This window comes from Adiantum capillus-veneris, chromosome 26, assembly GCF_014529385.1.
Source record: "Adiantum capillus-veneris isolate H3 chromosome 26, ASM1452938v2, whole genome shotgun sequence".
Lineage (NCBI taxonomy): Eukaryota > Viridiplantae > Streptophyta > Polypodiopsida > Polypodiales > Pteridaceae > Adiantum > Adiantum capillus-veneris.
This window is the reverse complement of record NC_140956.1, coordinates 53,692,580-53,764,668: the sequence shown is the minus strand read 5'-3', so window position 1 is coordinate 53,764,668 and position 72,089 is coordinate 53,692,580. Positions and strand designations below refer to the sequence as shown.

At 42.7% G+C, this 72,089-nt stretch overlaps 1 protein-coding gene and 1 non-coding gene across 7 annotated transcripts; one reads left to right on the top strand and one right to left on the bottom strand.

Moving 5' to 3' along the window:
- Window positions 1–26,656: 26,656 nt before the first annotated feature.
- LOC147423470 (U6atac minor spliceosomal RNA) lies at window positions 26,657–26,777 on the top strand. Its single transcript, XR_015186711.1, has one exon. It is a non-coding gene; the product is annotated as a U6atac minor spliceosomal RNA (small nuclear RNA).
- Window positions 26,778–33,181: 6,404 nt separating this feature from the next.
- LOC147423469 (putative methyltransferase PMT3) lies at window positions 33,182–66,933 on the bottom strand. 6 transcript variants are annotated; one of them, XM_086502195.1, is made up of 8 exons: window positions 66,701–66,933; window positions 66,533–66,626; window positions 65,380–65,748; window positions 65,118–65,282; window positions 34,672–35,527; window positions 34,457–34,569; window positions 34,113–34,333; window positions 33,182–33,970 (listed from the first exon to the last, which is right to left on the bottom strand). In XM_086502195.1, exons 3-8 carry the CDS (start codon window positions 65,728–65,730, stop codon window positions 33,652–33,654), a joined length of 2,025 nt encoding a protein of 674 aa, XP_086358321.1. In that variant the 5' UTR covers window positions 65,731–65,748; window positions 66,533–66,626; window positions 66,701–66,933; the 3' UTR covers window positions 33,182–33,651. The 6 variants fall into 6 exon arrangements, with proteins under 6 accessions (XP_086358321.1, XP_086358322.1, XP_086358324.1 ...); XM_086502196.1 differs by having other exon boundaries at window positions 66,533–66,623; XM_086502198.1 differs by lacking the exon at window positions 66,533–66,626 and having other exon boundaries at window positions 34,672–35,266; window positions 35,345–35,527; window positions 66,701–66,931.
- Between the last annotated feature and the right edge of the window lie 5,156 nt (window positions 66,934–72,089).

Below are 72,089 nucleotides of genomic sequence, written 5' to 3'. Positions count from 1 at the left end.
GTTGGGTACGTGCTTGGGCATAGTTGATTTCAAATTGGGTATTGAGGTGTGTGTTTGCTAGGGGATAGGGGTGTTGTGGAATCATTGGCTATAGAGAGGCGTGTTGATTGTGTGTTGGGTGTTTTTCCATTTCCCCCTATAGAGACGATTTTATAAAAAAAGAAATTGTTTATCATAAACCTGTTGGAACCGTTCCGCATCGGTGCAGACTGGTTTCAACAGGTTTCATAAGGGCATAAGAGATAATGTGAGAGGCCAGCGAGTAGAAAAGGATTTGGCAGCATAACCTTATAGTATGCACACTCTACACAGAAGGTGCCTTCCACCTTATGATACAACATGAGCCAAAAACATTGATATGTGTATTTTTTCTAGATATACACTCCCTATCACGATGCCAAAGAGGAGGCCCAATGTGGCAAGGTCTTTAATGGCCCCACATGCTTATGTCATTGTCTCCACTTTAAACAAAACTGTGAGAACAGCCCCAACAAGGGCACATGCAGTCTTTCCAATGGGGAAAAGTGTGAATGCCAGAAAAACTACAAGAATCCATAATGCCAAGAAGGAAATGGATTCAAGAACAACTACTCACATAGAAGCAAGACCCACGTCAATGTGCCAAAAATTTGCAAGAACGATTATTGAATGGACGTGTTCAATTACAAAAATTGCAGAAGTAGGGCAAGGGGCTGATTGCAAAAACAAAGGGTGTCATATGCACATGAGTCAAAGCTACTTTAAAGCTACAATTGAAGATCATGTTTTGTCAAGTCTTAACGCTAATACGACAAGTATATAAGACGACAAGTAACTTGTTGTGCATGCTACAATGATGCCGCACCGTAGGGCACCCACAAAAAGTAGCCAAACTTTGTCACTTAGATTATAATCAGGGACATGCATAACATGATCATTGCTAGTCAACGTATTGAAAAGGATGTGGAAGACTCATTGCGTTTTCATGTACAATAGGTACATTAAAGTTACAATTTGCAAGCCCAGAAAGAATTGAAGGAAGCTCATTGCTCGTCTAGGCTCCCTCGGATGTCGATTGTAATGCCATCCCGCATTGACAACTCTACCGTAACAGTCCCACGCCAACACGGAATGGTTCCAACAATCATCCGTTGACACTTGTGGCAAGCTAGGGGATATTTCTTTTGCTCCATGATTGAAGGGATTGGGTCATTTTTTTTGTTCTTATGAATAAATTACTCTCGTTAATGTTATGAATGTTTTGATGTCACGAATGCAACAGCTTGTCCTCTTTCTTCATGAATTTGTTTGATAAGTAGAGTGACAATAGTGTTTTTGGTTTAAAAAAAATTCGGAGCTCCCAAATAGCTCTAGCAATTGGTAACATTGAACATGGCCATTGTGGTTAGGTGAAGTGAGTTTGAAGAAAAGAAAAGATTCAATTTCCTTTTCTAATGATATTGTAGATATAGATTCTTCAATATTTAGAGGCATTTTGAAATTGATTACTTATTCATGATTACAAAGCCACTAGCTCAAACGATGTAATGTAGTTGCATTGTGTGATTAAGCTTATTTTATTTGTGATAAAGGCGTTATAATCTCAAATGTTTTTGATGCTACAATAATGCAATTTCATCTTTGGTATCTCCTCATAAGAATCAAGATATGCTCATATTTTGTTATCACTGCTTACTCATAGCTAGACTATACCTCACGCTTGGCTTTTAACATAGAATGAGTGCATTGATTACAATAAGTATATCAACTACATATAAATGACATTGTGTAAAAAAACAATTGTTAGTAGTGATTGTGCAGTGATTTAAGGAATTGTTTATTTTTGTGAAAAATTGGTGTACTCCTGCAATTAGGAGAGCCTCTCAAAGAAAAGGAAGAGGGTCTAGGACTCAGGATCCTCTATGCAATGATCAAGTGTGCTCCGTGTCAGTTATCACAGAGGACTTTGATGACAATGATCTTCTTGGTGATGAGAGCAAGAGCACAGACATTGAAAACCCACTTGCACTTTTGCAATTTGCTCTAAGTAATAAAGAATTTATGTAGGGACTTGCTTGATTATTTTGTTTCTCAACAATACTCGCTCGCCAATTTGTATAACCCCCACCACCATGTAACAAGGTGGGAATACAGGCTTGTGGGGGAAGAGATACCACCACCAAAGTGCCCTCTCGACGGATGCACTCCATCTCTAAAAGGGTTTTTCATTTCAATGGCGGACCCAATTGAGCACTGTGTAGAGCGCTACGAGCTTCTTCCTTTTTTTTGCATTGTTGTTGCCACCGTCATGGCTTACCACTCTCTTGTTCATACGTGGCCACACAAGGGGAGGTACATTGGGTGTTACGATCACCTAAGGGAGTGTGCCTGCACAAGCACACCCCCTCACACATCCTCTCCTAATGAATACAGTGGGGAGAAAATAGTTTTTGATGAAGGTGACGGGCGGAGATCAACACCAAAGGAATGTTGTAGAATCTCCAAAATTTCAAAAGGAAAATTTTCCATCTTTGTTCGTCTTTTTCTCAACAAAATTTTATATTATGCTAAAGTCGGCCAAATCTAGCAAGTGATGTCTTCTTGCTTTATTCAATTTGAAGGGTTTTTTTGTTTCAACTTTGACATGGTCTTTTCCAACGGGGTTTCAAGATTATCGACAAGTTGTTCGATTGGACAATGATTTTTGAGAAATAGAGAGAGAGGGGAAGATAGTTAGATAGGGAGAGGAGAGAGGGAAGGAAAGATAGCTAGATAGGGGAAAAGAGAGATGGATAGGTTATGGAATTTTAAGTTGTTTATACACAATAAGAGAAGAACTCTAGAACCACCAGTATTATGGTTTAACAAAGGAAATAGAGACAGAATTTTTTGCACGTGTGATAAGAATAGCTCTGTGACTATTATTGTTGCTATTATCGCACTTATTACCTTCATACAACTTTTCAAAAATAAAGATGCTCCCAAATGAGCAACTTTATTTTTTACCTACATAAAACATATGAAATATCAATTGTATTTTGAAAATTGTAAAAAATAAATAAACTTTCAAATTACAACTCATATCTTACCTTTATAAATTGAAGCGGAAAAGAACAATACTTTGAACAAATAAAGCCAAATTTTCAAATCAGTTTTATATACAAATTATGAGGGTTTTTTGTGCCACGTCTGCACTTGTAAAAGAGGAGTACATAACAAACTTTTATTTGTTCTAACCCTCCTCATCCTCGTCCTTAGCTCCATATGTTGGATTGCCTTGACTATACACCAACCAAAAACAAATTAGATAAATCAATAACTAACCCATATTAACTTCTAATATAATATTCATTGTCTACACTTATCGCTTATAGAGTTTCAACCGTTGAGTCAAATTGCATGCGAGAGATATGATGGGTTTCCAACAATCATCGCCAAGTATCAAACTTTGTGTGTCTCTCACGATACTTGACAATTTCTTTAGTAGGATGGCTCAAAGTGATATTTTCATAAGTTAACAATAACCAAAAAGTTTAATAGGCTAAAACACGTTCTTCTCAAAACTTGCACTATTAAAAATCACTTATATATTTATCTTTTCAGGCCGCTTTGCCTCTCAAACCATAGTACATAGGAGTTTGCCTGCCCCGAGCTTACGCTATTGACTATGGTATGAGCCCATTGGAGCTTTCTCAACCTTTTCTTGCACTGCCCATTCCCACTCTGCATCTCCCATGTTGCTACAATGATAGTTTATGTCTAGATTTGTGACTTGGTTGGCCGTTGTGCATCATACGCTTGATTGCTTATTTTTTAAAAATATTGTGATACCCCTCCAACCATTGTGTTGAGAAACGCTGGCCGGGGGCATTCATAAATTGAGCATGCAACGCTTCCTCGATGTAGCACACATGATCAAACACTTGGTCTTTGAATTTTATAAAGCAATTCTTATACGTCGAGTGTATAAGCATTTGCAAATGACACCAAAATGCTCTACCCTGTGTAGTTCCAAAGTCCACCTTACCACCATACTTTACCATGTAGTATCGCCCATGCATGTCTCACACGGGTGCATTAGTGTCCTCCTCCTTTGCGGTTTGAGCGGAACGCTCCAAAACAAGTGAGTTCGTCCCCCTCCACCACTAAAAAAAGCATCCCATATGAGCTCCCACCGCTCTGTCTACGCTCGCTACCCTGAGATGAATGTTGTCATGAGCTGCTAGAACACGCTCATCGACCACCTGTGGACTTTCAACGAGGCTCGGGCAAAGAAGGAGTGAAATGGAATGGTGTGGGGCCCTGTGATGTAAGGGGATGGGTCCCTGTGATGGAAGGGAGGTGGGTCGGTAACAAGGGAGGGTAGAATGAGGTGTCGTCAATGGAACGCTCTAGACGTATGGAGTCCCTTCCCCATGATGTGGTCTATTGTGAAAGACCATTGGTCACAAGCTACTGTGGAGTTTAGCGGCCAAACAATTTTTGCGTCAAGCACAGGTACTCATGTAGTGCCATTAAAATTTGGTTATAGTCACTAAAACTATCCAAAATTTTGTAAATCTCATGTCGAGCTACTACATCCAGTAGTGTATCATAAAAAGGCAAGGGAAATGGATCAGTTATTATAGTTGCATCCAGTTTCTTGTAGTCCACACACACCCTAATCTTTCCATTCTTCTTTGGAACTATAACAATCGGTGGCAGCCAAGTAACCTCATCCAAATATTTTATCTCACGGGATTTTTTGAAGTACATCAACGGGGGCAAAGGAACGTCCAGTGCCTTTTTTTTCTTTCCTTGGAAAAGAGATAAGATACTATCCGCGAGAAGTGGTACAAATAAGATTTGGGACAAAGTAAACCTTCCTTTCCTCAGTTCTTGTTGTAAGGAATTGATAAGTAAGGCCTAGATATTTCGCTCAAAACACCTTTCAAAAGATTACATGGAACGATTAAATCAAGTAGCCCGATATCAAATAAAGATTTAGCTGCTTGAAAACCATCAAGTATCTTCTGGTGCAACGTTTATTCAATTACCCTCTTTACATCTAACAATTTATCAATCTCTTCTTTAACTTGTTTGGCATAATTACGATTCATCTTGTACCTTTGATGTACAGCTAGAACCGCATCTGCTTTCAAATTGATTTTGTGTTGATAAAAGCTAGCATCCACTCCTTTCATATTAGTGTATTTCCATTTTAAAACATCCTTGAATTCTAGCAACAATTCCTTCAGTTTATGTTTTAACTCCTCATCCAGGTCTGCTAACACTTTCACTATTTGTGGTTCCTCCTGAGAGTATTCAGGTTCAGTTCCTGTAGTTCATCCTCAATCACCCTAGCAGTTCTTTCCATCTGATGTTCAAAGGCTCTCTCTGTCTGCTTCACTCCCCTCAACAGATTCCTCCTCTTCTTTGTTTTTAATTTATAGATGCTTCAACATCTCATTACCCATTTTGTCAGTACTTTGCTTACCCTCCTAAGCAATCATTCGTTTTTGGATTATTGACCGTATCCCATCATCTCTGGCTATAACACATACTTGGTTGCTATCTTTTGCACATCAACTTTGAAGATAGGTACAACTCATGAATTGGTTCTAAGAAATTCTTCCTCTACATCCTCTACATCCTCTCCAATCTCTGCTGCCATATTCAATCCTTCTGCATGCAATGCCCTGAAATCGGGTGGTATTACCTTTTTTGCATCCATCTACATTCTAACTTTCTTCTTTCCTCTTTTGATCACTATAGAGTCTGATCCCCATAGCTGCTTTACTCTTGTTGCTCTTAACCGGGGCCTTCCCAACATCATTGGATAAGAGAAAATAGACTCTTCCAACCTAAGAACTACAAAGTTGGCTACAAACTGTAGTCCCCCATCTGAGATATGCAAACTCCTCAAAATCCCCAAAGGTTGAACCCGTGCCATCTTCACCTGAAAAGGTGTTGAATCCCATTTCAAAAGGTGTTGGATCCCATTTCAAAAGATTCAAATGTTTGCAAGTTGACTCTAGGAGAATATAAACTCATGAATCCCCATCAAAGAGCACACCTTGAAAAAACACATTTCCAATAGATGCCCCCAATACTAGGACCTTGTAATAAACAACCATAGGTAGGAGAAATTCACATACTTCCCCACAAAAAAATTCAATAGATGTCCTTCCTATTCCCTGATTTGTTCCTTCTACTTATTTAGTAAACCTTTTTAAAAATTGTTGTTAAAATGTTGGTACAACCTCAACATTTGATTTACAGTAATTGCTATTGGAGCTGACAAACAAAGCTTCATAAAATTCATCACCATTGTCTTGCTCTTTTAGTACAGTCTTGCTTCCCTCTGATGCTCTTCTCTCCTGGTCAGCCAAGGATCCTAAAACAAAATTCAATTCTTTAGGTGGTATATCCCCTCTTTGGGACTCTTGCACTTCCTTGAGTGCTCTTGTTCTTATTGCTTTATGCTCCTTACAATTCCAACTACCCTGATCTTATTTTTCTTGCACAATTACCTTTCTTGACTCTTATTTTTCCCTTGTTACAACCGTGACTTCATTTTTCTTGCACAATTACCTTTCTTGACTCTTATTTTTCCCTTGTTACAACTGTGACTTCAGTGCACATATGCTCTCTAGAATATCCTCAATTTAGATACATACCGCACAGTCACAATTGTAATGCTTAGCTATTCCCTAAGCAAATTGACACTCCTATACTTTTTGATCAGTTTCTTTTCCTTCTTAAGAAACTCTACCCTCTCCTAAATCCATTCTTCGTCAGTCCATTCTTCAAACGTCATGAAATTAGCCTGACCTGGAGGTCTTTGTTGTTGATGTGGTGGATGTTGTTGGTTCTGTTCCGAAGGTCTATTGTTATTGTTGTTATTGTTGTTATTGTTATGATTGTACCTAATAATAGAAATACCCCTATCATTCCTTTGTCTACACCACAATTTACAATCAGGTCCTTGTCTGTGTCTCACAGCTCCACATTGTTCTGACCTTTGTTCAGATACCCCCACTTATTTAGATTTTGAAACCTTCTTTGAGGTGCAGGTCCCTGACACCTTCTATTAAGACCCTGAGGACCTACCACATTTACAGCTGCCTCCCTCATCTTTTGAGTAATATACTCACGTCTTCTTCCCCTGAAATCTGAGTTATAATAACAAGTTTCATACTCATGCCCAAACCTTTGACATACGTGACAATATGGTTTCCCTGACATTCCAAACTGGCTCATGTCAATTGTCTATAGTTTATTTAGAATAATTTAGTTGACTACATCTGCAGTCACTACATCCTTTCCCTGCTTCTTTTCCTTGTTTTGCTTACCCTTATCCTTCTTCTGCTTCTTCTTTTCCTTCTTATTCTTCTTCTTTTGTGGCCAATCATCATCATCAGTATCAGTTTCCTCTTCAGTATCCTGATATGAGTCTTCATCTTATGACTCTGAATCATTTGATTCTGAGCCTAAATCCCCATTCTACTTTTTCTTCTTTTCTTTAGTTTTGCATTACCTCCATATCTTCTTTCAGCTCTTGCAGTTGCTTCAACCAAATCAGTAAAATCCTATGTATTTGCTAATGGAGGTCTCCCTACTACTGCACTTTTGGATTCTTTTCTAAGGCCCTTACAAAAGTAATCTCCCAATTGCTCCATGGAAGGTTGTTGTTCTGCCTCCAGTCTATTGTTCAAGTTTTTGAATTTTTGTGCATAAACTTCAACCAACAAGTCTTTTTGCTTCAATTCCTTTAAAATGTCTTCAAGTGCTTTATCCTCCCTGAACCTTAATAGAAATCTCTGCTTCAAATCATTATAATCAACAAACACTGCCATGCCATATTGCAAGAACCAATCCATGGCTTTACCCTACAGTGTCACTACAAAATGCTCTTTCTTCACTACATCCGGATGTAATGCCTCATGTCCACTTGCAAGCCACCTTGTTTGAAACTAACTAACGTGGCTATCAGCATTTTGGGAATTTTTCCCGTTGAACTTTGTCGCACCCACTTTGGGATTTAGTGTAGCCATTAGAGGTATTGAAAGTGCTCTGAGTGCTCTTACTGGGAGTGGATTGAAAGTTAAGATAGGTCTCCTTGTTGGTACAAAATGCAACTGTCTTCTTGCCCTTAAGATTACATTAACCAATTGTCCCAAAAGTGGGTCTGATGTGGGAGGAGTTGTCTTTTGTCCTTGTTGGTTTTCAAGTGGGGTCCCTTGCAGGCTGTGTTTAGGTCCTTGAAGTTCAATCCCTGCGCCAATAGTTTCTACTCCTATAGCTAACCCCCCTTATGGGTTCTTCTTGGTCATGACTACTCAACTCTTCTTCTTGCCTTTCCTTTGCAGGAAATTCTCTCCTGAATCTAAACCTTGTTCCATATGAGTGTTGTGGTACATTGAACCCTTGCTCTAACTCATTCATGCATTGCTTCTTCTCTTCTGTCTTAAGTATTGTACCAACACTTTCCTTTCATACAGGCTATAACAATTAGGTAATTGCAAATGCAAAAAGGTAAAAAGTACTTAACTACCTTGTCAGCAATTATAATTTTCATTTTTCTTGGCAGCTTTTGGAAGAACTCCTCCAAGAATTTTGCCTGCATACTCCTCGACTCTTCCTGCGAGGCTACCCAATTCAAGAATTCCCTCAGGTGGTCTATGTCAATCAACATGTCAATACCCTAGTGTCTTCTTGAATGCCATATGGTTCAGATTGAATTCGAAACAACCGTAGGATCACCAAACAGTTAGGGTCTCATAGCCCTAACAGATATTTAGCAAGAAAGACATACAGTGCAGAGGAAAGAGGCTACATGAGACTACATATAAGTCACAAAATTGCATAGCATATGAACAATAGACACCATAATTGAGAGAAAGAAGGTATTGCTTCATTGTATATTCATCATCGTCATCAGATTACAGACCCAAAAAGTAGTACAACTACATGAATAACTACCAACTATTTGTTTGTTAGGTGAAAATTTGATACTCGCCATAGAGAAACATGTGTATTTAAAGCTATTTCGGCATTAGGAATACGTGTAAACATGCCCCTAAGTTTCATAACTAAGACCTTAGTTACAACCAAAAATAAAGTACAAAAGTAAATACCAACACTGACATATCAGGCACTAGCACTCCATATTGGAAGGACTTAAAAATACAACATCTCTTGGATCCCATGCACATAATCAAGAATGTTGCTCATACCCTATGGTACCACATTATGGTCAATGGGACTCTTTGGGGGCTAGAGAGGATTTGAAGGCCTTGAAACGTCTCCCCACCTCCACCACTCCACGTTGTTAGGAGTTTTTTGGAGCAAAGGATTGCTCATATGTACATACACATGCATGGTGCATCAAATAAAGGATTGCCCATTTTCCAGATCCAGGTGGTTACGTGGGGCCCACACGTGTACAGGTAGGACAGGGTGTACATAGTGCATCGATTTTCGCTATTACCAGTACTAGTGTGTTTTTTCTACAATAATGAGGAGTTGGTAGCGCGTAAAACTTCTTGAGGAAGCTATCCACGGACCGATGACATGAGGTAAGCAGGTGTGTCAGATGGCATCTAGTGGCGTAAGGAGGCCGAACGGGGTCAATACTTGCACGTGGATGAGTACGGACACAACGTGGGTGTTTTCTTGTGATAATTATGCAGAAAGTTCATCATGAGGACCATCTTTTGGGGCCACTTCACGTGGTGGCGGGATGCATTATTGGAAAAAGCTGAGTGCCAGGTGTGTGGATGATGCAAAAAGGTGACAACTATGCACTGCAAGGTCAGCTTTTGGCCTGTTCGAGGTCCGTTTGAGGTCCTCTAAAAGGCCAAGGGTGCCCAAGTGATAAAGCTAAGTGTGGAAACTTAAAAAATAGAGAGAATACCAGAAAAAACATGGAGAAGAGAGGAGGAACAGCCGCAGGTGTGTTTTTGGGGTTTTTGGAGCCTGTTTTGGCCGTAAACTGCTCATCCGAGGTCGGATTTGAGCACTTTGACATTGTAGACTGGGGTTTTGGGCCGTTCCGGACGTGACGACGCTGTCCATTTTCCCAAATTCCTCACTCTTTTTTTGCTAATTTTGCTGTGTAAGTTTCTTCTATGAGCGAAGCTTCCGCTCCAGTTTGTGATTGTATCTAGCATGTTTTACCCATATTATGTGAGCTATTTGCCCCATTGGTGTTGGCCTAAGCTCATGTGTATCTAATTATCAGAAGTTATCCTCTTTTGAGCTGCGTTTTTTGGGTGTGTGTGTGCATGTGTGTGTGTGTCTCTGTGTGGAGTGGGCAAGTGGATAGTCTCTCTCCTCCCATTCCATAGGTGTGTTCCCTGTCTCGGCCAGGTGGTTGTGTAAGCCGAGTGGTGCCCCATAGTGTGTGTGTGTGTATCTTCCCAAGAGTGTGTGTTGGGTTGTTATAGAGGTGTTCTGTGTGTTTCCATCCCGCTCACATTCTTTTGGTGCCCCCACGGAGGATCTTCTTCGAGTACCTTCTGCGTCGAGCTTCAAGCTTCGAGATTCGGGATTATAGGTTGCAGATTATAGGTTACAGGTTACAGGTTACAGGTACAGGTACAGGTGATTCACACAGGTACAGGTAGCTGGAGTACAGTGATATACTAGCAGTGATGTCACTTGCAGTTGTTGTGGGTATGCATCACTTGGCGCCTGTTTGAGCGCATTGTCTGCTGGATTGTACGTTACTTGTGGAAACTGCCATTGTACGCCTTTGTGGAGCCATATTTGGTTTTATTTGGCAGTCCCAGCCATTTCTGAGACTTGGTCTGGAAGATAGTCATTTCTGAGACTTGACTATACATGATTTGCATTAGCCTTCGTGTGAGGGTTGATAGCATGAGGTTTTATTGAGCTGGGGGATTCTCAAATGTGGAGATTCTTTCGGTGATATAGGTAGCTGGAGCACCCTTTTCGTGACCTCGCCATACGCTATGTACTAGTGAGTCCTATTTGATACTCGTGTTCTATTGTTGACAGTTTATGCATACATATACAGTCTATATTTTGGGTTCTCACTGCTCTACTTCTGGGGAAACTCTGTCAAAATTTTTCCAAGTTATGATGGCTGGTTTTTTGGTCTTTTGAGTCATTTATGTTGTTATGCTGCTGAAAATAAGAGGATAAGACAGGTGTGCTTTCTTGGGAGCTGCATGGTTGACTTTAATGGATGATCAAAATGGCCCTCAATTCACTCCTTTTCATTTAATTCAAAGAATCCAAGTAAATGTTCATGTGTCCAGGAAGATTTTTTTCCAGCAGCGCATAGTCTTTATGTTCGGGCCAAGAAGATTACGAGAGATCCTGGAATGTCCTTTGCCTGTTGTAATTCTGATGATTAACTATGAAAACTCATTTGATGTGCACATGTTTGTCCTTATCTAAAGTTGAGCTCCATTGAAGTTTCTGGGAATTGAGTCAGTCAAAATTTTTGGGTTCTTGCACGTGTGTTCAAAGGGATTCTCAAAGCATCGTAACTTGGGTAGCCATGGCTTTCTCTTATCCGGAATTTCATGGAAAAAGTGGTGAAGATGCGGAAGACTTTCTGGAGCAAGTCGAGGTGGCATGCATAAGCAACAATATGTGTGATGAGGAGAAGATTTTGAGGCTATTTGTATTGCTTTTGAAAGATGAGGCCCGTGTTTGGTTCATGGATTTGGAAGCTAAAGAAGCAATGGCTTCTTCTTATGGTTTGAGTCTTGACAAGTTTATAGAAGCTTTTTTAGAGCGTTTCCAGGTCTTTGAAGATACAAATGCAGTATGGAATGAGCTCAATGCTCTTAAGCAAGGTTCTTGTCAAGGTGTTGATGCCTATATACAAGTTTTTACAGATTTATGGACTCGTTGGTGTGTTGCTCTTAAGGATGAGACCCCCCTTATTCATTGAAGAAAAGTTTTTTTGTTGATGGTTTGTCACCTTGGTTGCGGTTCGAGGTTGAGTTGAAGAGGCCTGAGTCTTTTGAAGATGAGGTATGCATTGCAAAGCACAAGGAATGGAAGTTGAAGCGTCTTGCGGAACATGGTATCAGTACAGGTATGCATGTGCAAGATGGATTTGACATGGAAGATGAAGTTAAGCCTAAGCAGGTGAAAAGTAGCCTATAGTGATGTTTCTTGTTTTTTCCCAAGGTCTATTGTGAAGCGTAAAGAGGTCTTGGAGGTTGATAGGTTTATGGAAGAGCCTAAAGAGGTCAGTAATGCTTTGGATACAGGATTGAAAAGTCTTGAAGAGGATGCATTGGCTACTTGTGTACCTTGTGCTTCTCGGTGTGAGTGTGAGGTTGAGGTTATTGATGATGAGCACGTATCTTTGGATACTAGTTCCTTGGAAATTAGGGAAGAGGGCAAGGTTGAGATCCATTTTGTGGATTGGTTGGATGTGGAGCCTGTTTTGAAGCCATATTTTGATGTATGTGCAGTGATTGAACCGATTTGTGAGCATGATTGTGGTTTAGAGCAGGGATCTGTATTCTTGGAGACTGATGAACCCATGCTAGAAGCTATGGATAGCGGTGCTAGCCATGAATATGATGTGGATAAAGTTATGTGTGATGATGAGTATGCTTATGATGATGAGAAGGGGTTTGGCATATATGAGTCCAATCTCAGCTATGTGGATGCCTATGCTAGGGATATGTGTGCTGAGGGGATACTTTTGTGCTTTGGATATCAACAACTTTACCTTCACACAATGCTTTTAGCTACTTGGGTGCATGATTTGCAGGTTGTTGCTATGGCTGGTGAAGCCAAGATGCCAGTTGATGAGTCACTTGAGTTGTCTCTATCGGTTGGGTTGAATGTGGCATGCAATATTTATGCTTTTGGAACTCCAAACAGGGCGGATGTGTTAGTTGGATATGCCTATGGTGCATTTTGGTTGATTGTTGACAAATGTAGGTGTGGTGTTATGATGCTTCTTGTGAAGCAGGCAATATGCCTTTGGCCTTTTGATCTAGGTGGAATGAGCATCTACTAGTGCTGCTGTTGAGCATGAATTCTCTAGCAAGCTAGGGGGTGGGCAAATTATGTCAGGAGTTTTTGGAGCAAAGGATTGCGCATATGTACATACACATGCATGGTGCATCAAATAAAGGATTGCCCATTTTCCAGAGCCAAGTGGTTACGTGGGGCCCACACGTGTACTGGTAGGACAGGGTGTACATAGTGCATCGATTTTCACTATTATCAGTACTAGTGTGTTTTTTCTACAATAATGAGGAGTTGGTAGTGCGTAAAACTTCTCGAGGAAGCTATCCACGGACCGATGACATGAGGTAAGCAGGTGTGTCAGATGGCATCTAGTGGCGTAAGGAGGCCGAACGGGGTCAATACTTGCATGTGGATGAGTACGGACACGACGTGGGTGTTTTCTTGTGATAATTATGCAGAAAGGTTATCATGAGGACCATATTTTGGGGCCACTTCACGTGGTGGCGGGATGCATTATTGGAAAAAGTTGAGTGCCAGGTGTGTGGATGATGCAAAAAGGTGACAACTATGCACTGCAAGGTTAGTTTTTGGCCTGTTCGGGGTCCGTTTGAGGTCATCTAAAAGGCCAAGGGTGCCCAAGTGATAAATCTAAGTGTGGAAACTTAAAAAATAGAGAGAATACCATAAAAAACATGGAGAAGAGAGGAGGAACAGCCGCAGGTGTGTTTTTGGGGTTTTTGGAGCCTGTTTTGGCCGTAAATTGCTCATCCGAGGTCGGATTTGAGCACTTTGACATTGTAGACTGGGGTTTTGGGCCGTTCCGGACGCGACGGCGTTGTCCATTTTTCCAAATTCCTCACTCTTTTTCTGCTGATTTTGCTGTGTAAGTTTCTTCTGTGAGCGAAGCTTTCGCTCCAGTTTGTGATTGTATCTGGCATGTTTTACCCATATTGTGTGAGCTATTTGCCCCATTGGTGTTGGCCTAAGCTCATGTGTATCTAATTATCAAAAGTTCTCCTCTTTTGAGCTGCATTTTTTGGGTGTGTGTGTGCATGTGTGTGTGTCTCTGTGTGGAGTGTGCAAGTGGATAGTCTCTCTCCTCCCATTCCATAGGTGTGTTCCATGTCTCGGCCAGGTGGTTGTGTAAACTGAGTGGTGCCCCATAGTGTGTGTGTGTGTGTGTGTGTGTGTGTGTGTGTGTGTGTGTGTGTGTGTGTGTGTGTGTGTGTGTGTGTGTGTGTGTGTGTGTGTGTGTGTGTGTGTATCTTCCCAAGAGTGTGTGTCAGATTGTTATAGAGGCGTTCTGTGTGTTTCCATCCCGCTCACAACGTCGAGTCCCAAATGGAAAGATTGTGCTTCCTAAAGCCCCATGGAATCTAATCAAAGATTAGCTAGATCAAGTGAAGGGTTCCATTGAATCTATTCGCACACCCACGGGGTACATGAGGTCACTAAAGAGAGCTTTCACAAAGGCAAAGAAAGGTGGAAGCATTCAATCGTATTGGTTGAAGACCCATGATTGGCACAAGATGTTATAGGCAATTCTTTCTTTCCTCTCTATCCTCTCCCTTGTTTCGTTTAGGTATTGAATTTTGTGCAAGACTAAAACCATATAGTATTTTTCTCTTTTGACATTGTAGTTCAGTTTTTTGGTGAGTATGCATGTGTGTTGGGACAAGAAAGTGAGGGAAGCTATTTTCAAATTCGAGGAATTAGTAAGGTACCTCATATCTCTATTCAACCAATGTGTTTTCTATATACACTCTCTCTTCTAGTGTGTTATCTTAGTGTACTTTTGTGTGTTATCTTGTAGGTTTGTGAGATCCAAAGAACTTGAAATAAATGTCATCCCTGCTACTCAGTCGCTTGCCGTGGAAATTGGGTGTGCCATTGAGTATGCATTTCCTCGATTTGTTCTTCTTACTCAAGTCCACCTCTCGGTTCATGTCGTTGAGGAGATCGCTGTATCTGGAGTAGTGCATGCACGATGGATGTGAAGGAGTACGAGCGGAAGTGCGACGGGAGAGAGAGTACGAGAAGAAGAGCACGACGATATGGTGAACTCGCTCTACTGTAATGTGTAGAGCATAGTGAGTTCTTATTAGGTTTTAACAAAAGAATATGTGTACATACCTGGCGGCCCGCCCACTTACCTGGGCGACCACATTGGGCTTTATACCCCAACAACCTCCCACTTAAAGTCCAATGTGGTACTTTAAGTGTGAGAGAAGCTACTATACAAGCTAATATACAAGAGATGTAGAGAAGTGATGTACTACCCTACACCTAACTGCTTGCGAAAATGCGCAAAGCTCTCTGAGGGAAGTCCTTTTGTAAGTAGATCAGTAGGATTTTCTGTGGTGTGAACTTTGACAAGCTGAAGTTGCTTATCCTCGAGCATTTCCCTGATGAAATGATACTTCACATCCACATGCTTTGTCTTTGAGTGATAAACTGGATTGCGAGCCAATTGTATAGCACTTTGACTATCACAATATAACACAGGCATCTCTTCTTTGATTCCCAAATCTGTTACTAGTCGATTAAGCCACATTGATTCTTTGCATGCCTCTGATGCTGCAACATATTCAGCCTCTGTAGTAGACTGAGTAACACAATCTTGTAATCTAGAACGCCATGATACTGCTCCACCAGCCAATGTAAAGACATACCCTGACATAGACCTTCAGTTGTCTAAGTCACCTGCATAATCTGAGTCTGTAAAACCCTTTACACTTAGCTCCTGACTCCCATAGCATATACGCATACTCTTTGTAGCTTTCAGGTATCTCAATATTCCTTTCACTGCCTCCCAATGTTTCTTGCTTGGGTTTGACATGTATCGACTTACTACTCCCACTGCAAATGCAATGTCTGGGCGAGTAGCAATCATTGCATACATCAAACTACCCACTGCAGACGCATATGGAATCTTATCCATTTCAGCCTGTTCTTCCTCAGACACAGGACAATCTTGTTTGCTAAGTTTCACATATGGTGGCAATGGAACACTCAGTGCCTTTCCCTTCTCCATATTGAAACGTTGCAAAACCTTGTCAATATACTCTGTTTGAGATAACCAAATCAACTTCTTTGATCTGTCTCTCTCAATGCGCATACCAAGTATATGACTTGCCTCACCCATGTCTTTCATGTCAAACGATTTTGCCATCTTTGACTTCAAAGCTGAAATTTCTTCCAAGTGCTTGCCAGCAATCAACATGTCATCCACATACAAAATAAGGATCAGCCAACTACCATCCTTAGCCTTCTTTGTATATAGACAGTGATCGAACTCACTACGTTTGTAGCCTTGAGAAAGCATAAACTTGTGGAATTTATGGTACCATGCCCTCGGTGATTGTTTTAAGCCATAAAGACTCTTTAACAAGTGGCATACCCAATCTTCCTTGCCTTTCTCAACAAACCCTTCTGGCTGCTGCATGTAAATTTCCACATCTAAATCACCATGCAAGAACGCTGTCTTGACATCCATTTGGTGCAACACCAAATCTAATATGGCAACCAATGCAAGAAAGCATCTCAATGTAGTCATCTTGACCACTGGAGAGAAGACTTCATCAAAGTCAATGCCTTGTTCTTGCTTAAAGCCCTTGGCAACAAGCCTTGCTTTGTACTTTGGCTGACTATCATGAGCGGTGATCTTATACCTGTAAACCCATTTACAAGGTAGAGCCTTTTTGCCCTGTGGTAATTTAACTAGCTTCCATGTCTTGTTTTTATGCAGAGCTGTAATCTCTGACTGCATGGCCAATTGCCAATTCCCGGAGTCCTTCATTTTCATTGCTTCCTTGTAACATGAAGGCTCATTGCAATCAGTCAACATGACATAGTTCATAGATGGAACAAACCTATCAGGAGGTCGCGTGACACGTCCAGATCTACGCACAATAGGTGGCTCACGCTCAGCCACAACCTGTGGTTCCACTCTATTCTGTCCTTGCTCCTCTTGAGCCCTGACATTTTGTCTTGCACGTGCAGGTCCATCTTCTTGGAAGACAACTCTTCTAATCTCCTCAACCCTCTCTGGTTTAGAATGATATTTGGATTCATTAAAGTGAACATCATTGCTGCGGACAACCTTTCTAGATTCGGGATCCCAAAGTCTGTACCCCATCTCACCAGAATTACCATAGCCTAGAAAGATGCACTTTCTACTCTTTGGCTCAAGTTTGTTCCTAAATTCCTTTGGAACGTGAGTATATACCTCACAGCCAAAGACTCTGAGATGCTTGTATGAGGGCATTTTGCCTGACCATACCATCTCTGGCACTGAATCCTTCTGCAAAACCTTGCTAGGAGATCTATTTACAAGATGAACAGCTGTTGATACAGCTTCAGCCCAAAACCCATTTGGCAGCTGTGCATTAGACAACATACTTCTGACCTTCTCTTGTATGGTCCTATTCATCCTCTCAGCAACACCATTTTGAGGAGGATTGTAAGGAGCAGTAAGTTCACGTTTTATACCTTTTGACTCACAAAAGTCCTGAAAGGCCTTTGAAACATACTCTCCACCATTGTCAGTGCGTAAGCATTTAAGCTTCTTGCCACTCTGATTCTCCACAAGTGTCACAAACGTTTTGAAAACACTAAACGCTTCATCCTTGTGCTTGAGAAAGTAAACCCATACTTTCCTCGAGTAATCATCTATAAATGCCATAAAGTAAGAAGCTCCCCCTAGAGATAGGTTAGGCATAGGTCCACACAAATCACTATGAACAAGTGCCAACTGTGTATCTCTTCTACTGCTTCTATGCTTATGTGGCTGCTGTGTTTGCTTACCATACAGACAATGTTCACAGAATTCAAAATCATTAAATGAAAAGCCAGGCAAATAACCAGAACGAGACAAGATTTCCATTCCCTTCTTGGACATATGTCCTAACCGGCTATGCCACAAAGAAACGTTCGGCTGCTCGGTTACATTGATTACATTTTTAGAGACATTTGATACATAAATCATGTAAAGTCCTCCAGAATTTACTCCATGTGCTACTGTCATAGAACCCTTGGATATCTTCCACATGTTCTGTCCAAAAGTGGTGACGTAGCCAGCATCATCAAGTAAACCTGTGCTGATCAAGCACTTTGTAATTGCGGGAACATGTCTCACATTCTTCAGCGTGAAAGAAGAGCCATTCTGAAACTTCAATTGAACATCTCCAACACCTAAGATCTCACATGTCTGCCCATTGCCTAGCCGAACATGATCTTTAGTGGTCACATAAGAGGTAAACCACTCCTTGTTTGGACACACATGAAGTGATTCCCCTGAGTCTATAATCCAGTCACTCAATGCATTTCCATCAGATGCTGTAAGAAGAGCTGAGTCCATTGTATTCTTCAAGAAGTAGATGTCTCCTGACACTAGACTGTCATCCTCTGCAACAGTGTTTGTCACATTTATTTCTTGAATCTTCACTGAGGACTTGTTCTTCTCACCATGGTCTTCAGCTTTCTCTTTGCCTTTTTCTGCTTTCCATTCTCTGCAGTCTCTTTTCATGTGACCCTTCTTGCCACAATGGTAGCATTCTATGTCACTCTTGCCTTTAGCACTGCGGGACTTGCTACGAGACTGATTCCTCTTTCCACCTTTGTACTTTTCTTTGGTCCTTCCCCTGACAACTAAGCCTGTTCCTTTGCCTTTGTCCATTGTCTTTCTATTGGTTTCTTCAGTAAGCAAACTTCCTTCTACACCTGCTATGTTCAAACCATCTGGAGGTGCAGAATTACTCAAAGCTGTGCGAAAAGTGTCCCAACTTTCCGGCAATGTGATCAACAGGAACATAGCTCTAACACGTTCATCAAACTTGACACCTTGAGCTGACAACTGACTATAGATTGTGTTGAATTCATTCAGATGATTGGACATAGCTGTCCCTTCTTTCATCTTCAAGTCAACAAGCTTCTTAAGCCAGTATACCTGTGAAGCTGCACTCTGCTTCTCATAAAGATCACTCAGCTTTAACCATGCTTGATAAGCCGACATCTCGTCTGCTACATTGAAGTAAACGCTTTCTGCCAAAGTCAACATAATGGTAGAAAGTGCCAATTCATCCATTTCGCTCCATTCATCTTCTTCCATATCTTCTGGTTTTATCCCCTTGAGCTTTATAGGTTTTATCTGCTTCTTTTGTACCAACACGTTCCAAATCTGCTTCTTCCACAATGGGAAATTGGTTCCATCCAGCCTCTTGATATTGTAAAGAGCAGTGTCTTGTGATCCAGCCATAGCTACGCTTCACAGTAGTTTACTTTCCTGCGACAAATTCGGCAGAGTTTCCCCTGTAAACTGACTCTGAACCAATATCAACCTGTCAAATGAACCAAGAAAGCTTCAGATTCTGCATAAATTTTGGCAGAGTCTCCTTTGTAAAATGGCTCTAGTGTACTCAAAAAACAGACCAAAAACAGCTCAAAAAACACTGTCTCTCAGACACTGTAAGATGCGGGTAAACCTGTCCTTCACCTGTACTGTCTCTCACTGTCCTGTCATTGTCCTGTAAGCATAGACTGTGACAATGCCTCAACGGCAGTAAAGCAAAGATGCAATCCCAATTGTCTAACTCACAGTCAATACATCCTAGCTGCCTATCTAAGGGTGCTCGAGGGATCGCTCCAAGACCTGTATCACCGAAAGGATCTCAACATTCGAGAATCCCCCAGCTCAATAAAACCTCACTCGACCCTCAACAAAGGCTGCAGTAAATCTGACAGTACATAGACTTCCCACAAAGTCATACATCCACAAATTTCCCACTATATGCTGTAACCGCTGCGGCGGTTGTTTGCTGTGTGACTCACAGCCAGCAAACCCTCAACAAACATACATCATCTCTGACAATACATCCCATGTGGAAGTACCTGCAATGTCAGGATGAAATCTGGAATATCAAGAAGCAAACACAAGCTACCTGATGAACTAGTGGATGTCGCCTACAGTCTGTGTGTAGATGCGCCCGTGTCGTATGTGACACGCCTCCAAGAACTGTGAGCCGTCCTTCGATGTGTAGACAGCCACAAATCAACACTCTGGGAGTTTCGATATCCTCAGCACCTGCAGTCGTAGGCCGAAAACCCCAAATTTGCAGAGTCGGATCTGCACCCACCGAGACCACGTAGTCGAAAATGGTCTGCGCAGACCTTTGTCGAAGCCGAACGGTGGCCGAGATGACCTCAGAATGAAATTCTGAGAACACCAAGCCCTTTGGGATCTCCCACAGGATTTGGGGCCGTGTCTTCGCCTGTCGAATTTCACTCCAATCTGAGCTGGTGACTCTAGCCTCCTGCAATGCTGCCCCGAGCCTCGATCTGAGCTCTGATACCAGTTGAAGGAGTACGAGCGAAAGTGCGACGCGAGAGAGAGAGAGAGAGAGAGTGTGAGAAGAAGAGCACGGCGATATGGTGAACTCGCTCTACTGTAATGTGTAGAGCATAGTGAGTTCTTATTAGGTTTTAACAAAAGAATATGTGTACATACCTGGCGGCCCGCCCACTTACCTGGGCGACCACATTGGGCTTTATACCCCAACAGGATGTTCTTTCTAGAGAGATTTTCAAAGACTCTCAAAGATATTGTGCGACTACGGGCCCAGCCAAAGGTATGCATGACCGAAGGATGGATCAAGCAAGAGGCATTTGTTTACATTTCAAACTATTTGGTACAAGTTGATTGGTACAAGTTGATCCTGCAATGCCTCGCATGTGGTCAAATCACGAGGATTCAAGGATGACTTCACACTTACCAAGTGGAAAGGGAAAATTATTAAACATAGATATGAATCTACGCTGAGTCATCCAACAAATTTTGTATTCTCAATGCAAAGGTTATGACCAAGTGGGTGGATTTTTGGACAAAGGCAAATGCAAGGCGTTTGCAAGAGAGGGAAGCATGGAAGCAAGATCATAGAGGCAAGAGGGAATCCCTAGTTCTTCAACAGCTTGCATGTTTCCCATATTTCATTAATGCCAAGTGGATCCATGAAAGAATGACCAAAGCAAAGGCACACAGAGAGGACAACACCGACAAAGAATGGGAGTACGCACGAGGTTGCGTGTCAAAGGTATAGTACTCATATGATTAAACCATATTGCATAGTTTTTTCTTGATTTTATCTTTGTAATTGATTGTATAATTTTTTTCTATTCTATAGTGTCTTTCCTTTAACTCTATGTGGTCAAAGGGTTGACAGTTTCATACATGCCACATTGACAAGCGTCGAACCACCATGGATTGTGGCATCACAAGCAACTTTAGCAAAAATGGTGATGAAGCTTGGTACTATGGGACTACTGAAAGGATACTAAAGCTCAATTTTAGAACCTTTCATACCTTCATATTTGAGTGCAAATGGTTTGCAAATGTGTCTAGGCAGTGGTGAAGCCAGAGTGTGTCAACCCTAGCACAGGGCACACGCAGTGATGTGTATGCTAATAGGTGCATGGCTAAGTGCTAAAGCACGTATGGAAGACCAAGGCAGGCAAGTGGCAGCGGAGATGTATGCTTTATGTGATTTTTTAGGCTAGAAGGACTTCAAAAAGGGCTTGATGGGATAGCAAGTGAAGGAGGATCATAGGGCTGGTTTTTGGCTTGGAAATGAGGTGCTTGAAATGATGAGTGAGCAAGTTTAGAGGGCCCATCAAACAGAGCCATGGAGTGCAAGATACAACAGTTTAAAGCTGGAGTACATTATAGATCTGAGATGGACAGGGTAGATGGAGACAGGTGGTCAAAGTTGATGTGAATGCATGGGCCTAAAGTTCTCATTATGTGGAGCCTGTTGGTCTTTTTAAATCAACAATCGGAGTCCTAGATTCCAAGTTACAAGGGTTTGAAGTTTCACTGCGGGCAATCATGTGGTATGTGAAGACAATAGGAAGAGACAGCGTGTCAATCGGGGAACGAAAAGACGAGATATTGTAAGTGGAAGTTTGTTTTTTACCAATTTTTGGGCACTCGATTTGCAGGTTTGGTGAAGTCAGAAAGTGGGCAAATCGGGTGAGTTCAAGGCCAAAAATATAAGCTTTGAGGAGGATTTTCTAGTTTGGGAACTAGGGCATCCTACAGGCATTGGTAGTGTATCAAAGAAGGGGCCAAAAAAGAGCTATTTTGAAGTCTTTATGTGGTTTTGGAGGGTTTTTTTAGGCCAGTTGATGGGCGCATGCCACATGGCACCTTAAAAAAACCATATGCAATGTGGATGGTTGGGCATGCGAGGTATTTTTACAAAACCATGAGCCCATTTGGGGATATCAAGCGAGAGAGAAACCTCTCAACATGGGTGGCTATGGAAGAGGCGTTGCACACGGCGCAAGCTGGCGGGGTGACTTGGTATGTTTTGGCGACCAATGGTAGCGCACGGTGAAGGGCGGTAGCCATTGGGTGCACGCGAGTGACTGATGATGTGGTAGTTTGTAGCATTAGGAGATTTCGGAGGTCTTTTGGAGGGCCTTTTAGTAGAGAGAGGAAAATAAGCTCCTCCAATGAGAGAAGAGCCTACGTTACGTAGAAAAATAGATTGATATTAACAAAAATATAAAAGGTGTCCCTCTCCTCATTTAATAATCTAGTGGTCCTTGAAGACGAGCACTCTCTTTTATTTAATGCGAGCACCTTTTTCAGAAGGTAGATGCGGTGCATTTGATACGGGATACGTCATCACTAGAACTCAAAAAGTCACAAAACTATCAAGTGGTGGAAGATTTTGAAACTTTTGATACTGCCAATGCGTGCGGAACGCACATATCTCCTAGAAATGAATGTCCAATTGCCTCGCTTAGACATCCAAAGAGGCCAAAAATGTCAAACACCCCTAAAAGAACATTTTACTAACGGTGCGCGAGGGGGCATTCCAAAATTTTGGAATGCCTCCTGGCGCGCCGTTAGTAAAAAGTCCCTTTTTCCCTCTTTTTAGGGAGCTTTTTGAGAGGAAAATGTCCAAAAACCTCTAAAAAGGGGCTTTTTGGAAAGATAAGTGTCCAAAAATCACTAAAAGGAGCTTTGTACTAACGGCGCGCGAGGGGGCATTCCAAAATTTTGGAATGCCTCATCGCGCGCCGTTAGTAAAAAGACCTTTTTTTCCTCTTTTTAGGGAGCTTTTTGAGAGGAAAATGTCCAAAAACTTCTAAAAAGGGGCTTATTGGAAAGATAAGTGTCCAAAAATCACTAAAAGGAGCTTCGTACTAACGGCGCGCGAGGGGGCATTCCAAAATTTTGGAATGCCTCCTCGCGCGCCGTTAGTAAAAAGGCCCTTTTTTATTTTTTTTAGGGAGCTTTTTGAGACGAAAATGTCCAAAAACCTCTACAAAGGGGCTTTTTGGAAAGATGAGTGTCCAAAAATCACTAAAAGGAGCTTTGTACTAACGGCGCGCAGAGGGGCATTCTAAAATTTTAGAATGCCTCCTCGCGCGCCTTAAGTAAAAAGCCCATTTTTGGGGGGTTTTTGACATTTTTTGCCTCTCCGGATGTCGGAATGAAACAAGTAGACATTTGTTTTTAAGGTATTTTGGCGTTCCGGATGCATTGGTGGTGTCAAAATCCTCAAAATCTATCACTATTTTATAGTTTGTGACTTTTTAACTTTCAGTGATGACGTAAGCTGCATTGAATGCGCCGCACCTGCCTCCTGAAAAAGACGCTCGCATTAAATAAAAAAGTGACCATTTTCAAGGACGATTGGGAATATAAATCTACTTTTTAGAGTGTCTGGTTGTCCTTTTGGACGTACTCACAAGGTGCAAGTGCATTTTAAAAAAAGTTTCTAGAGAGAGAAATACAATTTCTTACAAGGCCCTCCAAATGACCTCCGAAATTTTCTAATGGGTCCATTCCCACGGCCATTACCTTTGAAGGGAAAGTGTGAAGAACCGATGGCGTCGTCGATGCCCCGCTTAGGAGATTGTACACATGTTGTGACTTTGTGCTCAAGCCAATGCCGAATATAGGAATAGCTTCCCATGCAGGCCAAAAATAGCATGGATCGATGCGAATAGAGTGGTGACTCATGTTCCCTACAACAAGTCACACATGCGTGTAGTAGACATGTTTCTACTTTAGTTTCTCACATTAGCGTTTCTCTTTCAGAATATTTTGATGTATAAATGGCTACAAGAAAGTACAAGTTTTGTGGCTAATTTAACATTTTCTTATTAGCATCACTGCAACAGGACACTATGAGTATGCAGTTTGAAGTTATCTTTTGATCATATCTAGGATCATGTTTGGCTACTCAAACGAGAGGCAATCGTGCAATTGTACAGGCACACAAGGATGTAGGTTCAATTATTGTGTATCCATGATTGGGCACAATACCATTCCATAGATTGTGGAGTTAAGAAGTTATAGGGATCCCATTAAGCTAAGTAGAGATACTCCATAGAAGGCTTTTCTTTTTTTATGAAGAAAAGCATGAGTTTTGGGATTTACTTTGCATGGAGAGGGCAAATGTTACCATGGACTTAGACACAAGGTGCCAAACTTTTGTTAAGCGTCACATGCAAGTCCAAATGCTCATGAATGATTTGCATGAGTAAGAAGCAAGCTTTTGGAAGGAATTGCTTGAGAAGAGTGAGCCAGTTTTTCTCTTTTAAATAGTCTTGCGTGAGATAGGCTCTAACTTAGTAGAGAAATAGTTACAGAATCTTGCTTGAGGCAGGCTTTGAAATTAGTTACCCAGTAGGAGCAATAAGTTTTCTCCAATCGAGCATATCGCTTGAGGTAGGCCCCACTACCAGTATGAGAAATAGTTAGTGGTTCCTTTTGGCCAAAGAAATAGTCTCTTAAGAGGAAGTTCAAATCAATCGTTCAATTTATTTTTTGCTATGAGCAAATAGTTCCACATATGAGTACCAAACTTGGTAATTATTTAAGCGAAGTAATTGACTTGATATAAGCTTAGTGAGAAAACATTAATATTCTTACAGAGAGTTGTTTCAATAATGTCACGAGGATGAAATTCTCCTTCAAGGGAGGAGTAATGTCAAGACAAGGGTAGGATAGGGAGGGCATGGCCCTAGGCAAGGCTAGCTAAGTATGAATGGATCAAGGGTTCCTAAAGATCAGCAACTTGCTTATAAGAGGAGGTGGTTGGGTGGAGAATAGCATGCTTACCTCTGGGGTTCTTACAAGTTCCTTCCTTGCAAGCTCCAAAGCTCCTTGGGCCCCACAGTACTGCATACTTTGGGTGGACAATGACAAACCTTATGACCCCTCACTTGGGTTTTCTGATAGGATGCCCACTTTGTTTTGCACTATTGGAATACCTTGTTTCTTTAATGCATATTTTTTGTGCTATGAACTATTACAATTTGCAGTGCACAACTTGTGCAGAATGAAGTTCATTGTTGTTATTTCTTATTAATGCTACCCTTGATGAACTTTTTGGATCGCTACTGTATTGACACGATATTGCATTGTCAACTTTTAAATATGGTCTTCTCATTCCACAATCAAAAACTAGTGCTCCCTATGAGTTGAACCTGACATGGTAAGGCTCTATTTTGTTGAAGTTTTTGGCTTCAAAAGCCTTACATTATGATCTCAAATAGCTTGTATAGTCAATTCAATTTTGTACTTGGCTATCACTATGTTGAACTTGGGCTCCTTGACTACTCCACAAGCCATGCACAGAGAGATCAAACATTATCTACATAAAGCTTCTTTAATCTCTATTACAAAGCTTCCTCACTCTCTATTGTATGTAAAAACTCCTTCACATTGATGAAGCTTCCCATAAAACCTTAATCTTGAGCTTGAATGATACCCATGCCCATCCATCTCCACGACTTTGATACCACTTGATGGAGGCAAAGCAAAAGCACGTGCACGCCATGTAGAGAGATAATGAGGAGAAGCCAAAGTGGAGAATGGGACCTGAGCTCCCGGATGTTATTCCTTTAATCTCTCTTCTTTAGTTGAGAATAGATTAGGGAGAGGAAATCCATCATCTTGGCAAGGCTTTACCTCTAGCATATCATAGTGATGTTCTCTACCCTAACTAGTCTAGAGAGGGATTTCTTGCTTAGATGCTTTCAATGGTTCTTCCCCACCAACTTAGCTAGAAGGCATTGTTACTAGCACAAAAATCAAAACACCAAAGGTTAGCTTGACTTAGTCCTCTCGTACTACATCAAGCTTCTGATAGATCTCTAAGTTGTGGCCCATAGCAAGTGCGAAAATTCCATGCTTGGGTAGGAAGGGCCAATCCTAGCGGTAAAGCATGAGGTTCGTGTTATTTAGTGTCTCTCTAGAAAGGGGTTGTGAGAGGGAAGCAAGGAACCAAAGCTTTACTTCTGTTACGATTTCACTTGTACGACTCTATTGGCTATTCTCACGATGGAAAAGGCTTGAAAAAGCTATATATGAGCTCTTTGTAAAACCACAAAGGTAAAGGTTGATACCTTAATATTATCTCTCTCTCTCTCTCTCTCTCTCTCTCTCTCTCTCTCTCTCTCTCCATATATATATATATATAAATATATATATATCTATAATATATATATAATACAACGATAAAGCTTTCTTCTCTTCTTGTTTTTTCAGTCTTACCCAATTGTAGTAGAATGGTCCCCTCTTATTGTTCAAGACTCGTTGGGATCTACCACGCTAAAACTTCTCTCGTCTCTGTAATAAACCCACATATGCAGTCACGGACCACATTCTGAAGCCATTAAAGGGTCGCAGAGAAGTCGTTTTAAGATTGTGTTCGATTGAAGGAGAGCCGGTTAGCATCTCCCTCGAAAAGGACGAGAGAAGCCTTCGGGCTTTATATCAACACATGTTAAGGCACCCCTCCCTTAGGAGGATCTTAACCAATTTTTTTGCAGGATTCAGCTTCGGAGCTCCGTCTTCCGTTTCTGTTGGCGGCTATGGAGTTCCAAATGGTGCTTATTTCTGCGGCCCAACCCGGCTCAAATCAAGGAGCTGATCCAGGTGTGCTGGACTTTGTTTACTGAAAGGTGCACGCACGCATCAAACCCATCCTCTTGAATTTGTCTGGCCTGTGGTGCTTCAGCACCGCTTTGGCCATGTGGGCACAATCGAAGAGCAACATGACAATTATCGGCGAAGGGCATCAACGTGGTCCAATCTCGGACAAAGAGGAATCTGAGGGGGCGATCTGTTCTGATGGTGAGGACGATGACAAATTAAGCCCACATGACTATCTGGTGTACCACCATGTTACATCTTTGTTGTAGTCTATGCTTCAAATCATTCAGTGCAAATTGCATGAAGCAGATTATCGTCTGGTTATCTTCACATGGGCAAATTCAGAAGGAAGGTCAAGACCTGCGTCAGGACGTGTATGTTTCGTAGTGAATTCGAAACATACATCGATGGTTGTGCATACTCACATTGTTGTCAACATCGTTTGCCTCCACTGGACACGACAGTCAATTTCCACACTGCGCCTCAGCTTGGCTTGGTTCACTCCATTTTCATGTGGAAATTCTGTATGGTAGAGGGAGAGAAACTAGGATAAGCAGTTGCATGATTTTGTTAGGCTTCAATCAGGAGGTATTACCATTGCATGAATGTATATTATACATGGGGGAAGAAAAAATGACGCTTTCTGGTAACAATGTTCGTAGAGGTTTTGGTGTCCCTTACAAATATTAAAGATCTTGTTTAACAGAAGATGTTGTCTGCTATACAGTTGGTGATGCTGTAGGACCAGATAACCGTGCTAGAGCTTGATAAATGAGCTTGGTAACACAGATCGCGGAGTGACTCTCCGGCTGTTGTACTCTAGGATTGACTGATACAAAAAGAAGTACCGAACGATTGCCAGAATTTAGGGCCCATGCATCTAGGAGTAGAACTCTGCCACTTTGTGTGGCGACTACTTGGAGTTTTCAAGCTCAAGAGTTGATTTTTTTCTTGTTGGAAGATTATCTCTTTGTCAGTGCCAAGCAAGTTACAGTGGTATTTGAGCTTCAGTCAATTCTTCTTCTATGGATGGTTCAGTCCGACTATTTCCAACACACGCCATGGATCCCAACAGAGAATTTGATTAAGAACAGGAAAGTGTCCTGCCTACAGTTTTGCGGGAAGAACAATATAACGGCAATGGAGATTCAAATAACAATAGAGCGATTGAAGAGGAGTCGAGGAAACTCTCATGGAGGATCCACAACTTGCAGATCTTCGATGGCAACTGCAAGTCAGCACTTGTGCAAAGCGCCCAGTAAAGTACTTTTAAGGATCCAAAAATATACTAAGTTTCTGAAGGAACAATCGACTTCAGAGTTTTACGAGAGGTGTTAGGTCGCCAATCTTCTTCTCAAGTCGGCAATGAAAGTTAAAGCAAAACCGAAATCCGACAAGAAGACCTCTCTTTTGACATAATCAAATTGCTAAATTGGAAGCAAAGGTGGTTTTGGATGACATGCGTCTTCTTGCTTATAAGAGTTTACCTAGAATTGAGTAGTTAACACAATCATGTTGATGAGTCTGTTAGGACAAGATGAAGATTGTGATGTGTAGGAGGTGGTAATGCATGAGTTCAAACATGAACTAGACCATGGAGGAAAACCAGGTATGGCTTAAGCTTATTGGCCTATGGGCTTTCGTGGGCTTTCACTAATCTACCATGGGAAACATGGCGCACAAATCAAAATGTGGCTGAATAGTTTTAATGTTATGGGAGCACCAAAGGAATGACAATTGATTATCAAAAGGGTTCAGAGCAAATTGTTAGTACAAGGATATCAATTCAACATGTAATTAAAGCTATGATTGCAAAACCTTTTGCAATTTTGAAAGCACTTTTTGCTTTGATGATGAGATTTTGGCTATCAAGGAAATTAGAAATTAGAAATTTTACTTCAAAAGCCGATGAAGGAGAATTTTGAGGTAAAAAGACAAATAGAAGTATTGGAAAAGAAATGGATGGCACAGAGCAAACATTGGATCAGACTCCAATGACAAAGTTGCAAGAATCGAAAACTCGCGTAGTTAAGGATCTCTTTCCTCTTGAACATTCCAAAGCAACAAAAGAGGAATAATACATAGCCTCCGGTTAATGCAGAAGTTCACGGTCACATAGATACATGAATGATGTGGAATCATTGGTGGAGGACAAGTCAAAACAATGTTGAGAAGGAAAAGGTGGAATGGGAAGAAATGGTTTCTCAACATTTTTCAATTTTTCAATGTTTCAAAGTTCAACATAATCATGGATTTGGCTCTAGGTACATAAGTGTGTATAGCAAATGCTTACACTGTTTTTGATGTTCCAAAAAAAGTTTTTGAAAAAGGCATTTGACAGCTTCTTACAAATAAAGGATTGTGGGCTTCAATTTGATTTTTTATAAATCAACCATTGAGTTGTGCCAGGCGTAGAATTGATATTCAAAAGGAGTCCGATGAAGTAAATTTGCAAAGGTAGCTTGTATTTTTTTTGCCAATCTCTAACTAAATCCTTGAATGTTCAAAATGAAGGAAGCATCGTCTTTGCCAATATGTATTTTGGTGTATGAAAGTTGGTGAACACCCCATTACACCCTGTATAAGTTGCCAAACAATTAGAAGCTCAATGCAATCATGTTTTATAGCTTGTTAACATGTGTTCTACTAAGAGATGGAACAGGAAATTGTTAGTTCTTAGGTAACTTCTAAAGATATGAGTGGGTGTAAGGTAAATGTTGGTGAGAACTCACTTGGCCGGGGCTCATTCCCATATGTGAACAAGGGCCAATCCAAGTGACACATTAAAATCTCCAGTACCATCTCCCATACCCCGTGCCATTATCCTTGACATCGAATTCTTTAAAGGTGCCCGCTTCACCTCATCTAGCCTCTTGGACTCCCACTGCTATCAAAAACCTTTGAATGGCTACAACTACATCCCTTGGATCTCTTGGCACCCCACCCATCAAAAGGTTGCCTTCATCATCTCAGAACTCAAAAGGTATATTATTCGGGAATCAACCTTGAAGGGATACCTCCACCTTCGCAACCTTTTTTACCTACGTCTTCGTGCTAAGGGCTACCCGGCTAATTTTCTCCTAAAAGTGTTTGTCAAAGTCTCTTACCTCAATCGCACCTCACTCCTCCTACCCTCGCACAAAATAACAAAAAATCCACCCACTCTGCTCAAAATTCCCTTCACACCCACCACTAGAAAAATGCCACATGCCCGATGTATTAGCAATCCCATTGCTAAAGCTTGCCTACTCGATGCCGATCTTTCCCACCTCCCTAGACCTACCATCTGTTGGACCTCCGGGCCCAACATTCATAGCCTTTTGGTACATAGTTTACACCCCCCTTTATACAAACTTTTCACCCCACAAGTTTTCTATGTATGCCTTCCACACCACCCCAATCCCTCTCGTCTACTTTTTTAGTTTCTTAAAAGCACTTTCAGTTTTCATCTTTCCTTCCGTAATTTCTCTCACACTCTACCCCTTATAGCTAAAAAATCTCTCAGTTTGTCAGATTTTCCTTCCATCTTTCCTCTTGTAATTTACCCCTTGTAACTCCAAATGTTAACAACACTTGATTCCTTACCCCTCTCCCCTAGAGTTACCTTTGGACTCTTTTTATGCCACCCTCATAAAGCTCACTTTGAACCACTTTAATTTTTACATACTCTTCTTACCTAAAGAAGCCCCTTATGCACATTTCTACCCCACCCTCTCTTGCATTTCCAAAAAATCCTACTCTCAAATTTGTACTCTGGTACCTTCGATTTTGACCTGCACCTAAATCACCTTAACTCCCCTTAACTCTTCCCTATGCCCCAGTACTTAGTCTTGAAAACCTTTCCTCTCCATGTACCCTGGTACTCGGTCTTAAATTCCACTCTTTTCAAAATTTTGTTAGCCCTCAAAAAATCTTAACCAAGCACCCTTATAAAAACCCTACCTCCTCCCCCTCCCCCTCCTCCTCCCCCTCCCTTACAAACACATCTTACCAACACCACCACTGATGAGCTCTTAAGAGCGAAACGTGTTTGGTGGTATTTCCCCTATCATTACCAACCTTTTTTAACACCCATCAATTCTCGCTAATCTTATGCGGTCGTTTCGCACGTTTGAGTATTTGTCATTTTTTTAAATAAGTTGCAAGAATCGAAAACTCGCGTAGTTAAGGATCTCTTTCCTCTTGAACATAAAAGAGGAATAATACATAGCCTCCGGGTAATGCAGAAGTTCACGGTCACATAGATACATGAATGATGTGGAATCATTGATGGAGGACAAGTCAAAACAATGTTGAGAAGGAAAAGGTGGAATGGGAAGAAATGGTTTCTCAACAGTTTTCAATTTTTCAATGTTTCAAAGTTCAACATAATCATGGATTTGGCTCTAGGTACATAAGTGTGTATAGCAAATGCTTACACTATTTTTGATGTTCCAAAAAAAGTTTTTGAAAAAGGCATTTGACAGCTTCTTACAAATAAAGGATTGTGGGCTTCAGTTTGATTTTTTATAAATCAACCATTGAGTTGTGCCAGGCGTAGAATTGATATTCAAAAGGAGTCCGATGAAGTAAATTTGCAAAGGTAGCTGGTATTTCTTTGCCAATCTCTAACTAAATCCTTGAATGTTCAAAATGAAGGAAGCATCGTCTTTGCCAATATGTATTTTGGTGTATGAGAGTTGGTGAACACCCCATTACACCCTGTATAAGTTGCCAAACAATTAGAAGCTCAATGCAATCATGTTTTATAGCTTGTTAACATGTGTTCTACTAAGAGATGGAACAGGAAATTGTTAGTTCGTAGGTAACTTCTAAAGATATGAGTGGGTAAGGTAAATGTTGGTGAGAACTCACTTGGCCGGGGCTCATTCCCATATGTGAACAAGGGCCAATCCAAGTGACAATCAGTATGGTCAAATGCTATGGAAGAGACTAGTTTCTTTGACGTGCTATGAATAGTTAACGAGAAGCATAGATTGGCCTTGTTATGTATGTATTTCCTCAAGGGCTATGAGACTAGGATCGCGTTTCTCGACTCAAATCCTCTGGCTACATTTTTGCAGCACATCTTTTGTAATTTTGATTTGGACCTGTGTTCTCAAATTATTGAATACTTGAATGATTCTCTCTTGTGGGGAAAAGAAAGTATTGGCCTCGCTAACGATGATGCAAAAATTGGTGTCCTTGTGGCAAATAGATGAAGAATGTATGAATGCTGGGTCCCTTTCGGTGGCATCCCTAATGCTCAAGTCGCCAAGCTGCTAATGTCTTGCTAGATCTTCTCAAACAGAGAAGTGTCTAGCCTAGTCACCCCCCTTGGGGTTTGCATAACTAGAAACCGTCACCCGCCTTCACTTCACTGGTCTACATCTGGCCATCTACATCTAGCTGTGTATATGGCATTCATTTTGGACTTTGCTAACATCACCAGCCTGCGATGGTAAACTTGTCATTAGACAGGATTCACATCAAGCTGGTAGTGGCCATGCTACTCAACTGTCATGTCACGTCCGCGAAAAGCAGGAGGCATTTCCCCTCAATTAGCATCTAGCATCAGCTCAAAGCGATTTGGCACCCTACTCAAGTCTAGAGTCTCATAGGTCCCCCCCAAGACGTAATCTAAAACCTGCTTGAATTCCAAGCACATGCTGCTACAACAGTATGTGCACAACACTTCCAAATATCATAGTACAGAAATAAGCAAGTAGAGTAACATTATGCTTAAAATCTTTTACGTTGTAAAGCTGAAATAGCTTGACTAGAGCCAAAGATTGTGTCCATTTACTTTCATCTCATTGTCATTCATGTATAGATACAATGCAATGCCACACTATACCAACTTAGACACTCCCCCACCAACTCATTTTCACATCCACAAATGGCTTCACATTCTAAACATCCACATCAAGGTAATACTTACACACATACATGTAAACATCCACTCTTTGTGCTATATCCTTGTAGATTATTCAATACACAAGGATTACGTCTAAATCAAAATCTTACAACAACAACTAACCTTGCTCTAAAGCAGCATTGCTCAAATCCTCTTCACTAAAACGATCTCATGTTTTATTCGGAGATGAGATATAGGCAGCTAGTGTTTGAATGGTATATCAAGCAATTTTAGAATGAAAATGCTCATTGATGCTGGTACATAGCAGGGCTAAGAAAACCAAACTAGACTCTTATGTGATTCACAGGAGAGAGACAATTTAACAATCATATACCAACAGAATTTCATAGCTGCTCGACAACTTCATACATGACAGACACTTAAGATGGGAGCGACGCCAGTAACAATCAATCACTAGTCCTCCATTCTTTAAGACACTGAAACGAGTTATTAAGAAAACGACATACAATGGATTCTCTTTGAATACAGGTATGGTAAGGGCCCTTGAATACTTATGCAGCTGATTTCCGTTATTTTAGGACAGCAGCCAGATGCACAACACTACCTTCGAGGACAAAAAAAGCATGCTAATTCCCTGTCCACAATTCACTTGATATGAGGTTGAGTATAATCTCGCTCGTAAGACATTTAGTACATCAAAGAATAAGAAGCCCGGGCGGCAGAAGGAAACCCAATGTTAAGACAACGAGGGGCTCAGCTATGTAAACAGGATACACAGAATTCGCTGTAGGGACATTGATGAGGCTTAAATGGCCAATTTGCAGTCGCATTTCGTCGTGCACATCAACCACTTCTCTCATTGCTCGTAAAATTGCCATCGCTCTATAGCATTTGACAAGAGCTCCATGAATTAGGTAGTATCATCCTCGGGAGTCCAGAGTTGCTTTCGCGCAAACAAAATCTTGTCGTCCTCTGTTGAAAGATCATCCGGCTTGGCATTGACTACCATCAACCAAGCATCCCAATGCAAGGCCGATAGGTGACTGTTTATCTGATCTATTAGAAGTCCCTTATCTCTAATTATCAGAAATCCCTTGGGCCTGACGATCCTGTCCATCTCCAATAGGAGGTCTTCCATGCTGCTGCAGCCTTGGTTCTCAATGTCAGAGAAAACGTTCCAAGCATGAAGAAGATCGTATGTTCTGGGGTACGTTGAGAAAGATTCACACCTATTAAACATCAAGTGTTCAGCCAAAAGAAAAATGGTCAAGATAACCTTCTGGTTTCCCAATGACTAAAACAGGGCTAAAAAATAAAAGGACCCTCTCATAACACCCAATTAGCGAGAAAATCGTACAAGCATATACTTACCAGTTATGCAGAGAGCCTATCAAGCCACGATCGTATATGACTTTGAGTGTATTGGGGCCAGAATTTTGGACAACATTCATCACCCAAACTGGCTTGTCACTCAATGCTGCAGCAAACCCACCAAAATGAGCCTTCATATCCATCACATTTCTAAAAGTGTGCTCGTCTATCTCTGAACTCATCTGGTTCCAATAGAATTCCACCCTGGCTCGCCAAACTGTCTGTGTTCCATTCATGCAAAAATGAGACTTTGACCGACATAATATAGGTAAACAGCATGCAGTTGGCACACACATCAAGCAGAGAAATCAAAAAAGACCAGCTAAGAACTTGTCAATCCATACATCGTCTTTTTGAAAATGCTCCTCACTAACAGCCAACTCCTTCAATCGTGGAGGTGAAGAGGTCAATCTATTTGGCCACGCTGCCAATCCAGTCCCTTGAGCATCATCCTTGCCTGCACATAATTTAAGATTTTGGAGTCTTGAAGGCAGCAAAAATTCAGCTCTTACACATGTTCAGATTTTAAAAAAATGAACACCCCAAAAAACGCTCTTACCACTTGAAAATCTTGAAATGCAGGCTTTCATAGGCACATCCCATGCAGCGTCAGGGTCTTCCTCTGCATCACATAGAGGTGGTGTGGTGCCCTCCGGTCGTTCCTTGTAGCATTGTTCGGTCAATGTTTTCCTCCAAATGACAGTTTGTCCCTCCTTGGCAGCAACCACCCAGCACATCCTGTTTACCAAATCCGTCATGTCATTCCATATTTGGACATCCTCTGCATCATCCCTGTAGGCAGGTGGAGAGGACCATGCGAAAAAGCCCCCTGGCCTCAGCAATCTATCAACCTCTAAGAGAAGTATTCCATCCCGCTGAAGCCAGTCGATACGGCAGCGAGAGCAATGAGCCAGATCATATGACTTGCTGGGGAAGGGCAATCTCCTAGTGCCAAGGATGCCTAGTGTTGAGGGAATCCCCCTCTCCAAAGCAAACTGAATTTGGTTTTCATGGACATCATTTGGAGCAACTGACATAGCAAGAATATCCAGCGGTAGTAGATACGCACCAAAACTTGCTACTCCACAACCTATGTCTAAGACAGTTCTAAGTTTTCCATGATTGCTCAAGTTCTCACCATCATACCCCAGCATCTGTGTCACATTCAAGAGAATTACAACTTCCCGGGTGGAAACAAGCATAGAGAAATTTAAAGTACATAAGCCACCAACCTTTGCAAGAGAAGCAATATACTTGTCAGCACCTTTATGAAAATGGGTTCCTCCTCCAGGAAAATTTACTTTCTCACCCTTAAGTGTCATCCAATGCTGATCAGACTTTTGCACTGCCAGGAATGTGTGTGGAACATTGGACTGCCATACTTCATCTCTGCTTCTAGGCCATTTGATTGGCACCTGCCAGATTTCATTAAAATGAATAAGATTGCACATCCCAGCACAAGCAACAAACAAAGCCTTCAGTCTGCAGCATTTTCCAAACCAAGCAACATAGCACGGTGTACATAGTAATAACTGGACGCCAAGCAACCTGAGGGCAAGTGTCCCTAGTGCCATCTGACCTATCCCACAAGTACTGCAAGTGCAAAAGCACCCCAAAGTAGCTTCCAACAAGAGAAAGTAGACCGAACTATAGGTAGAAGTACCTGGTCTCATGTGCAGATTGGCTCTATGTGCCACGTGGACATGTTACGCCTACTTCCAGAGCCAAACAATGTCTAAAGAGCCCAGGGGACTTTGTACCCCACAATTTTGTGCACCTATTCATAGGACCTGCATGTCCGGACGAGTCCATTAGATTAAGCTTTGTCAATTTGCACCCTCTTTTCAAAAATGTTTTGTGCAAGGTGTGAGCAGGGTGACCATCTTATTACACTTCGTGTGCATAAGACAACAGCTTAGGATAGGATGGAGGCATCTCCCACGTCTCGTGCCAATCGGGCGAGCTATTTAAAAGACATTCACTCCTTAAAAGGTAAAAACTGTGTACGCACATTGGACAGTTAACTCAAATTTGGGGAATTCACGGGATCCTGTGACCAAGCTGGTCGTAGAGAATTCAAGACCTTAAAACTCGGTACAAACGTAGCCCATCTACAAGCCCTAGCGCCATTCCATTTGAAAGCTTGTGGAGAGCTTAGAGTTTTTCACTTTGCCTATCCTCTGGCGTATTGGCAGGTCCAACATCCTCCTCCATCTGCCCATCTTTGGTTACACTAAGACTGTCCTCACAGCTGCCAATCTTCTCCACTATACTGTCACATTTTCCTCCATATTCATTTCCCCTACGTTGCTGAATTTACCTGCAGTTTGCCACCAGTAGCAGCCAGATCAGAGGTCACCATTGCTTATCCCAAAACCTCTAGCATTAGTCATCCAAAATGTCCTTCGTCACTCTCAAATGATGCCAAGCCATGATGACAGGTTCTTCATATTCTTCCGTTATCCACGCAAACGTTGAAAGCTCACTTGAATTTTACTGTAATGTGCAGCGGAAGTGAATGATGATGTAAGCTCGGGATGAGTGATCAGTGAGTGCTCAAGGTTCCTTTTACCTAGCGGAAGGGAGAGCCTTCCTTACTTAGAGAGAGAGAGAGAGAGAGAGAGAGAGAGAGAGAGAGAGAGAGTGCAATGACCAAAACAAGAGAGTGGAAAACTGTGAGAGAATAATGCATGAGAGTGCCGGAGAGAGAGAGAGAGAGAGAGAGAGAGAGAGAGAGAGAGAAGAGACCACACCATATGGGGTCCCAAACCCCCTCCAAGGGCCCCCCTCTCTATTGGTAGAGAGGTATTTGCTTTAGATTCCACAAGTCTAGTACAATGGTTCTAAATTGTCGTACTTGACGACGAGATGACGATGTCGATGTCGACGACGATGACGATGCTAAGGGCTGAACTGCTGAAATCTGAAAACGCTAGGTATGCTGATGAGATCGGGGTCGTGCTGCGAAGCTAATGGGCTGATCTATCACCAACGAGGTCGAGGATGGCTGAAAACTGAAAAACGCTGGTCGGTCTATGGGCTGAAAACAGAAAACGCTGATCTTGTCGCAGGGAAATAATTGGCCACGTATTTTTTTGAGTAATTTCGTTTTATTGAAATTAGGATATTTAAATGTCTGCATTTGAACCACAAGGTTAGGAATTGCAAATCTACTAGAATTATTAAAAGCCATCAGGAACGGACAACTCTGATGTGTCATATGATGGGTGACATTAAGCATCGTGAAGAAGTTGTACCGTTAGTTCGGTAGGAGAGACCGGGAAACGGATATTCCTGATGCATCACGTCATTCACGTGAAGGGTGACAGGAGCATCGGAAAGGGTATATTCCATTGGTCTGGCAAGAAACCCAAACTGAAAAAAGAAATAGGCATAAAGACGCAAGCACAAGAATAAAGATGGGTTTTGAGAAGCTTTGTTTTAAAAGAGGAATATTTTTAAGTGTTTTTCGAAAAGGCAGATGTTTTCTCGCGAGGAATCTGTGTTTGCAGTGTATCTGTGCCTAAGAACTGCATCCGGGGAAAATGTAACTGTAAAGAATCAATTTTCAGCTCACTCAGTTTTATTGAGTTTTTGTCCAGGTTCACATTTCTTTTTAAGTGATCGGCCACCCACTCAATGAGTGGGCAGCCACTTAAATTAATAACCAAGGCCTCTTCACCCACGCTACCCTGCCGGATGAAAATAACGAAGGGAACTCTTTCTCTCTCTCCTCACGCAAGAAGCATCGCAAGCCTTCCGCTATCTCTAGCACTACCTTCAACCTCTATTCCAGCCGACACTGCACTGGCTATTCTTGTCAAGTGCAAGTGCCTATAAGAGTGACCCATTCTCTCTATGCTTCACAAATGTGCCAGTGCTAGTAGCAAGGAGCCCTTCCGGCAAATAGTCTGCAATCGATCAAGAGAAGTCAATACTGTTAGATTCTTCATCTCCAAATGATTCGCACCATGCCTATAGGCTTCACACACATCACGTGCATTGGCCCTTGGTTGTGGGTCGGCGACCCATACACCTACTAGACAAGGATCTCTGGCACACTTAGGGTTGTTCAGCACATTTCCCACTTTAGACCTGTTTTGGTCACATATTTCCCCATTTATATTGGAGGGTCATATTTTTAGGTCATTGGGCTATATTGAGGATTATTGCCCGACCAGCCCCTATTCTCCTATATATAAGAGGAGGGGCACCCTCTTTCTCATTGTCTTGTCTTGTCTTGTCTCACACCATGTAGCCATCTAGAGTTATTGGGCTGCCAACCTTTCCACCATCTAGAGTTATTGGACAGGACAACAACCAGTTGCACTAGCATTTTTTGGCAGCTTGACCAACGTTTTACCTCTAATTTCAGCCCTTCCTCCTTGCCGATCTTGGACAGCCGAAGCCCCACTCCTTGCCCCTTGGTCTTCCCGCTTGGAAGCTAATCAATCCCGTGACTTCGATGATTCTCCGACTTCTACCATGCTTATTCTCCGACTCGGAGTGACAAATACCAATTGTGAATTCACAATACGAGGAGTTGTTTCATGCTTTTGCTTTTGCATGTACTCCATCACGAAGAAGGAGCAAGGAGGTCTTAGTCTATGCTCAAGGATTCCGAAAACGGAATAAGGAACGGTTCATAAGGCTTCACGCTCTAGGAATAGACGGAAACATAATTGCGAGCTCATCTCTTGGGAATTTCCCGCACGGGAAGGTATTGACCATCGAGTCTGATCATTTAAAACAAAGGGGTCACTGGTTCTTGTGCCTGTAAAAAGATTCTTCCTAATAAAGATTCTCTTTAGGGGAGGGGGGTATGCACCCTATCTTTGGTCCCAAATATTGTGTCAATCTTCTTCCTCATTTCTTTTGAGTTAAAGGTTTATTTCTTTTCAACTTGTTGATTATTCGTGTGCGCTCCCGTTTGTGACAGTGGTATCAAAGAACAATGACAAGCCACGGAAGAACTGAGGAAGACGAGCTTCAGCAAGTACAAGAGCAAGGGCCAGGAAAAAGAACTTTCTCTACTGAACGGAAGTAAGGATGTCTCTAACTCTTCTTCATCATACTCTCCCGGTTATACTACTACATCTACTTCTCATACATTATCTAAAAAATTTCTCCAAAAAAGAAAACTCCTACTACTTTCCTATGTAATACTAAAGAAAAGGCCAAGTTCAAGAAGGGTAACCGCAAGCATCACCGCAAAATGCGGGTTTTCAAATCCACTGACAAGGATGTCAAGTTTGACAACTACACAGAACGGAGAGACATCTCCAAGGCACTATCTTTCATCAGGCAGTTTGAAGTTGCTTTGCCAACGGGAACTTCACCGAAAAATCCAAGTTGCATCAAGTTGGGATGCATCTCAAGGAGACACCAAGCAACTGGTGGTTAGCCAAGATTCTAGAAGATACACAAGCCATATAGTGGGCTCAATTCAAAACCGAATTTTATAAACAATTTCTTCCGCCTGACTTTGAGAAGGACATTCGAAAGGAATGGGACTGGCTCACCCAGAAGGAACAAGAGAGAATCACGAATTATGTTGACAAGTTTTGGTCGGTTCTTTTGAAAATTACGCCTTTCATGAAGATTTCCTATGAGGACAAGATGCGGAAATTTGAAGCAGGCCTTCAACCACCGCTTCGGAAGAGCATGAAGGTGTACCTCCACGACACCCTTCAGTGGATGATGGAGTCGGCAATCATTGCTAAGAATCTACGCTCCACTCATATCCCCAAACACATGGAATATAGGACGTATCGTGCAAGGCAGCTAACGGTTTATGATGACCATGGCGACCAAGGTAAAAAGTGTCCCCCAAAGGATCCCGATCAGCCTAAGAAGCCGGAGGATACCGGCAAACGGCTCCAGTATCTCACGCCAAATCAAGTCCAGACCTTCAAAGAGCAAGGAAGGTGTTTCTATTGTGGTGAGAAAGGACATATCAAGACCGACTACCCTATTCGAAAGGACACATGAAGACTGACTATCCTATTCGGCAACAACGGCATGAACAAGCATCTTCGAAGAAGGAACAATCGGAGAAGGAACCCACTCCACCAAGCTCGAATCCCATTCCTAATGTACACAGGAATACGGGAACAGAAAAAGGGAAGCGTCAGCTCCTTTAAGGCTGAGAATCCGTGAATAATCAACGAGTGTCGATCCTCTACGACCCCGGATCGACGGCCAACTTCATCTCACTGGAAACTGCCAAACGCTTGGGTTTCACACCGACTTAGCTTGAAACTTCGGTCACTTTTGGATCGACATTCAAGGGGTTGACCACCAACGCAACTCCCATGCAAGGACAGCTTAATCTTTGGATTTGCGAGTACAAGGACCACGAATCATTTTTAATGGCACCCATCGAGGGATGTGATATTATCTTGGGTATGCCATGGCACTACCATATGCAACCAATCCCAAATTATGTAGAAAAGACCTTCGAGGACTTTTGAGCATGACGGGAAGAACATTAATTTTTTTGTTGATGCAAGGGATTGGCTATCCCTATTGTAAGCCATATCTCCATTAAAAATGAAATAAGAAGTGCGTTTTTGCTTACTTAATTTTTGCACGAGAAAAGGATAAAAAGTAATGAGGGTTCACTTGTCAAGTGCAACGGGAAAGGGTGAATCGGGTGATGAACTTGTCTGCAACCGCGAGCAAACCACCTCTCTCTAACGGGCAACCAATAGATCTCGGATCTATTGCAATGGATCTCCTCATCGTCAAGCTCCTAGCGCGTATCGCCCACCTAACGAGCACGAGAACGCGCCCTGCACGATGCAATACCGAGAGGGTGTGTACATCGCAAGAGAGAGGGAGCGCTAGGCACAGAGAGAGAGAGAGAGAGAGAGAGAGAGAGAGAGAGAGAGAGAGAGAGAGATCGCAATGGAAAAACGCGAGTAGAGGAGAGATCGATGAGGAGAGAGAGAACGCTAGAGAGAGGAGAGTCGTCGGCACAAAAAACGCTAGCATGCAGAAACTCTAGAGAGAGGAGAGAGAGTGCCGCAAACACGCACTAAATAACATGCCAAAAGTACAAGGGGGTGGTCTACATTTATAGGCAAACTAGAAGTTTGCCCTACCTACTGCAGAAATCCCACGATCCCAATAAATGGCCTAAAATCTTTGTATATGTAAAACCCCCAATGAAAGTGACCTAGGACGTGTATTTAGTAGCGGAACTGCAAAAGACTCAAGACTCTACCCTCGGGAAACCCCAAGAACGGGGGTCTCGCCTCATGCCAGCCTACCGGATGAGCAACACAGTGAAGTGCACCATAGTGAACAGGTACATCTACCTCAAGTATCGCCAGGCACAGCCATAAAACAACCCTCACTCCCTAATCTGCTCCTAGGAGATACTGGAGCTACCACCGGACAGGAATTTGAACTCTAACACCCCTTCTCAACTCCTGGACGGAAACAAGTCCAAGGGAGCTGGCATGATAGGATAAAGTCGCCTTTGCAAGAGGTTTAGTGAAGATGTTAGCAGGATTATCCGAAGTCAGGATGTACTCTAGTCGGATAGAGTCATCCTTGGTCTTCTCACGAACAAAATGGCAAATTGTACAGAATTCCAAAACTTATACTAGTTGTTTTTGACAGATTTTAGAGTCAGCTACTTTTGGGACTCATTATTTTTTAGCTTCACTGCTTTTGGGGGCTCTGCTTTTGGCATCCCTTTATAAGAAAAAAAGAAGCCCAAGGGCCTCACTTCTCAGAGCATCTGGACACCGAGTCTGAGAGGTGAGGACCGACGGGAGTTGTACTTTGCTCGAAGATTAATACAAAAAGAAATATCGAGAGGGCGCCACTCTTTGGGGCCAATCTCTCTTGACCCGGAACTATGTCAGGCCGTGTCGACTCAAATTGAATTATGATTTGCCTGTTTTAAGTGAATCTCTCTCGTGTCGCGACACATTCTACACTTGGGGTGCCCAAGTTTGTTACAATGGTATCAGAGCACGGTCAATTTCTCTTCTACCGGGAAATCAGATCCTTCTTTTCACGGCACATATGGATTCCAAAAAGAATCAGACGACTCCACATACCATCTCTGGAGCGGGAGGCAATACGGAAAATTCACGGTCGAGAAATTGCATTTGCTTTTCCAAAAGCTGCTCCTCTTTGCCAAGGATCCGTAGTATGCCTAATTTTTGACCCGACACCCAATGGATGAAGTGCATACTCATTAGCAAAAAGCCATTGAGTCACCAATTAAACCGACAATCAAGAAACCCCCTACTATGAGGATGTTACTGAAGAAGAACTCGATGATGTCGTCGAAACCCGAATTTATCAACTTCTAGACACGAAGAAGCCATCGAAGAAGAAATTGAAGAAAGCACAACGAGGGGATTGACTACCCCGGTTACTTGGGCCATCACTCTTCCTTTGCAACTGCACGAAAACTGAAGAAGCATGTGCGTTTCGAAGGACTACCCAGCTCTTCTTCCTCTTCTTCCGAAAGTTCTTCTAGCTCTTCCTCTTCCAATTCGAGCGAGGAGGGCAAAAAGGGCAAGAAGCAAAGCAAGAATCAGAGTTTTGGAAAGAACAAGAAAAAGGCAAAGAAGATCAGATTCCGACAGGTTTCTGATAGTTCTACTGAGCAGTCATCCTCTGACAAATCGGACTCCGATGACCACATGTTTTATGCAAAGAAGAAACACTTTTACAGAGCCAACTATTATGATTTCCTCGAAGATAAGAACAAAAAGACTTAAGGAATTTAAAGAGGGTGGACAGTCAGTGAAATTTGAATCCTTTTCTAGATTCCGCGATGCTCCCAAGGCTTTGGTTTTCATTCAGCAATTTGATATCGCATTCTCTAGAGGGCACTACTCAGAGCACTCCAAGATCAAGAGGGCAGCATCGTCTTGAAGGGAAATGCACGAACATAGTGATCCACTCTTCTTCTGAGGAGAGAAGCCCCGACCAAGTGGTTGAAGTTCAAACCGCTCTTTAATTCTTCTTGGTTGATTGACCCAGGAGTGCGAACGAGATGTGAGAACCGCTTGGAACCATCTTCAGATGACCAAGGGTGACACTTTGATGCTGATTGTGAAAGATTCTGCGATTCTTTTCTACCGACCTCTTCGTTTAAGGTCACTTTCAAAGAGCAGATTGAGCGGTTTTGTTGCGGACTCCCTAGAGAGATACGAGATTACTACCTTGAGCAAAAGTCCAAGTCCATACAACAACTGATGGGACATGCTAAGCGGGGATTCTCGATACATTCGGGTAGCTTGATCTACCCCATTGATGAAGTTTTGACACAAAGGACCGGACAGAACTCGACAAACGACAATAGAAAGATGAACTCCCAGAAAAAGAAGGATGCATGACCCCAATTGATTGCGCAACAAAGAGCTGAATATCTCAAAGAGGAGATGTGTTTTGGCTGCGGGGAACAAGGACACATCTCCGCAAAGTGCCCCAAAAAGGCACATCGAGGACAATCTGAAGAAAGGCCTGAGAGTTCTAGAGCAGCAATAGAACGTGGCAAAAAAGGCAAGATGAAAGCAGGACTGGTACTAGATTGAATGGGGATCGACCCGAGTCAGATAGACGAAAGTACGGAACTTTGCCGCACATGGGACAAGGTAAAAGATCAAGAAGCCCTCATTTTCTTTGATGGAGGAGCCAAGGCCAATTTCATTTCACCTAAATTGGCGGCTCAACTTGAGATTACGCCCAACAAGATGGAGGCATCGACGGAGGCAGTTCTAGCGGCACCCGGACGGGATGTTGCCATTACACCTATCATTGGCAAACTTCGTTTGCATTGTCAAGGGTATTTAGAGAACGAGGACTTTTACATCATGCCTTAGGAAGGGTGTGACATCCTCCTAGGAATCCCTTGGTACCACAAGAACAATGTCGTGGTCAACTATAAAGCGACTTTGATGAATGAGAAGGGCAGGAAAATTGTACTTGATGTAAAATTGAAGGGCGAGTCCGTCCCTGTTGTATCGGCTTCGGCTGTTTCAAAATTAATGAAATCCAGTCTTTTTGTTTACTCGATCTACTTGAAAGAATTGAATGATGAACAACGAACCAACATGTCTGAATTGGATAAAGAACGACAAGAATGTTTGCACACATGCTAATTGTTTCTCAGAAGGCTACTAGGCGAGTCACCTCCATCTCGTCTTAAGGACCACACCATTGATTTAATTCTTGGAACCACACCATTGAGCCGGCCACCTTACCGTGTTAGCCGAGCCCAGAATAAAGAAATCATGAACCAAGTGAAAGACGACCTTGAAAAGGGTCTCATCCAGCACCTTACTATTCTCCAATTTTACTTGTACTAGAGAAAGACGGATCTTGGAGAATGTGCAATGATTATAGAGCTCTCAATAAAATCACCATCAACAACAAATTCCCGATTCCAAGGATCGATGATATTCTTGACAAATTTATGGGATCCTCTTGTTTTAGCAGGATTGATTTGAAAAGCAAATATCATCGATCAGAATCGCTCCGGGAGATGTCTACAAGACAGCCAGTGTGACATGAAACATTTCGTGGTTTCGCCCGTTTCGGGGTTTCAAGGTTTTGAAACGTTTCGTTTCAGGGCACAAAAATTATGAAACAGGTTTCGTAGAAATACATTTAAATAAAGATATAAAAATATATATTTATTTATATATGCATGCATGCATGTATGTAAGTATGTATCTATGTATGGAAATACATTTTTAATAAAGATATAAAAATATATATTTATTTATATATGCATGCATGCATGTATGTAAGTATGTATCTATGTATGGATGGATGGATAGATTAAAGATTCATGTGTGTGTGTGTACATACGGACTAGTAAACTGGTTTTATTATGTACTCTTATTAGTGTTTATACACATACATACGCATATGTATAAGCACACGTGTATAATAGACATACATACATACATATACGTGTGTACATATATACATATATGTACGTATGTATATGTATGTACAATGTGCATAAAAGAGAGGCAATAGAGCAAAGAGAGTACAAAAAAATCTTTTTAAACTACTGAAATTTAAAAAAAAATCGCTAAATTTTTTCAAAAAATTGACTTTTTTTTCGGACAGTTTCCCGTTTCGTGAGTTTCGCCGAAGCGTTTCGTCCGTTTTGGGGTTTCGAGGTTTCATACCTATGAAACGCGTTTTTATGTCACACTGAAGACAGCCTTTCGGACAAGTTTTGGTTTATACGAATTTTTGGTGATGCCCTTTGGACTTACAAATGCTTCAGCTACTTCCAACCGAATGATGGATAGGATTTTCCGAAAGCATCGATCTTTTGTGGGCACTTTTTTTTATGACGTTATAGCTTTCGCCAAGAATGAAGCAAAGCACCGACACCATCTGTTACAGGTCTTTCAGGCATTGCCCCATCATAGATTGGTTATTAATGCCAAAAAGAGCGAGTTTTTCTTGTTGGAGATACATTTCTTGGAAACATCGTCTCAACAGCAGGAGTACAGATGGACCCGGCCAGAATTGAGACTATCCGCGATTGGCCTAACTTTAAGAATGTTCATGAAGTTCGAAGCTTTTTGGACTTGTACTCTTATTATCGGCGATTCATTTGGAAGTTTGCAGAGATAGCCTCACCTTGCACTTATTGACTCAGAAAGGAGTCCCTTTCTTGTGGGGACCAACAGAGGTGACTGCTTTTCAAGGAAAAATTGACTACTGGACCAATGTTGGCTTTACCAGCTTTGCAAAAGTTGTTCAAAGTTTAATGTGATGATGATGCAAGATGACCATGTGATTGCTTATGAAAGTAGAATGTTTTCAAGGCCACAATTAGTGGCACGGATCTATAAGAAAGAGCTATTGGCAATGATCCATGCTCTTACACAGTGGAGACAATAATTACTTGGAGCCGACTTCACAGTTTTTACAAATCATCAGAGTCTACGCTACTTCTTGTCACAGAAGCAGCTTTCGGAAAAGCAAATGCAATGGACTAACATCTTGCCACAGTCTCACTTTTAGATTGTCCATGTTCAAGGACAGAAATTCAGTGGCAGATGCATTGTCTTTGAAGCTCCTAGTCTTGGATATTTCCACGATTCATCACAGAAGCTTCGAGAATATCGTTGACCAGTACGCCACAGATCCCGATTTTGAGGACATTTTTACTCAGATCCAGAATGGAGAGACAGTTCCAGAGTATTCCATACAAGATGGCTACTTGATGAAAAAAACGATGTTATGCGTTACACAACCTTTGAGGGAAAAGGCCTTGATAGAGTGCTCTTGTCCACCTTTTACGGGTCACCACGGCATTGATACCACCTTGAAGGGTGTGGAGTGTGACTTCTATTGGCCGAGACTCAAAAGGATGTGGACGACTTTGTTCGCAGTTGTTTAGTATCCAAAAGGTCAAGTTTGAACAGGGCCCCTGGGAAAGTATTGCAATGGATTTCATCTTTGATCTCCCGAAGACACAGAGTGAGCATGATGGCATCTAGACTGTCATTGACAGATTTAGCAAGCAAGCTCACTTCACTCCAGCAAAGAAAACAATCAAGACGGACATTTAGCGAGACCATTCATTGCTCAAATATTTCGGTTACATGGCATGCCTGAGACCATAGTCTCCGACAGAGATCCCCGATTCATGAGTTTGCTTTGGAAGGCTATTTGGGAGAACATTGGTACGCGGTTGCAGTTCTCGTCGTCATTCCACCAACAGACAGATGGGCAATCAAAGATAGCCAATTCATTGGTTTTCGATTTATTGAAGTCTTACATCTCTGATCAGAAGACTCAATGGGAAAAATACTTACCTCTGGTGGAATTTGCCTACAATAACACGGTTCACTCTTCGACGGGGAAGGCGCCATTTCAAATAATCGAAGATGCTAAGAAGGTCCCTCCCTTTCTAAGCACTAAAGACAAGAGGTTTGAAGCCGATTAGTATACGAGGGATTTGGACACTGCTTTTGCCAAGATTCGAGAGGCTGTAGAGAAGTCTCAAGCACGGCATAAAAAGGAAGCGGATCAATATCAACCCCACTTGAAGTTGAAGGAAGATGATTGGGTGCTCTTACATTTTGAGAAGGCACGCCTAAGGAAACAAAAGGGAAAGGAGCGGCTTTTTGCAAAGCTTAGCATGAGATATTATGGCACTTTCCAGATCAGAGAGAAGATAAATGATGTATCCTTCAGACTTAAGTTGCCAGATACTTGGAAGATTCACAATGCATTTCATGTGAGTCTCTTGAAGGTGAGGTGTCAATTGATGGAGAGCTTGATAAGCAACCTGAAGTGGAAGAGAGCGAGGAGATACTCGTTTCAGAACAGATTTTGGCACACAAGGAAAGAAAAGTGAAAGGTAAAGTGATTCGGTGGTTCTCAGTGAAGTTTAAGAACTATTCGGCGTTGAATGCGAAGTGGATGGAGGAGGAGGACCTAGCAGTTACTCCTCTGATCTTGGAACTTTACCTTGAGGCTCTTGGTTTAGCTCCATCTTCTCCAAAAGATCCCATGGATCAACAAGGTTGAATCTAGTGCAGACGGGACTGCATAAGAAGGGAGTTACTCCGCTTCTTTGTCACAAATTGCCTGGATGGAATAGAGTCACTGATTTTCCTATAAATTTCAGAGATACCGCTGTGCTGACAGTATTCTGTTGTATGATTTTATGAAATGGAATTCCCGAAATTGAATATGAATGATTATACTCTCTCACGTGACTTATTTGAGTGCAAGAACTGAAAGACGAAATGACTACAGCATTTCGGTCTTGAAAATCTCTATAGACATGATCGCGATAAGGATTAGTTAACCCGACATCAGTGAGGTCCGGGATGGATCGTACGTTGCTGGCAGTCATCGTCTGAGATTTAAAATGAATTTTTCAGTGATTGATTTAATCTGTCATGTGATGCATTGTGATGTCATGTGAAATGATGTGACTGTCATAGTGCTAGATGTGTCATGTTTGGTGCGTCGATACTTAGTGTTAGTGTCTATTGAACAAGTTTATGGGCAGTCTATTTTTGCAGGCGTAATCGAGGGCGATTACAATTCTTTCAAAAGGGGGGTATGTCACAAATTGATGACATGGCATGACCTGAACAGGCAGATGACGTGGCAGATTGTACGGCGAGACAGGTAAATGACGTGGCAAGCGATATGACAGACAGTACGGACGCCTGGAATTTGCGCTGACATGCCACGTGGACCAGCCGTACAGATTTTTGCTTTTCGCGCTGACATGGCACATTGTACAGAATTCTGAAACTTACGCTGGCTGTTTTTGGCAGATTTTAGAGCCAGTTGCTTTTGGGACTCCTTGTTTTTGAGTTTCACCGCTTTTGGGGGCTCTGCTTTTGGCATCCCTTTGTAAGAATAAAAGAAGCCCAAGGGCCTCACTTCTCAGAGCATCTGGACGCAGAGTCTGAGAGTTGAGGACCCGCGGGAGTTGTACTTTGCTCAAGGATTAATATAAAAAGAAATTCCGAAAGGGACGCCAATCTTCGGGACCAATCTCTCTTGGCACGGAACTATGTCGGGTCATGTCGACTCAAATTGAATTGTGATTTGTCTGTTTCAATTGAATCTCTCTCGTGTCGCGAGAGATTCTAGACTTGGGGTGCCCAAGTTTGTTACACATGTAAACTGGATAGACCCGAGGTACACACAATTGCGACTGCTACTGACACTGCCCATTGCTCTTGCACACAAGACCACTGGCACGATCTCTACATGGGCTGCCCTAGCCTCCTGAGGAAGCGGATCTCCTCCTAGCAAGAGAATTGATCGAGAGAGAGGAGGGAAACATATCTCGGGTAGAGAGCATGGAACCTCCTCTCCGGTTCCTGCACCTTTGCTATGGTGATGTGGATCGTGGTGATCATATCGTCTCCGTATAGATGCTCTGAGAGGAAAAACACTAGGGAAATACCCATGTTGCCCATGATCTTCCTGGCGGCGTTGCCTCTCACCTAAGGATGAAAAACGCTAGGGATGGGAGCACCCAGCAAAACGCTATGCATGCCCCCGCCCCATCCCTTCCATTTACCCTCCCGGGCTACCCAATGCGGGCATCCTATTGTAGAGGACTTTGCGCACATGCCACCTCCTCCGCCCCTGCCCACACCTATATACCCTCTAGTGTCCAAGTCGGCCAGTTGTTCACCAGCCCCCACGACAGGGGAAGAGTAAAACTAGGGAAAAGAGAGAACCAAGGGCCAATTGTAAGGTTCAAGTCAGCTTAGGAAGTGTTCTGGCACCTTTGTGAGCCTGTGCGCAAGCCGTGCATGTCCAAGCACTTAAGAGTAGTTGCATATCCTCTGGTTCCACACAGCATGATCATCATCATGACAGTCAGTACCCATCATGAGCATTTTACGGTGCACAAAACCCATTTTCCCTATTTGATCCATTTTTCACTTATTATTAATAAGTGACTTTGTTGGGAAACTCAGTAGGGCAAATTTGCTAGGTTCTATAGAAGAAACCTAGCGCTAGCACTATTTGGCAAAAGAAGCAACAGGATTTCCACCAACTTACAGTGCACCTTCTCAGCAAGACCGGCACGTGACCTAGCATTTCCAACCAACAGCAAGACAAATAGCGTTTTGGCTACAGTTTCAGCCTAGCATTTTCAGCAGTACCAAATCAACCCTGGCATTAGCAAACAGCAAATCAAGACCAGCGTTTTTGGCTATAGCTCTTCTGGCGTTTTTCAGTTGCGGAGGTGACCTAGCATTTTGCAGATTTCGGGCGTCAGATCAGCCCTAGCATCAGCGTTTTCAATTTTCAGCACCTAAATGCAAATCCAGCCCCTAGCCTCGCAGATCTCACCTACCCACAGCAAATTCTCGTCGTACCGTCAGATCAGCCAGCGTTTTCAGATTCAGTCCGCTGTCCACAGATTTCAACATCTACGTTTTCAGCGCATCGTCATCGCGTCGTCGCCATCGCCGTCCTCGCTGACACAGTGTCAGAATTCAGCAGTAAGCAGATTTGCAGATTTCAGCCCTAGCGTTTTTCATATTTCAGCCCATCCTCGTCGTGGTCATCATTGTCGTCGAAATCATCGGCAAGTCCATTGCATCTAGACCATTGTACTAGATTTGTGCAATCAATAACATAGACCTCTCTTGTCATAGAGAGGATCATTGCACTCTCTCACTAAAGGAACGGAAGGCTCTCCCTTCCGTACGTAAAAGAAACCCTTGAGCACACTTCAGAGCACTCATCTTGAGCAAACTTCAACATTCACTTCCGCTGCACCTTACACCCGCAAGGAAAAATGGGAAAAATACTAGCAAGAATGGGAAAAATACCTTCAGCCTACAGGAGCCTAATGGCCATGGAACTGAGCCAAAACCCAAGGTTAAAAATGGCTAGACACAACCCGACATGAGAAACCTACATCGCACTGGCCGGGCACAGCCACAAAACAGCCCTCGCTCCCTAACACATGTCCCTGGGAAAAACTGGGACCGACTAGAGAAACCAAGAGAGCTGCTTAAACTCTAACACGTCCTTGAGCCAAACGCTACAACACACACTCAAACACTGGAGAGAGAAAAAAATTCAAAGATTAGCGGATGAGTGCAAAATCACAAAGCTCTGTAACCAATGTCAAATGCAGCAGAATTCAAATGGTCAAGATCTAGACTTTACACTTCCACAAATCTTTACTTCTTTCCTTGCTTTGATGTGTGCTACTCAGCACGAGTGATGGTTCCTTGTAGAGAGAGAATGAGAGAGAGACAGAGATGTATAGAGGCAAAGAGAGGGAGAGAAGAGGAAAATGACACCCAATACAACCACCTTGTCACGTGACACATCCCAACCCTATGTGTCCGTGGACAAGCTACACCACAGCAGGGTTCAGTCAGTCCAGTCAAGTCTAGATTAGCAATGACCTAGCACTTTTGTGAGTCTCTTCGTAGACCGTGCATGCACAGTCACTGAGTGTAGATGCATATCCTCCGGTTGCACACAGCACGATCATCAGTATTCCCTTCAAAATCCATCAGATTTAGTTAGGGAAATTTTCCAGTGCATTTAGCCTATTTTCCTATTTTTGGTTATTTTCACTTATTATTTTTAAGTGACTTTTCAACAAAAGTAGGTAGGGCAATTTTGCTAAGTTAATATATAAGCAAACCCAAGTTAGCACTTTCTGGCAGAAGAGGCAGCAGGAGCTTCCCGCTCAACAAGCAACTTCTCAGCAGTACCCCCCAGCACCTCCTGGTGTTTTTGGATTTCCCAGCCTCGCCTACCCTCAGATCTGGCGCTCCCTTCCATTGCAGGATCGCCACCATTACCAGCACCACCTAGCCATTGCAGATTCTCTCCCACCGCAAGCAACCCCCATTGCTAGCGTTTTTCCAAATCAGCCCCATCAGCGTTTTTGGTTTTCTGTCCCAGATCAACACTAGCGTTTTTGCTAGCTCAGCCTTGCATCAGCGTTTTTGAGTTTCAGCCCTAATCTGCAACAGATACACAGCGTTTTCAGCCTATGGTACAATAGCAGATCAGCCACAGATTGGTTGCAGAAGATCCCCTACTTTCAGCCATGAAAATGCAGCCAAAACAGTCATTTTCAGCCACCGAAACAGTCCCGAACTTCAGCGATTAGAAGATCCCAGATTTCAACCATCAAGTCATCGTCGTCATCACCGTTTTCGTCATCAGCATAGTCCCATTACATCAGTCCATTGCATACGCATTGTACACCTTTGTGCAATCAAAGTAGACCACTCTCGCCGACGAGAGTGGGGCCTTCGGAGGAGGGTTTTACAACCTCTCGGTGTCGTATCTCTTTTCTCTCCTTCTCTCAGTCTCATTCACTTGCACGCACAATATCCACTCACTTTGTTCATGATCATAGCACTTGTCACCAGGAGGTGTATTTTTCCTGTTGCCTTCCGTAAATAAGTATTAGATATATTTATTTTATTTTTACTTGTTTGTCCCAAAACCCTTGAAAAGGTGCAAGTGGACATTGCATGGCCAGTGTGAAACGGCTGCAGCCAAATGGGTTTCTCACATCGGGGATCTAGGTCGGTCAGACAGGGACTGCCCGGGCCAGTTAGCACTGAATTCTGATGAGTATGGAAGCTCGTGTGCGCCAAACTGGAATTTGGGCCACTCGTCAAGTCACTGCAACTTTATAAATTGAAAGGGGCCAGTAAATTAACCCACATTGTAGATGTTGATCGAATGGTAGTCTTCAATGATGGTCAGGAGACCGATAGAGACGCCATGGAAGCATCTCCTAAAATTTAGGGAACTGCTATTTTTGACCAGAAAATGTGTTCGTGTCATTAGCTCTGGAATGACAAGGGGAACATTTTATTGCTCTGCTGCCAAGTCAACTGACGCACCAATTGAGATATTTTCAGCAAGGAAAGCCTAAACTCGAAAATTGGGCGACGTGTCAGCCTGTGAGCGATTCTGCAACTCTAGGAGGCAAAAACGAGCTGCATATCAACGAAGGGGGAGCCATTTTCAGCCTCAGGTGGATTGTAGCAGGTACAGAAGCTATGGAATGCTTACCTTGCCCTCTATGCACAGTATGGTGACGGGAGTGATGCCCCGCACGCTACATATTGCTCTCTTTCTCCCCTACGTACAATATGTTATGCCCCACTAGTGGGCTTCTCATTTGACCTATGTACAGTTCTGGGGGTTTATGCACGTTTGCCAAGGCAAGAGCCTTCTGAACAGGAACCGGATTAGCTAATTGCTAATCCCCCACAAGTACGCACAGTTCCATCACGAAAGATTGCGAGTTTGGAGAGTTTTCTCGTGTGAAAACTCGTCCAATTCACAGGGGAACTGTCCCATTGCGTGCGGGAGCCCTTGGGACACGCGTAGGCGTGTTCGCTCCGCTAAAAACGATCCAAAACAGGGAATTACAGCCTGCTGTGTTTTTCTGCATGTTTAGGGTTTCGCACCTAAACTGCAAGGGAACATCGGGGGAGCCTCGTGAGAGCCTTGGGATGCGTGTACAGGCTTTTGGGCTCTCGGCAGTGAAAAACAGAGAATTACAGCCCGCTGAATTTCTGTGACAGCTCACCAAAAAGCGTCCAGATATCGAGGGAATCTGTCCTAGACACAAGTGTTTTTGACCTACAGGGGTTTTTGCGCCGTTATGCTGTCGAAATCCGGTCGAAAACCTGCGTTTTCAGCCCTCGCCAGGTTTGGACAGCTTTGTGAAAGCTTGTGCTAAGTGGTCCGATTGTCTACCTTAATTTGAATAAAGAAATACCGAAAGGGGCGCCAGTCTTTGGGGCCTACAGGGTGTCGGTCTCGTGTGCACAGTGACATTCTAGTCGCTGGACACAACTGTGTTCTCTTCCCTTCTCAGTGCTCTGTGTAAAGTTAACAGGTAATTGAAATAGTACCGCCCTCTACGTTGTACGGGCCGGTTATATGGTTCCATCGACGGGATAGTCACTTTTTCTTCAAAAAGTGCAGCGTGGATTGTTGTGGGTGAAAGCAACACAGAGCTTGTCGATATGGCCGAGAAGAGAGACCGAGTACCTGAAGAAGGATCTTCCTCACATGGCACAGAGAAAATTCCTTCAACTCTTCAAGAAGAGGATAGGTTGTTTAGAACTCAACTGCATTGTTGCATGGACATGTTTCAGCAGTTGGCTAACAACCCAAGGATGCAGGAATTCTTACAGGCTCCAACACAGGGTTTTCAGCCTCCTACACAGGGCATGACTGAGCCGTTGCAGGAAAAGGAGATTTCCAATGCGCCGAGGACTCATGATGCTCGAGGGAAAGCCCATGTGGTTGAGCAACTAGCGGTGTCCAATGATCCAAAGCAACTTGCTTTAGCTGGACAGGAACCGTTTGTGAATGGTCAAGGGAGCAATGAACAGGCTATGCGTCAGACCCTTCCATTACCTAATACTTATCCTGGTTATTTTGGAGGTGGTTCAGTGTTTCAAGCTATGGTTGGACCTTCCACAGGTTATATGCCAGGGAATGTGTTCGGGACAATGCAAACAGGCATGGGTAACCCTATGTATGCGAACATAGGTGTCCAACCAGGTTTTCAGGGTGCCTATGGCCAGTTTCGAGTGCCTGGAACACAATTTGGTATGGCTGGTTTTTCGCAGCCATACGTACAAAATACAGATATGATAGGGAAAACAGTTGATGCGAGTGCTGGAATGAACACTCATGGAGCACCACTATTACAGGCACCTGTTTATGATAATGTGGCTCCTTTGAGTCAGCCTAAGGATTACAAGGAAGGTGGGCAGGGAGTGAAGTTTGAAACTTTCAGAGGAACTGAGGACCAATTAAAGGCTTTGACCTTCATACAGCAGTTCGATGCAGCTTATGCTGGAGGCAACTTCACAGAATCTTCAAAGATACGCAAGGCTGCCACTTTCTTGAAAGGGAATGCGCTTCAATGGTGGACCGCATTGTTGAACCAGGGTCAAGCCCCAACAACGTGGGTCCAATTCAAACAGCTTTTTGCGACTGCATGGTTGACAAACACTTTTGAAGTGGATGTGATGACAGAATGGCACGAGTTGAATGCTAAACAGTGTGCGAATTTGGAAGAGTACAATAAACAGTTTTGGGCCACACTGTTGCCAGTCACCTCTTACAGGTTTGTGCCATTGTCAGAACAGATTGAGAAGTACTGTTGCGGATTGCCCAAGAAAATCAGGGACTACTGCACAAAGACTACTGTCATGAATATGTTTCAGTTGATAGAGGATGCAAGAGTGGCCAGCAATCTGTCGAAGGGAGATTCCGATGGATTTAATAGCCACAAGAAAGGGTCCCAGGGCAAACAGTTTTCAACCAAGGGCAATGTTGCAGCAAAGCCTTCTGAGCCTCCCACAAAGAAGCCCTCCACTGAAGAAGCTGATACGTCCAAGAAGCAGTCTAAATCTTCTTCGGAACGAGGACAAGGACAAAAAAGGCATTTTTCTGGCAAAACTTTTCAAGAAAGGAAAGCTCTTAGGGAGGCCAAGAAATGGTACATTTGTGAACAGGAAGGACACTTTGCAAAGGAGTGCCCACAGAAGAAGTCACAGGATAAGGATGACAAGTCAGACCATAAAGGGAAGAAGCCAAAGCCGAGTGCAGGACTTGTTCTAGACTTGGTTGGAGATCAGCCAAACACAGATGCCACGGAGCTGTGCAGAGCTTGGGGCAAAGTTAGAGACCAAACAATGCTAGTTTTCTTTGATCCAGGAGCCCGTGCAAATTTCATATCACCAGAATTGGCATCAAAGTTGGGCATTCGTGCAGAGGAGATGGGTATGATAGGGGAAGCAGGTTTGGCATGCCCAGGACATTCAGAGCCTGTTACTCCCATTCTGGGAAAGCTTCGTCTGCACATTCAGAGCTATGTGGATGCGGAAGAATTTCATATTATGCCGCTTGAGGGCTGTGATGTGTTATTGGGTATCCCATGGTGTTACAGGTTGCATGCTATGGTGGATACTTACAACAAAAAGATTACCCTTGTACATAGAGGAAAGACTCATGTCCTTGATGTAAAGCTTAAAGGCGAGTCTGTTCCAGTTGTTTTTGCTTCTACTATTTCATCTGTAATAAAGAATCATCTTTTTGCGTACTTGATCTTTGCAAAAGAAGTACCTCAAGTTGTATCTAATTTGTCTACCTTAGATAAAGACAGGTCAACTTTTTTGAGTGGTTTCAGTGATTGTTTTTCGGACTCTTTGCCAGGGGAGTTACCTCCTAAGAGACCTGAAGATCGTACTAAAGATCTTGTGCCAGGTTCTAGTCCACCGAATAGACCACCATACAGGGTTAGTGCAGCCCAACAGAAAGAGATTATGGGTCATGTCAACGAGCTTTTAGAGAAGGGGCTGATTCAGCCCAGTTCATCCCCTTTTTGTTTGCCTGTACTCTTAGTGCAGAAGAAGGATGGTTCATGGCGCATGTGCATTGACTATTGCGCCTTGAATAAGAATACCATCAAGAACAGGTTCCCCATACCGAGGATAGATGACATTCTTGATCGGCTTGAGGGAGCGTCATTGTTTACAAGAATAGACCTAAAGAGCGGGTATCATCAGATACGCATTAGACCAGAAGATGTCCATAAGACTGCGTTCAGGACAACATTTGGTCTTTATGAGTTTCTTGTCATGCCATTGGGTCTCACAAATGCTCCTGCCACATTTAATAGAATGATGGACAGAATCTTTGGACCACATAGAAACTTCGTGGGTACCTTCTTTGATGACATGATTGTCTACTCAAAGTCTGAAGAGGAGCATAGGGATCACTTGACTGCAGTTTTCAATGAGTTACGTAAGAACAGGCTACTCATTAATGCGAAGAAGAGTGAATTCTTTTTGCAAGAGATTCACTTCCTTGGGCACATTGTTTCAAAGGATGGGGTACGCATGGATCCCGCTAAAGTGGAAGCAATTAGGTCATGGCCAGACTTGAAGTCCGTACATGACATTCGAAGCTTTCTAGGCTTATGTTCCTATTACAGGAGGTTCATCCGAAATTTTGCTGAGATTGCGTCTCCACTCCATGCACTGCAAGGAAAAGGAGTTACTTTCAAGTGGACAGCCAAGGAAATTTTAGCGTTCAAACACTTGAAAGAGAAGCTGACTTCAGATCCGGTAATTATTTTGCCAGATCTTTCTAAACCTTTTGTGGTTCAATGTGATGCGTGTGGCCATAGTCTTGGTGCAGTTCAAATGCAGAATGGCCGAGTAGTCGCATATGAGAGCAGAATTCTTTTGAAGACTGAAAGGAACTTGCAAGTCTATGAGAAAGAATTGCTGGCAGTAATTCATGCTCTCACTAGTTGGAAACACTATTTGCTAGGGGCTGATTTTGTTGTCCAAACGGATCATCAAACCTTGCGATATTTTCTTACACAGACGAAGTTGTCTGAGAAGCACATGCGATGGGCAAACATCTTGTCAATGTTCCATTTTCAGATTGTGCATGTGCAAGGGAAAAAGAACGTGGTGGCTGATGCGTTGTCACGAAAGCCCCAAATTTCAGCAGTGTCAATTCCGTACCATTGTGAACTAGACGAAATGAAGACACAATATGCTGAAGATTCAGATTTTGCAAGGATCTATGACCAGCTTGTTGATGGGCAACATCATGAGCACTATATGCTTAAGAATGACTTTCTCATGATGCATGGAAAGTTATGCGTTACTAAACAGTTACGGCCAAAGATTTTGATGGAAAGTCATGCTCCACCTTATGTTGGGCATCGTGGAATTGATGCGACAGTGAAAGGGGTTGAGGCATTCTTCTATTGGCTAGCTTTGCGTCAAGATGTTGACACATTTGTAAGATCATGCTTAGTATGCCAAAAAGTCAAATTTGACAGACAAAAGCAACCGGGATTGTTGCAGCCATTGCCGATCCTTGATAGGCCATGGGAAAGTATAGCAATGGACTTTATCTTTGATCTTCCAAGGACGCAAACAGGAAATGATGGGATTTGGACTATCATTTGTAGGTTCAGTAAGCAGACCCATTTCATTCCTGTTAGGAAGAAGATAAAGCCACAACACATGGTCAAGATATTCATGAGCAATATCTTTAAATATCATGGGATGCCTCAGTCAATTGTCAGTGACAGGGATCCACGTATGACGAGTCTTTTCAGGAAGGCATTGTTTGAGAACATGGGCACTACGCTCAAGTTCTCTTCTTCGTTTCATCCGCAAACTCATGGACAGTCAGAAGAGGCAAATTCTACTGTCTTGGACCTACTCAAATGTTATGTCTCAGAGCACAAGGCAACTTGGAAACACCATCTCCCATTGGTTGAATATGCTTACAATAACACTGTGCATACATCAACAGGTAAGGCACTATTTGAGATAGTGGAAGGAGGAAAGAAAGTCCCACCCATTTTGCAGACTAAGGACAAGATATTTGAGGCAAACAAGTATGTGCAAGATATGGATGAAACATACAGGAAGATAAAGATTGCTCTTGAGAAGACTCAGGCTAAGCAAAAGAAAGCTGCTGATCGTCACCGTCGTGAACTTGTATTTTCACTTGGTGATTGGGTACTTTTGCGCTTTGAAAAGGCCAGGTTAAGGAAAAGGAAAGGCAAGGAACGCTTGTTTCCTAAGCTCAGTATGCGATATTATGGTCCTTTTCAGATTTCAGAAAAGATCAGTGATGTAGCTTACAGGTTAAAACTACCAGAAGGCTGGAAAATACATAATGCTTTTCATGTCAGCCTTCTAAGGCCCTTTGTTGGTGATGTGCCAGAGAATATGCTTGATGAGGAACAACCCGAAGTGGAAGAATTGGATGAAATCCTTGTTCCTGAACAGATATTGGCACATAAACAAAGAAAGGTTAGAGGAAAGGTTGCAAGACGCTATTTGGTGAAGTTCAAGAACTATCCATCATTAGATGCCAAATGGATGGAAGAGTCTGAATTGCTTGATTCACCTCAGCTATTGCAATTGTATCTTGAAGCCTTTCAAATGGAACCCACGGTGACTTGATGCAGCCTTTTTGGAGCAAGGCAAGAGCATGGTTTATGATGCTCAAGAGAGTAGTTAAGTAATTGTATCTACTCTTTCCATACAGAATTTAGCTAGAGAAGTTTGTGCTCAAGAGTACACTAGAAGACTTCTATGCTTGATATATGTGTCGTAGCCAGGTTGGTGGGAAGCATGTATATCTTGGATTCCCATCATAGAATATATGTGATATCAGGAGATATCTGCATGTATTATTGGCATGCAAGCGAGGTCGCTTGCAGTATTTCAAGGGTGGGGTGTGTCACCAGGAGGTGTATTTTTCCTGTTGCCTTCCGTAAATAAGTATTAGATATATTTATTTTATTTTTACTTGTTTGTCCCAAAACCCTTGAAAAGGTGCAAGTGGACATTGCATGGCCAATGTGAAACGGCTGCAGCCAAATGGGTTTCTCACATCCGGGATCTAGGTCAGTCAGACAGGGACTGCCCGGGCCAGTTAGCACTGAATTCTGATCAGTATGGAAGCTCGTGGGCGCCAAACTGGAATTTGGGCCACTCGTCAAGTCACTGCAACTTTATAAGTTGAAAGGGGCCAGTAAATTAACCCACATTGTAGATGTTGGTCGAATGGTAGTCTTCAATGATGGTCAGGAGACCGATAGGGACGCCATGGAAGCATCTCCTAAAATTTAGGGAACTGCTATTTTTGACCAGAAAATGTGTTCGCGTCATTAGCTTTGGAATGACAAGGGGAACATTTTATTGCTCTGCTGCCAAGTCAACTGACACACCAGTTGAGATATTTTTAGCAGGGAAAGCCCAAACTCGGAAACTGGGCGACGTGTCAGCCTGTGAGCAATTCTGCCACTCTAAGAGGCAAAAACGAGCTGCATATCAACAAAGGGGGAGCCATTTTCAGCCTCAGGTGGATTGTAGCAGGTACAGAAGCTATGGAATGCTTACCTTGCCCTCTATGCACAGTATGGTGACGGGAGTGATGCCCCGCACGCTACATACTACTCTCTTTCTCCCCTACGTACAGTATGTTATGCCCCACTAGTGGGCTTCTCATTTGACCTATGTACAGTTCTGGGGGTTTATGCGCGTTTGCCAAGGCAAGAGCCTTCTGAACAGGAACCGGATTAGCTAATTGTTAATCCCCCACAGGTACGCACAGTTCCATCACGAAAGATTGCGAGTTTGGAGAGTTTTCTCGTGTGAAAACTCGTCCAATTCACAGGGGAACTGTCCCATTGCGTGCGGGAGCCCTTGGAACACGCGTAGGCGTGTTTGCTCCGCTAAAAACGATCCGAAACAGGGAATTACAGCCTGCTGTGTTTTTCTGCATGTTTAGGGTTTCGCACCTAAACTGCAAGGGAACATCGGGGGAGCCTCGTGAGAGCCTTGGGATGCGTGTACAGGCTTTTGGGCTCCCAACAGTGAAAAACAGAGAATTACAGCCCGCTGAATTTCTGTGACAGCTCACCAGAAAGCGTCCAGATATCGAGGGAATCCGTCCTAGACAGGTGTTTTTGACCTACAGGGGTTTTTGCGCCGTTATGCTGTCGAAATCCGGTCTAAAACCTGCGTTTTCAGCCCTCGCCAGGTTTGGACAGCTTTGTGAAAGCTTGTGCTAAGTGGTCGGATCGTCTACCTTAATTTGAATAAAGAAATACCGAAAGGGGCGCCAATCTTTGGGGCCTACAGGGTGTCGGTCTCGTGTGCACAGTGACATTCTAGTCGCTGGACGCAACTGTGTTCTCTTCCCTTCTCAATGCTCTGTGTAAAGTTAACAGGTAATTGAAATAGTACCGCCCTCTACGTTGTACGGGCCGGTTATAGCACTCTCTATAGACGGAAGGCTCTCTCCTTCCCTAAGAACTAAAAGGAACCTTGAGCAATAAAGATCACTAATCTTGAGAAAATACAACATTCATTCCGCTGCACCTCACACACCCACACTGTTGTCAATGTGGTATTTGCTTTTGATTGTGTAAATGGAATGTACACACATGCAATACCTCAATGCAGACTCTACTAACTAGAACGGCGAATGGCATCGCGGCAACTCTTCAAAATGAAGCACCTCCGGGGCTGATTTGACACACCTTTGGATCCATCTCAATGTGGGGTCGCAGACGGTCACCAAGGGGTACATCTGGGTCTAAAATGCGCTCGTGATATGAAAAGAATCAAGGGCTGAAAGCTGGCTGAAAAAACGCAGATCTGGCTGCAAAACGCAGCCAATCTATCGCATATAGTAGGGCAGAAAACATAGATGATGATGCAGATGATGGACAGCAATGGGAATACTCGATGCGAAGAGGGAATGGCCAAGAAGAGGCTCAATGGGCTGCCGAAGTACCAGCTGCAATGGAGAGGCTCGCATTAGCAAACCCGGGCTGCGACCGAAAACCTGGGAGGGCTGAAAAATGAAAACGTTGGGCTGATCTGCTGCCAAATGGAAGCTATCACACGACAGGCACCACATGCCTGAATAGACTTTTAGCACTTCAAATAACAACTGAACTGAGAGAGAGAGAGAGAGAGAGAGAGAGAGACAACACGCGACACGGAGTGGCGGAATTCCACCCCAAAGAGTATTGGCCTTAAACCTTGGCGCCCCTTCCGGTATTTCTTTATATTGCATCAACACAGTACAAGCCGATACTCCAGACTCTGCACCTTCTCCAGGAAGCATGCCAGAGAATGAGCCCTAGCCTCATATTTAAAGGCCCTTGGCCTGAAAAGCAGTTACAGTAAAAAGTCTTTAAAACTCAAAAGCTTTTGGTCCAAAAAGCAATGCCAAAAGCTGCCGACATAATTTACGAAAATCCGTACAGCCTACCACGTCATCATGTCAGCGCAATTTTCGAAAATCTACCACGTCATCAGTTTTTGGGTGTGTCCGGATCTTGCTTTATTTTCTTCCTTTATGTCACTTGGGGCCCCATAGAACGAAGTCCCCATAAGTTGGTAGGACTTCTTCTGTTACTTGTTCTTCTTAGGGTTTAGGCCCCTCGGCCACACCTGTAAGTTGGCTCGATTCTTTAGGCTTCGACACGTCCGCAGTTTGTTACATCTCCCCTTCTTGAAAGAGAGTAATCGTCCGCGATTATAGCATATCTACAAAACAACTCAAGTTAGCTCAAAAATTTCCGAGGGACAATCAATTTGCTCTTTTTATTAAGGAGTTAGCTTCTCCTTTATGCTCTTTTGATCAAGGAGTTAGCTTCTCCTTTTGGCTGTTTTGATCAAGGAGTTAGCTTCTACTTTCGGCTGTTTTGTAGGACCGGTATGCTTTCCGAAAAGCACACGCCTAATGCTCTGATACCACTGTCACACGACGGGCACCACGTGCCAATAGAAAAGAATAGACTGAACAGACTTTTAGCACTTCAAATAACAACTGAACTGAGAGAGAGAGAGAGAGACAACACGACACGGAGTGGCGGAATTCCACCCCAGAGAGTATTGGCCCCAAACCTTGGCGCCCCTTTCGGTATTTCTTTATATTGCATCAACACAGTACAAGCCGGTACTCCAAACTCTGCACCTTCTCCAAGAAGCATGGCAGAGAATGAGCCCTAGTCTCATATTTAAAGGCCCTTGGCCTGAAAAGCAGTTACAGTAAAACGCATTTAAAACTCAAAAGCTTCTAGTCCAAAAAGCAATGTCAAAAGCTGCCAACGTAATTTACGGAAATCCGTACAACCTACCACGTCATCAACCAACGCAAAACGCGGAAGTCCGTACAGCTTGCCACGTCATCATGCCAGCGCAATTTTTGAAAATCTGCCACGTCATCAGTTTTTGCGTGTGTCCGGATCCTGCTTTATTTTCTTCCTTTATGTCACTTAGGGCCCCATCGAACGGGGTCCCCACAAGTTGGTAGGACTTCTTCTGTTACTTATTCTTCTTAGGGTTTAGGCCCCTCGGCCACATCTGTAAGTTGGCTCCATTCTTTAGGCTTTGACACGTCAACAGTTTGTTACAGAAGCGCTAGGCTGATCTACGACCTAGGAGTAAAAATGTTGGGCTAGATCTCACAATGGTTGCTCCTCTGCAAAAACGCTAGGAGCTGATATGTGCTTTACAGAAGCGCTATGCTCCTCAAGTTCTTGCGATATGAACTGGCGATGGTTGCTCCTTTGCAAAAACGCTAGGGCTGATATGTGCTTTACAGAAGCACTATGCTCCGTGCTTGCCATCTGAATTGATACAAACAGCTAGCTCTCTTGCTCTCGTTATAGGCTAGGATTTTGGTTAAGAACTTTTTAAGGCTTAGATAGGGCAAGTTTGGAAGATGAAATTATAAAAATAAATCATTAAAATGATTTATTAAAAAACTTGACTTCGGCTAAATTTTTGGGTGAAATTGACGCACATCTACCCACCCGGAATCAGACTAACGCGGGGAACGGTTCGTTGGATTCCTCTAACCTAAACCTACATGCATGTCATGCCAAATGCCCACCGTAGTGTAACAATATTTGTCAAAACGCTTGTACAATCCATTTATGCAAGAGGGTTCCGAAACTTAAAAGCCTAATCTAATGTACTCTTCCGAACAGAGAGGCCCTGCAAACATGCTCACAAAATTGCCGGTACTAATCCTCCTAGAATTCTAGACACTCCTATCTAGGGATAGGTAGAGAATTGACAATGGAAGTCAATGAAGCATGTCCACGTGGCGCACAGAGCCATGTGCACGTGACATCTTGCAGGGCTGGGTTGGGCAAAGCTAGAGGAACCCCACGACTCCTAAATGTTGGGCCAAACTATCACTTATTTAAAAACCTTTAATAGGAGGTGCTTCACATGTTGATACCACTTGGGCTTGATACTAATGCTACTGTATGGTAACACTCCCTAGTGCCTACACCTGGTAGACACTGGTTGTGCTCATGTGCACTCAAAGGGTATGCAACTAATCTATCTAAAGTGCGTGGACATGCAGACCTGCATACAAGCTCACAAGGGTGCCAAAACACTCCCTAGGCTGTCCTAAGCCCTAGATCTAAAGTGCGTGGACATGCAGACCTGCATACAAGCTCACAAGGTGCCAAAACACTCCCTAGGCTGTCCTAAGCCCTAGAAGTAGAAGTTAGCTTGTCTACACGCGCATAGGGTTAGCTGTGTACTTGGCACAGCCCACAACCCATATCCATCAGGAGAAGCCATCAATAAATGCCACATGTCCAAAATGCCATCAAATGCATAAAACTCAGATTCTGACCCCAAAGTGACCTAGGAACAGGGCTCCCGTCTCTAGCACACCTTCCCAATGATCAGATACATGGCACACCAAGCCTCAAGCAGGTACGCCCACCTCACATAAGGCTGGTTACAGCCACAAAAACAGTCCCCCACTCCATAATCCTACTCTTGAGAAAGTCGAAGCCACCACGCGATAGGAAATGGAACTCTGACAAGGTTTTGTCGCAACTTAATCTTTTGTTCTCTATTGCTCTACGCTGATGAATCGATCAGTTCTACTTTCAATCAAGCATGTGTCTTTTGGGATGATATGTACCCAATCATGGACGATTCGATTTTTCAAGCGGGGCACAGAAAAGTAAGGATGGGGGCTAGTGTGTGTGTGTGTGTGTGTGTGGTTTTCTTTACTTTACTTTTGGGGGGAAGCTGGGGATGTGGTGGTGGTGGTTGTGGGGGGTTCGTGGGGGGGGGGGGGGGGTGTGCGGGGGATGTTATCAATATGGACTACGTGGTCAGTAAATCTTGACTTGGCACATGCCATAGTACCAAAATCGGCACCAGCTGGGAAAAGCAGGTATCGCCGCCAAAAGCCAATATCACAAATACAGAAGGCAGCCTTATTTTTTGGGCCTAGCAGACAAATACTCACTCATACAAGTAGCTTTTGAGGACGGCATGCTCATAGAAGAGCAGCTTTCCAGCCAAATGCTTTCGGAGCCTACGTAAACAGGTCAAGGACCTCAATTAAAAGTCTCTGCCTTGACAAAGCACTACATTCAAACTTGTGTGAAAAAATTGTAAGGGCACACTTTGTGCTTATAAATCAAAATAGAACAAAAGGGGTGCCAGTTCTCAGACCAATGATTCCATCCTGATAGAGATTTTGTGAGTACTGTGTCTTCAATAGAAGTTCTATTTTGTTATAGTTTCTGTTTTCAAGTTAAGGGTTTGCACTTCATTTGAGTGACCACCTCTCACAAAATTGCTTGCCACTATCAATATATATGCTTCATTCAGTCAAAAGGATCTCCCTTTGAAGGTGACTAGGGAGTAAGGCAAGAGAAAAAGGACTGAAAAAGCGGAAAAAAAAAACTGGATTTGAAAAAGAACACTAAAACCACATATCACAAGTTATCACTAGAACAAAGAAAAAACAATTTGACTTTGTTATGGTCAGGTCTATCGAGGCACTCGACCAGAATATTTATTTTCTCATCAACACTTCCACAATCATACTAACTTGTATACATCTCTACTTCATGAGAACCAATAACAGCAACAATAGACACACCTTATAGTTAGGAGGTGGAGGTATGAGGCAGTTCAACCTTCGATGTGGAGGAGGACAGTGACGTTCATAATGTTCCATTAAGGAAAGATTTAGCTTCAGTTTAAGCTGGCTATGGAGATGACGATCCAGACATGGTATCAATTCGGAATGTCGCATGTCGCAAGACTGCACGAAGAAGTCTTGCCAAAATGAGAGTCTTAATAATTTTTGAAAATATAAGTCGCTCTACCCTTCACAAGTCTATTGAATGTAAGAGACTTACAGGAAAAGTCTTGATGGTCACATCAAAAACATTGTCCTCTGTGTTGGATACTTCATTTACTTTTTCTTTGATACTTGCATCTGCTGCTCCTTCCACCGGTTCTGAGCCAACCTCATTTGCATCATCGTCTTCAACTGCATTTTTGCCAAGCCTTCTTGAAGCCATCTCCCCAACATCTTGCAAATGCATTGAATCTCTTTTATTCTGAAGAGCAGCTTTCAAAAACGACCCATAATATGTGCATACAAGGGACAATGCCACAAGCATTAGACAAACTGAGAGTACTAGGCGTTTTCCTTGTGAACCATCATTGCGGCTCCGCATTTTGGCAGAACTGTGATTCCCCAACATTGAAATAACTCCACAAGTCTGCATGCATTTCAAACAAAAAGGTACTTGTTCAAAACTCGAAGGGGGCATAAATCTTATAAAGTATATACCTTCATAAATAAAGATAAGACTGAACTTGCGAAACAAAACACTCATAAAACAGAAAAACAAGAGACACAAGAAAACGGATAAAGAAAAAACTCAAGAAAAGAGCTACAAAAGAAGCACTCTCTATCCTTGCTGATATGTCTCAACATCCCTTGTGATGAATGCCTAAAAAAATCTCCAAACGCATACATCTTTATACAGACACATAAAGTTGGACAATATAAACATACATCACACCAGCAGGCAAAATTGGTAAATGGGTTCCATTAACACACTTTCACAGTTGTGAGTGACAAAAAACTTCTGCAAAAATTATTGGATCTGCTCGATATGCAAAAAAGGTCTGGCAAACAGCACACATTTCCTTGACTTATTTGCAATGCTTGGCTCACACAAGATTAAAGCTAAAAACTGATCAAGAGCTTTGACTACTTGTGACTGCCGTTTATCTATAATGCCTGGGCCTAACAGTGAAATAAAGAAACATACTGCTGCAGATTGCTAATAAGGCTGGGTAGATCCCATAATAGATCTGCAGTGTCAACCATGTTGACTTAACAGGTAAAAAAATTCTTCCTGTAGAGCTGTCGACTTGTGAGACCCAATCTTCTTATCCGTGATACGTTTGAGAGACTTTAATGCCAAAAATAATTGGCATTGTAGAGATTAAGTGAAAGAGATCGAGAAGTTAAATAAGAATGCTGATTGAACCTACTGAAATGACAGCCACTGCCAATGCAGACTTGTCGGAAAGAACCAGGGAATGCACTGAAACATTCAGCAAAACCGAGCGAGAAAATGCTGCTCTGCTGTAAAACAAACCCTACAAACTAAACCAGGTGAGCCGGAAAAGATTGTAAACAAATGGAAAACGAGGTCTTACCAGGCGGACGAGAAGTAAACTGTCCTTAAGAGGAGAGCGATCTTGCTGCTTCTTGAGGCACCATAGCCACACAGAGAGAGATTGGAGGGGGGGAGGCGGGAGCGCTGGACTACGGCTTTTACTTAGTGAGCGTTAGTGCAGGTGCTGTGTCTAGCACCTAACCCCGTGTTCGATCCAAAGCTTTCTCTCTCCTCGAGTCGTCACCTCGCCAGAGCTGGCCCCTAGATGTAAAGCGACCCAGAATGCAGTTTGTATGTGTGTGGGGGTGAGAGGAATCCGAGTGTAAGCTTACGTGGTATGCCATGTCATGCTGTTCACTAGGGCCCCATTAAGTCGGTGACTGGGATTGGCTTTGGTATCGCATGTGCAGCAGTAGCTCTCGAGACAATGCTCTCTTTTACCTTCCCAATTTCCCACCCTTTTTTTTTTTTTGAGAAAACATGAAATTGTATTAAAAAAAGGGATTTCCCACCCTTTTGCTTTCGGCAAGTTTGAACCAGCTTAGGCTGCTTACACACCGTGTGCCCAAGCTTGGATGTGCGGACGTGGAAGCCAACCAGCAAAACATAATTGGGCATGCAATATGGGCAATGGACGACAAAATGGACAGTCGGAACTGCCTGCCCGAGGATGGGCGGGGCCTGAGTTCCTTCCAACTCACGCACATTGAAGTGCCTAATGAATAAGCTAGAAGTATCATCTGGAAAACTCGTCACCTTTAAAATGTTCTCTTATTTCAGTGTGTGATGCATGTGTGCCCGTCCCCAAAAGTGATAGGCAAGCATAGGTTTGGTGTGTAAGAAGCCTTAGGCCCCTGTCACATCAGGGCACCCTCCCCTTTCTCTCTATGAAGGTGATTGGGCGTGCTACTGTCACATGAAATTTTGAAAAAGAAGTTGGCCATGCTTTGCAGCAAATCGCAAGGGGGCAAGTGTTGTAACCTTTGCCTCCAACACTGACTGTCAGACTGTAGCTCACATGGTGCCTTGCGAAAGTTGGCCGAGGGTGCAAGATCGTCCCTCTCGCAAAGGTTGTAGGCCAAGTTTCCCTTTTTCCTTCGCAAATGAGAGGTCGTCACCTCAGCGTAACTAGCATTCCCCTGCCCTAGTGTGACATTGGCCTTACCCATTGGCTATCCAAAGATGTGCAGCATGTGTATGCCAGCACGTATATGGTGTGCCAAACGAATACTCGCTCCATAAAAACAGTATTGAACATATAAGCTCCCCCATCCAAGCTTCAACAAGGGTTGAGATCGACCCTTCTCTTGAAAAATGTCGGTTGAACCAGTAGTGTAGTTGCCTTTTTGTAGATACTTGGTCCGATATTTAATACATCAAAACTTGTGCACATTAATGTGTAAAGGGATGGATCATGGGCAAAGACAAGTTTGGGGTGTATACATACTAAGCTAGGTAGGAAAAGGCATCCATGACCTCTCATAGTCATGCATAGCCTCCCATGGCAAACCCTAGCTCGGAAAACATCTCAGTTGGGCAATCTCATCCCTTTTTCAATGCTTATGTACCTTATAATTTGGGTCATGACTAGAGACTAGCACTGAATTTTGATCATCAAAGCATGTGCCATGTCTGTTAAGTAAGCTGTTGCCTATTGTTTAAGTTTGAAAAAGAGCCCTTTCCTAATGGTATACTAGTACGGCCGGTCGCCTTCGACGACCTCTCTCTCTCTCTTTCTCTCTCCCTCTTTATCGCGTGTCGGGAGCCACTCTTACTTTTGGTTTGGAATGTAGCCTTCATCTCGCAGCTTGCACCACGTGTAAAAGGAACTCCCTTCCGCCATATTATGTCAAATAGATATTATCCAGATGCACATATGTTTTGTGATTAGCCTTAATCAAAATCCAAGCACATCATGCACTCAAGCACATTTTTTGCTAAGGACCTACCTTTTTATCCGACCGCTACAATACGAAGATCGCTTGCATGATCATTGCAATTAATGGATGGTCCAAGCAGTTTACACCTAGTATGTATTAACTGTTAGACAAGCTTTAAGAGTGGAATTGTGAGTTTTGCACACAAGAAAAAACAAGAGTGGAATTGTAATACCATTCCTCAACTTTTAAAGATCTTCCCATTGACAAGGATACTTTACATATGGGCCATTTTCTTTGTCATGTGTTAATCTATTGTATTTTAGTAATTGGCCTCGATGCCTCGTCATGAGCATAGAATCTCCAAAATGTTGTGCTTTTGTGTAAAATATACTTCTCCATATACTTTAATGCCAAACACTCCATGTTTCCTGCATAATGGCCTTCTTAAGGCTTTTGAGAGGAAAAATTATTAATAAGAGGTTTCTTCGTGAGAGAGAATATAAGAAAGTGACACTAGCATTTAAAAACATCGGTTGTCACAATAAAGTATTACGTTTTTTTTTCAACGAATGTAACAATGAACTATTTAGATCACAATATATTCCGAAAGCACAAAAATTGATGACTGAAAAAACACTTAGAAGCATTGTAAGAAATTAAGCGGAAAAAAAGTGAAAGAGGATGGGAAAGATTGTGTGTGACCCAATATCCAATGCCCGTCTTTAAAGAGGGAGGTAAGTTTTTTATCATTAGCTTGCCCGCTTGAACCTTCATTGGTTTCTTCACTCATAGGTGGTATAGTTTCCTCTCTGCTAGATTCATTGCCTGAATCATGTGTGCTGCAAGAAAAGGGATTGGATCCTTCGTAGAAGGAGAATTGTCTAAGCTTTAATACCACTATTATAACGGACTTTGATGTGCCACTAACGAGGAAGCTTTATCCAATGGTCCACAATTGCACCCAAAATGCAATGCTTTACTTTTTTGGGACTTATGTAGTCTTTTTATTAAAAAAACTTTGTTATTATTGAATGATTTAAGTGTTGAACATGACTATTCGCAACAAAAAAGAAATATAAATGCTAGACTTGTATTAGAAGAATGTGGAAGCATCCCATAATTCGGGATGCTTCCACATTCTCCTAATGCAAGTCTAGCAACTACAAGTCTAGCCTCATTAAGCCCATTCCAAAGCAAGTCTACTGCTCCCAACTAAAGCACTGGCACCCCATAACGATGATATTTGTTGCCTACAAAATTATCGCCAAGACTGTTGCCCTCAGGCTCTCCCCCCTCCTCCAAGCTCGAGTGGAAAGCCTAGCACTGGCCTGTGAGTAGACATTTCTTGAAACCGCAAACTAAAGATGTGTACCTCAACCTTATGGCATCATAGGATTGGTTTTCCTTGCTCAATAAACAACAAAATGGGAGACGGTAGTGAAGAACATATGACGCCCTAAATGGCCGCATGGAATGAATGTGTTATTATGGAAGGTGCTATGGGGAGCCATGCCATGCAGAGTGAAGGTCCTTGCCATGGAAATTAGTCCAAACAGATCTTGGCAAGGTAAGGCAGCTTGTGAAGACCTCTCTCACTTGTTTAAGGAATGTCCGATGAATTGTGGTTTGGCGGGCAAGGTATGCAAATGGGTCCAAAAAAACATGGAAAATAGGATATTTTAAGAACCATCTTTTTGTGGGAGGGAAGAAGTTTAAGAGCCAAGCAATGCTCAATGCTCCACAAATAGTGAGCTATTGCTACTTTAAACACATTTGGAAGACAAGGAACTATCGGATCTTCGAGAACTCCTTGGAAGTAGCTAAGTTCACAGAGATAGTCCAAGAAAGCAGGGCAACGATCATCACTATTGGAAAGCAAAGGAGCTCATAGGAGTGGAAATGAACCGTGGGTGGTGCAATATCGGACGAGCAAAGTTGTAAGCATGGGTTCAGCTTAAGTCGTGGGGTGGCTCCCCCATCAACCTATGTAACTACAATCTTGTGAGATAGCCATGGCTCAGCACGAGCATGGTATGAATATGTAATTTTTTGGATATATCAATATAATCCACTCACCATTGTGAGTATTGCAAAAAAATAAGAAAATAAAAATGTGGAAGCAAATCCATAAATATGCAATCATCATTTTTAAAGCTTATCTAGCAATGCTACTTGTCAAGAAGAAGTTGGGAACAAAACCTTATAACGTGTGCTAATACAAACTCTTTATTTAAAGGTAGGGTTGCCTAGCAAATTTTTTCGAGTAGAGTTTATTTTTTAGACTGTTTAGAGTATGTTTGAGAGCCAAGTTGTTTCTCAGCATGGCACTTGACATGCAAACATTATGAAAAATGTCACTGTCACCACCTGTCAAAAATCAAACTTGGTGGGATCAAGGGGATATTTCTTGTGTGATGGGTTAGGTGTGGGCATTCTTTTTTTCAACTATTAAGCTACATGCTACTACTCCCCATTGCAAAGCCTTTCCTTGTTTTGTAGGTCCCAACTTCCAAGCACCTTTTTTTCTTTGGATGGTCCATAGGAGGTAGGCTAATAGTACTTTCAACACCCACATGATCCCACATGATCTCACCTTACAATTTGGACTCTAGGAAGTCCACTTAAAAGGACATGCGCTTTCTCTTTCATGTCAAATGAATCTTTTAGCTTATGAGTCTATGACTTTACCCTATCTCTAATCACATGAAAAGAAATTTCACCACCTACCCTAGACCCTATTCTTTATATTGCCATATTGATTTTATGCGCTAGTGTGGGCCAAGCTTGAGGATCCATTGCAATTACGTATTTCTTCAGCTTGTTGAATGATAACTTAGCAAGGAACCTAAAGAGCGGCTCCTTGAAAAGATGCTCTCCAGTAACACTTTTTTTTCCTTCCCTTCTACATAGCAATCTTCCTATGAGCTTCCTCTCCTTAGCCTTTGCAATTTTTATCTTAATGGGGAAATGGTCCATGGTATCCACACTCGTCTCCACCAATGGTGGAAGCCAATCTCCATGGTGCGAGAGGTAGCACATGTCCAACCGGGAGGTTGTGTAGGAATACTAGAGGCTAGTGTATGCTAGCCCAAGTGAGCTACTCCATGTGCCAACAATCCATAAGGCGACTAGTGCCCATTTCTCACATAAAGATTTCCATTTGTTTTCTCAAAACCTTCCAATAGGCTAGAAGGGTCCGTCTTCTCATTTATAGCCTCCATCATGTTAAAATCTCCCATGATGCACCAATCTCCTTCTACAAGCATATCCCTGAAATCCACCCATAGTTTGGCTCTTTCCTTGGCATCACAAGGGCATGTTGGCTTCTTGGAATCCTCGCAACGCTTTCAACACAACTTTAATTGATTAATTCAAAACAAATTCAACAAAATGATTGATTGAATAATCACAACACATAAAGAGAGCAACCTAAACAAGAATCAAAACATAAGACACCATACTAGGTACCAACCATCCCTCTCAATCAAGATGACTAAGTATTTTCCTTCCACCTCTTTATTCATCTCATGGAGCATGAATTCTAATATA

Bases quoted from the DNA above. Each gene is read 5' to 3' on its own strand.
- LOC147423469 (XM_086502195.1), bottom strand. From the start codon at position 65,730: ATGTTGGGGAATCACAGTTCTGCCAAAATGCGGAGCCGCAATGATGGT. The intron at 35,528-65,117 runs GTGTGTCTATTG...GAAATCTGGCAG, and splicing joins CTCCACCTCCTAACTATAAG to GTGCCAATCAAATGGCCTAG. The intron at 34,570-34,671 runs GTAAGAGCGTTT...AATTATGTGCAG, and splicing joins CATTTCAAGATTTTCAAGTG to GCAAGGATGATGCTCAAGGG.